General features: G+C 42.9%; 2 protein-coding genes across 2 annotated transcripts; both read right to left on the bottom strand.

Moving 5' to 3' along the window:
* Positions 1 to 40320: 40320 nt before the first annotated feature.
* On the bottom strand, positions 40321 to 41715 carry LOC134879874 (titin-like). The gene is made up of 2 exons (XM_063906429.1): positions 41651 to 41715; positions 40321 to 41360 (listed from the first exon to the last, which is right to left on the bottom strand). The coding sequence occupies exon 2, from the start codon at positions 41155 to 41157 to the stop codon at positions 40321 to 40323; it is 837 nt and encodes a 278-aa protein (XP_063762499.1). The 5' UTR covers positions 41158 to 41360; positions 41651 to 41715.
* Positions 41716 to 63663: 21948 nt separating this feature from the next.
* LOC134879850 (protein FAM200A-like) lies at positions 63664 to 66547 on the bottom strand. Its single transcript, XM_063906389.1, has 2 exons — positions 64233 to 66547; positions 63664 to 64094 (listed from the first exon to the last, which is right to left on the bottom strand). Exon 1 carries the CDS (start codon positions 66315 to 66317, stop codon positions 64236 to 64238), a length of 2082 nt encoding a protein of 693 aa, XP_063762459.1. The 5' UTR covers positions 66318 to 66547; the 3' UTR covers positions 63664 to 64094; positions 64233 to 64235.
* Between the last annotated feature and the right edge of the window lie 5542 nt (positions 66548 to 72089).

Below are 72089 nucleotides of genomic sequence, written 5' to 3'. Positions count from 1 at the left end.
GCATGAGAGAGCTACACTGGGGGATCGGCACCCTCCAGCTCTGGTTTGATTATTGGTGGGTTTGTCGCCGTAGTGCCCCTTGTACATGATACATTATTATTACATCCATTGTTAATATTATTATTCTTATTAGTGCAGCTTTAAACATGTCCTTTCTGTTCCTTAAAACGATGTCAGCAGAAAAACATATTTAAGTTCTTTTTAAAAGTCCCTTTGTAAGTACTGATGAACCACCTGTTTTTGTATTACAGTTATTAATTGCCAAAGTTTTCATGTATTATCTGTGGAGATGACTGAAATCCATATCACCACAAACTCTTTTATATGTTAAACTCTTCTGCAGCCAGGTCCATAGCTCTCCTGAACCACTAGCTGGAATGGGTCTCAGTCCCTTCCTTATTTCTGTTTTATCATCATCCCAGAGGAAAATGAGGATAAACTCACAGAGAATCGGCAGTGTATGGTTTGCAGATATACCCACTATACATCTTAACATTGTGACTGTGGGGGGTGTAAAGTTTGAAAAATGTTGAAATCAGTCAGGCAACAGCCCTCAACAGCAATCTTAAGAAGGAAGAGGCGAAAAGAATCCAAGAAGTTTCTCATCTAAATTCAACAGGATTTATTAATACAATGATATGATAAGTCTACAATGGACACTCGGCCGAGGTTTTATCCTATTTTACTGGTCCACAGCCCACTTTTGAGTGGTTATCTGTCTATAACGGCGTAGGAAGAAGGGCTGATCTACAACTTGTCAAATTGTTTTCTACTCTAAAGTCCTGGGGCGGGTCTTCAGTGCATCCTGCTTCGTCATCTTCTTCTGTCACTCTCTCATGACGTAACCATATCAAGTCTCTTATAATATCTTTGTTACACAATTCATCTCATTTTCGTTGGGAATATTACATAATTAAACACATAATGATAGTTGATATTGAGACATTAATGAGTGGGAGTTGGAGGTGGTTTGTTTAGTATAGAACTCCATGCGTTATTCTCCATATACTCACAAACACAATATCCTATTAGCTGCGTGCTACTGTGAAGCTACAAACAATAACAACCAGAAACCGGAACTCCAAGGTGTCATCCACCAACTGGTCTGTGAGGCAACACTACAACAGTGAATTATGTCCCTTAAAGTTCCAGCACAACATATTGAATATTCTCACACTGCTGCATTTTGCTCTTTGTTGCTTTAACTCTCTATGCTCACCAGAGGACAAAGGGGTGTGAGGATGTTGCTAGGTGTGGCAAAAAACAAAAAAAACCCTGTCGTATTCTCCAGCACTGATTGAGAAATAAATATTCCCATGGGGGCGCCCTGTATGGCAGCGGCTACTCCAGCTCCCGTTTTATGTTAAATATGTTGTCTGTACCGTCACAGTCTTGTATGAGAATAGTCTATAACAGAACTACATTACTCGGACTACGAAACTCCAAGTTTTCCGAAAATCTTTCTGGAGTTACACTGACTTTTGTAAGAAATAATAATCAATATTATGTGTAACTACAACACTGTCTTATTCTGAAAACCGTTTTACTTTGAAACTGTTTATTTTGTATCCGGATGTTGTATTTAGCCTCAGATAGCATGTAGCTAATATTGTATTGTGTATATTCAGTAGAGGGAAAAGGACGCGTGGAGTTACATACTAAACACACCGTCTCTACCACTCACTCATTGATGCTGCAATGATACTATTGCGTGTTGGGAAGTCTATAATTATCTCGGATGTGGATGATACTTTACCTGTGTTTGGATTGATAAAGCACATATTTGTGATAGATTCCTCTTTTTTTGCTTTTGAGTATCAGCGTTATGAAACTTTGAATTTCTATAAAGATTTGTTAGTGTATGAAGTAGCAGTGCCCATTCTTGCTCAGGCAACAGAACTAGTACATGAGCTTATTGATTACACCTCATAGTTTTGTATTTGTTTGAAAGAAAGTGTGTTTGTGCTGATAAAATATGATCTTTGTGATATTCTTTTACATAGAAAAGGTGAAGGTGAAGCCTGTTTGGCCATTGAATAAAACATGTATTTTTGTAAAAGTATGCCATGTGTGATTCTTAAATCAAGCTATTGAACTTGAGTTTGTGCCACTGTATCTTGAAACAAGTTATTTTTAGTGGAAGAGAATGGTAGTCGCTTGGTACTCAGATGGTACTAGATTGTTTTACCAGTAAATTACTAAATTTTAAGATCTCCTGACTAATTGAGGCATAAAATACATATTCATGATCAATTTAAGAATAGACCATGAATTCAAAGATATAAAAAGTAAATCACTTTTAAAACAAGATAATGAATCTCACATTTCCAGATCTAAGATTTTAAATCTTGGCAAGCACAAAACAATTTGCAGTGTACATTCCGCGCGGACAGGAGTCGTGCTCTCAGCGGTAAATCTCGGCGAGGTGGTGTATGTATTTTCATCAATAAAAACTGGTGTACAAACGCCAAAATTGTCTCAAGCCACTGTTCTAATATTGAATTACTAACACTTAAATGCCGACCATTCTACATGCCAAGAGAACATCACAGCTTTGTACATTCCACCCAGTGCGAACACAAAGGACGCATTGTCTACATTTGATCAGTCTGTCAGCTCAATGCAGAACTCTAACCCGGACTCTGTCTACATAAACACTGGCGATTTCAATCAGGCCAGACTGTAGAAAGCACTACCACTTTACCAGAAACATGTGAAATTTGCGACGAGGGCTGAGAACATTCTTGACATACTTTTGACCTACTCTTGGTCTTCGAACAAAAGCCACCACCATCATACCGCTACCCAAGAAATCCCCAGCCTCAACACTGAATGACTACCGGCCCATAACATAATCCCATCATGATGAAGTGCTTTGAAAGGTTGGTCAATGCCCATATAACATCCAGTCTCCCCTCTACATTTGACCCATTCCAGTTTGCATACCGTCCCAAACGCTCCACTGATGATGCCATAGCAACAGCACTCCACCTATGTCTGGCTAATCTGGAAAACAAAAACAGTTACCTGCGGATGCTGTTCATTGACCTCAGCACCGCCTTCAACACAGTCATCCCCCAACACCTGATGAATATACTTGGCGCAATAGGCATCAGCACCCCATTATGCAACTGGTTACTGGACTTCCTTACCGACAGACCACAGACAGTAAGAGTTAGCAAAAACTCCTCAGAGACCACCATCATGAACACCGGGGTCCCCCAGGGATGTGTGTTGAGCCCTGTGCTGTTCACACTGATGAAACATGACTGTTATGCCAGACACAATTCAAACCCCTTCATCAAGTTCGCAAATGACAGAAGATGATAGGCCTCATCAGCGACGATGATGACAGTACATCTACTTATCAACTGGTGTGACATCCATAATCTTCAACTCAATGCCAACAAAGCCAAAGAAATAACATGCCACACACCCCACTCATCATCAATGGCAGTGTTGTGGAGTCTGTGAAAAGCACCAAGTTCCTGGGGATGCATATCACAGATGACCTGATATGGTCCACCAACATGTCAAAAAAGCACAGCAACGCCTCCACTTCCTTCGACGGATGAGGAGAGCTGACCTCCCCTCTTCTGCTCTCACCACCTTTTACAGGGGTGCTATTGAGAGCATTCTTACCAGTAGTCTCTCAGTCTGATACGGCAGCTGTCCTGTTGCTGACCAGAAGGCCCTACAAAGGGTGGTGAGGACAGCAGAGAAAATCACCAGATCAGCCCAACCATCCATCCAGGACCTGTACCCATCCCGCTGCCTCAAGAGAGCCACCAACATCACCAATGACCCCACCCATCCAGCACACGAACTGTTCACTCTTCTACCATCTGGTAAGCGCTACCGCAGCATGCGGTGCAAGACTACCAGACTCAGTAAAAGCATTTTCCCACAGGCCTACAGACTACTCAACTCCAATGAATAATGTCTGAAGTGACTGGCGCTGAGGAGCCGGGGCTGGAGAGGCTAGCTGCAGGTGAGGGATCAAGTCAAATAAAACATAAATAACTGTGATCCAGGGCAGGGCTCACTCCCACTTTGTATGCTGATGTGCTGGAGGCATGAAATCACACACATCATACTGCCATGAAGTAAACATGAAATAGAAAAGGTCAGCCCTTTGCCAAATAAAGTTCATGAACTAAATGTAAAAACCTGCAGTCCAAGGTCCTTTTAAGTTTCAAATACATGTTTTTGCTTGTCATATAAAAAACTAAAGTGAAGAAATGAAGGCACGTAAAGATGTGAATGCTTCTATTCTCTGCTTCAATATCAGGATCCATCTCTCTGTAAGTCCTTGAAACCATCAAATAAAGCAGAAAATACATGGAACACTAACGTTTGAATGTTTCTTTCTTTGACTGAAACAGGAGCTGCACTGATTTAATCTCAGGTAGTGAGATCTTAACTAACGGAGTATACTAAAGTTATCTTCATCTTCACGTGTGTGTGATGTTCACTGGTGTGAAAAGATGTGATAGTGTGTTAAATACAGTGGAAAAAGAATTAAGGGTGTTTATGACATGAGCGTGAGGGGTGAGAGAGAGACACGTGTAACAAGGGGTGCACCCTCTATTCCGATATCCCCCTATTCCGACATGCCTCTATTCCGACATGCCTCTTTTCCGACATGCCCCTATTCCGACACAATTTTAGTACCGCCATTCCAACAGTTTAGTACCGCCATTCCGAAAGTCTACCCAGGCGCGTCGGGGCCTCGTCTTTCTTTCATTGTTGTTTGTGTGTCTTTTTAACATATACTTTTTTAACATGTTCAATTTATTTTGTATAATATAATATATCCTATTGTTGTAATGGATGCACTGACAGGTTGGCACTCAATTCCGTTGTTGTCCGATCGCCCTGCATCCGATCTGGAAGGGAGTCGCTCAAAGAAAGTTAAAGCTATGCAAACCATCGAGGCTGCTCCCAATTCTGCGGAGCTGTAGACCGGAGCTGATGGGATGACGATGGAGAGACTTGGAGGAGCAGTGGCGGTGGATTCGGGGGGGCTATCAGAAGCGTCCATGAGGGAGGAGGGGGGCCCTGCGTGTCTGACAGTGTCAACTACCGCTCCGAATGCTTCCACTTAAGTGGAGCTATACAGACCCAACGCACCACCGATGCAGACCTTCCGACACCCTCCCAGCTTATCACACACACTTGCAGAGTAAAAATGCTTACAACGTAATTAATATGTTATGTTATAGGCCTACAGGCCTATGTAAGCCTATGGCCCCCATTTTATATTAATTACCTCATGTAGGAATGGCAGAATGTTTGAGAAGAGTAAAGTGCCGCTACTCCGACAATGGAAGACAACTATAAGTCAATGTAGGAGTAGAGGTATGTCAGAATAGCAGCATGTAACCGTTTAACAACACCGTAGGCTTTTGAGATAATGCACACTGCTTTTTAATGTCCTAGACAATTTGGAGCTGATCCAAAGTTGGCTCTTTCTGTTGACATTATTCATTTTAAAGAATAATTCTATCTCTGCTTTTACAACATGATTAGGACAACAAGGAAAAGAGTGTTTTTTTCTCCTCTTCAAGACACAATATCTAAACCAGTGACGGGTTAAGAGACCTCTCTCATTGTCTGGAATTAGAGAAATTAACCTATGCTTTAAAGGGAAAGTACGATATCTTTAATAAAATACGGGGGACATTTTTCAGTTGTTGGAAAGGAACTAAAATTGGATATGATGTAGCTTTTTGTCTACCTGCTTTTTTACTTAATTGTCAACCTTTTGATAATTTCAATGTCAATTTACATAACTTTAAATCCGTTATGTATAAATTAATATATTATTGTTCACGGTTAACCTGTCTATGTATATGTTTCATGTTATTAATTTATGTAACTTTTTTGAATGTATTATTAGAATTGTTTGTTCTTCTTTGGGGGGTTATACATTTATGTAATGTATTTTGATATATACAGTACATATTCATTATTTGTGCAGCTCAAATCTTCAGATTAACAGCAAAGAATTGTGACATTTAGGAAAACATTTCAGATATCTCTGGTATGGGAGTCATAAAATGTGGTAGACGTCCTGGTTCTACTATGGACCAGTAGCTCTGTGCTGAAGGTCCTGGAGGGGCCGGCCCAGAGTCCTGAGGCTGTGATTGCTTTCAAATATTTATATTTATTTTGTTTTTGGTATTTGTTTTGCAGAATAACTTTTCTCATGTTACGATTCCCTTGCTGGGTCAAAATGCATAGGCATTAATGTTTCCTCTTCATTACAGATGTGTAGCTGAGATAAAAAAAAAAAAAGTCTGGGTCATAAACGGCTGTGCTCCGCGCGATAAAGATGCAATTGTCAGTGACAGGGAAATATTAGCTTTAGTTGAGATCAAAATAAGGTAAAGAAGGATGAGGTACATGATGGTGTGATGGAAACTTCTGAAGCAATGGAGACGAAACTCAGAGAGACACAGGGAGAGCTGAAAACAAGACATTTGCTGCAGCCACAGAGCGGTTGCCAGACCAATTCTGAAGAATCCTAGCTGTTGGAAGAGGTTTGAACTAGTTACAAGTGTGTAATCAACATTCTTCAAGCACCAGACTAAATAAGAGCAGACACGTCTAACTAAAACTGCCATCTAGGTCAATATAATATGCGTACAAGAGCAGCTGGAGCCAGATGAACTGGCCCCCAGCTGTCCCAGAACAATAAAACCTATCTTAGGTCAGCATGAGCTGGTACAGTATGGTTAACAACAAAGAGCTCAAGCTGCCCCCCATTAACCCTTAAGAGTCGACGATCACGCCGGCGTAATCAGATGAAATGTTCATGCCGGCGCTGCATAAAAACAACAGTCCGGACAACATTGCCGGCTGCTTCTGTCTTGACCCAGTAAAAACGTAGGTACAATGGTTTAAAGTTTACACTCTTAACATTTTTTGAAGCGCTCAAAAGTTTTAAAAATGGAAGTGCATATTTTAATATCTTTGCCGTATTTGATCATTTTACAGAAAGCATTAGATCCTGCTAAACAGGATGCATTTACCAAGGAGAGGGAGGGGTATTTAGGTAAACGGAGCTATATGAAGCGAGACGAAGCAAGACGAAGAGAGACAGCGGGAGCCGAACAGAGACGGCGGGAGATCGAGAGAGAGAGGAAGATAGAGGAAAATAGACCAAGAGAAATGGCGGGAGATGGAGACAGACGAAGATAGACAAAGATAGACGGCGGGAGACGAAGAGAAACCGCAATTGAAGCAAAGTGACAGACAAACATTAAGAATTACAGATGCCATGGGAATAGAGACAGAGGAAGAAGAAAATGATGAACTAGGTCAAAGGTTAAACACCTAAGCAAAATATTCCCTAACAATTGGAGCAAGAAGGGTGACGGTGTCATCGCATATTTTACATCCGAATGAAGACTTCACATATCAGGCCGGATTTGGCATTGCTGCTGAGAGAACCCAAAGTATGATGGTCTCTAGTGTGGCTACGAAGTCAGTAAAATAAAAGACTTGTCATGTCGCAGATGCCAGAGTTGTGTGGGTGCTCACATACAGCACAGCAGCTGTATGATATGTCTGTTTTTGTTTGTAGCATCAAGAGCCTGAGTTAAGGCCACAGCTCACCCTTTAGCAAACATCATCACCACTTTTCTGCAAAGTGCTTTCATCCAGCAATTACCCCCCCCCCCCCCTCATTGTTCTGCTTTCACTGTGCTGCTCTCTGCCCACACTGCTCTCTACATCGATTCCCTCTCCATCCAGCTGAAGGTGGCGTGCTCTCTCCTTATAGCCTTTGAAACTTTGTTCATTCATCGCATTAAAAGGTTGATATTTCTATTAACTCTTGGCCCTGAACCGATCACACATTATGCCTGGGTCAGATTTGGAGAAGAGGTTGTAATTAACTGGAAGCAAGAGATCAGAGGGTTGGTGTTTGTTGAAGACATGTCTGAACAAGCGCTTCACATGTGTGCATGTGTTCAAGGCACACACTAAATGTGGACCTGTGGCCTGTGCTGTGATTGGTTGTTAGGGGTAACTTCAGGGTCAATTCTCACCAGGATTGATCTCCATGGTCACATCTGCTAGGCACCTGACCTGCTCTAGAGCAGCTTATTTCGATATCTTAAAATGTATTGTATGTATTATATATTATTATTTAACAGTCTGTGGCACTGACGTGTCCCACTTTGTGCATTTATGCAGGATTTATTTTGCTACAGGTTACACATATATGTATCATATATAACATATGTTTTGAATATATATTTCAACTCTCAACAAGTTTGTGCACCTAAATACATGTGGATCCCCGGACACAGTATTGTACAACAAAAAAAGAGCAACAAAAAAAGAAAGAGTTTTTTGGTGTCCTTGGTTCCCCATAAGTGTAATTTATAAGAATTGTGCCAAGTAGGATACATAAGAAGATAAAGAGAAGAAGCTGCTGTAACGAGGCTAACACTGGAGCGGTACTGGAAACGACAGGAGCCCGACACAAACTGTGTGTGTATTAAAGAATATATAAACCATAGTGGAAAACTGAATTTCTCCCTAAGGGGATAAATAAATGTTCATCCTCTTCTTAATTATTAACCCTTCTGAGGCACAATAAATAACACACAGTTTTAGTGGATGAATCAAACAAAAAAATGATTTAAACATTACAGAAATCTTTATATCCTTGTGCACATGCATATGTTTTTTCTTGTCTTGGAGTAATTCCAATTCCAACATCTGTCCAGCAGTGGCTCAGTCAGTAGGGGCTTGGACTGGGAATTGTAGGGTCGCCAGTTCAAGTCCCCGAACAGACTTGAAAAAATATGGAAGGTGGACTGCTACTTGGAGAGGTCCCAGTTCACCTCCTAAGCCCTGCTGTGGTGTCCTTGAGCAAGGCACCGGACACCTCCAATCCAGCCTCCCCATTGCTCCCCGGGCGCTGCACAATAGCGGCCCACTGCTCCTAGTACTAGGATGGGTTAAATGCAGAGGACCAATTTCACTGTGTGTGCTCTGCTATGTGCATGTATGTGACTAGTAAAGAGGGTTTCATCCTCCGATTCTATCTATTCAAACTTGGGGGAAATCGATATTAATTGTACCAATATGTGGCACATGTAGCTTTGCATCAGATGGGGGGAGGAATGACCAGAATGGAAATTTATTTACTGAAGGCAGGAGCCACTTAGCCCTTCAGAACCCTGTGGGAGCGTAGAGAACATGCTTTTATCACAGCAGCATAACACACCACTGATATGGGATAACATGTTCTTCATTTATCTCCAGCAGCCAGCCTGAACCATGTGCAGGGTGTGTGTGTGTGTGTGTGTGTGTGTGTGTCTGTGTGTGTGTGTGTGTGTGTGTGTGTCTGTGTGTGTGTGTGTGTCTGTGTGTTAAAACATTTGGGAAAGTAATGGCTGGATGACCACCCCCCCCCAGCTTTTCTGACCTAAACATTATCTCAGTGATTTCCCTGCTGGTCTTAATCAATCATGTAAAGCCTCACCTTTCTCTGCTTTGTGTTGATGTGTTACATGGTAGGAACAATAGTCAGTACAGACGTGGTAATAGCAGCTTCCTAAATAATAAGCCTACCATAAATGGGATGGATTATGTCGTTTGTGTTGTGAGAGTCTCAGAGAAACTCGGAGCAACAGAGCGGTGACTGAAATATTGCTTTGCTAAAATGAGAAGAACGCAGAAAAGAACAAAATATAAGTCGCAAAAGAACAAATGCAGCAGTAAGAGAATTATTGATGGGAATCATGTGGCAGGCAGATGGTCGTCAGCTCTCTGAAGTGACAGCAGACTGCTTCTGTAGAGGATCATCCTCTCATGGAGTCAAACAGCTTCTGCATAAAGGAAATTGTCACTAAACAAACACCTTACATTCATTCAAGAAAGTTACCTCTCACAGAAGTCCATCACATTGGTTGTGATGTAAAGCAATATGCTCCTGATTTCAGAGATTTTTCTAAATGTGTTGAGATGCTACACTGGCTGTGTGAAATCTTAAATTAATATGCTCATACCAGAGTATTATAGATTGAAAACAATTCCGTTGTTGTCCGATCGCCCTGCATCCGATCTGCAAGGGAGTCGCTCAAAGAAAAGTTAAAGCTATGCAAGCCATCGAGGCTGCTCCCAATTCTGCGGAGCTGTAGACCAGAGCTGATGAGATGACGATGGAGAGACTTGGAGGAGCAGTGGCGGTGGATTCGGGGGGTCTATCTGAAGCGTCCATGAGGGAGGAGGGGGGCCCTGCGTGTCTGACAGTGTCAACTACCGCTCCGAATGCTTCCACTTAAGTTGAGCTATACAGACCCAACGCACCACCGATGCAGACCTTCCGACACCCTCCCAGCTCATCACACACACTTGCAGAGATGACTTAACCAACACCGTCTCATCTAAAGGCTAGGCCTACGTCTCCACCAGCTTCCTCAAGATGCCGGATACCTCATGTCGGAATGGCAAAATGTTTGAAAAAAAAGTAAAGTGCCGCTACTCGGACAATGGAAAAAATGTTGTCGGAGTAGTGGCACGTTTAAAAAAAAAATGGAAATGCCGCCACTCCGTTAATTAGACGTCAATGTCGGAGTAGAGGTATGTCGGAATAGCAGCATGTAACCCTTCAACTTGGTGCCATGCAAGGAGGATGGAGTCGGTGTAGCAACGCTGCGAACCAGTGTGTCTTTAGAACAGTGTCATTAGTGTTTTCCTAACAATTCACGTCAGACAATTATTTTAAAATCATTTTAAAGTAACGTAACAAAAGAACATTAAATCAACTTAAAGCTAACTTTTGGTTTCATTAGGGACAAGCAAACAACACAGACTGAACGTTCTAAGGATTACATATAAGGTAGTTAGAATTATGGCGCAATTCTTTCTGTAGATATCCAAGAGTAGATTAAACAGTGTAAGAAATATATAGGTAATAATTATAAAAATAATGATGGATGGATAGATAGATGGATCCATCGATAGATAGATAGATACTTTATTGATCCCAATTTGGGAAATGTTTACATTTTGCAGCAGCTCAATAACAAATAAAATAGCAATAAAAAAAATAAATCAAATATACATACCAAATGAACACAAATTGAATTAAATTAGATAAGACTTATATTCAGAACAGGAAGAACAGTCTGGACGAGTCTTGGAAAATCCCCAATTCTTAACAAATCACACATTATTTCTCCTTATTATCCTTCGCATCAATAATAAACAGGGACGCATTGTTCCTAAGTCTTGCTTACCCTGACTGTCACCTCACGGGGAGAAATGATAAACCCTGGTGTTGGCAAATTATATCAGCTGTGCATAATTAGTTCTGGTTAACTGAAAAATTATAATTTACTAGTCCTCAGGAGCTGGTGTTTGCATTCATTGAAAGGAGATGATTTTCACTATAGAAGAGGTTTTTAAATCAGTAAATGGAATATTCCAGTTTAATTTTCATGCGTGTGATTTTAATAATTTAGGCTTATTAACTTCAGCTCTGAATCAGGACCCCCAGTATTAGCAGTGTGTCAAAATGGAATGGAATTCCTTAAATCGGCCACTACTTAACCCAGCTCAGAAATCATGATAACGTGATGCTAGAATAATAATTAAGGAATACAGAGTAATGTATACAGAAAATAGAACAAGCATATAGAGACACATTGTGTACTATGACTCATGCTTCTCGACCTGGCTTTCTGCAGTGTTTGTGTGTGTCTAACACGATCTGAATGAGTGTGTGTGTGTATCAGAGGATCGGCCTGCTATAGGTGTGTGGTGTTTGAGCAGCTCTGCAGCAGACAGCTGGCTGACAAAGACAAGAGAACAACAAGGTAAGAGAGAAGAGGAATCACCTTGCCTTCACACAATACACCTGACAACAGACAGCACTGCTCATCGCCCTGCTCCGCTCACACACACACACACACACACACAGTTTATGTGTCACTTAGCGCTGCCACTCGTTCTCTATTGCTGTCTTTGTTTAGCTCTGTTCTGGGAGAGATAAAACTCAGACTCCAAAGGGAACCAGTGATGGACGGCTACTGCGTGTCACATTCAATTGTCAATTAAAGCTTTATCTTTTAATTAATTATGATATGTTGATGTAGTGACCTTATCTAATTACCTGGGAAAAAGAGATTGCCGCTATCTTACAATAGGTGATATTGTCTAAGCTCAGGTGAATCACACAGCTTTTGTCAGTGTGGGTAGGCGTTGTTAAAGGAGCTGAATAGACTTATTTCATAAATGGAAACATACATGTAACATGATAGCTACAGTGCACTGAAAGCATTAAGACACTGGTGAACACAACAACAGAGCCCTTAAAGCTCGCTACTTAAGAGCCTTATCATAGCCAAATTGATAGACTTTTCATTAAATTAACATTGTACTGTATATATGCTGTATTAGGCTACAATGTGTTGTATAGTAACTTCTTTGATTAGTGGTGTGCTGCTCAAAAAAAGATAGGAAAACAGTCCTTTATATAACGAATTACATAAGTCACACAGTCACAGTCATATGCCCGTATAGTCAGCTCATGGCGAGTACAGCAAATACAAGTTGTAACAAGCAGTAGTGCTGAGCAAAGTGAGTAGAACGCGACCACACACTTATAAAAAACACACACTTTATAAAGTCAGGCAACACTAACCAGGATTACTGTGAGTCTGTTTATGTTACCTTACTTTAATCAGCATCCGTTCTCTGTTATTGGTCATTGTGAAGAGCAGGCAGACGTTTTCCTGTTTTGTATTATAGAAGCTATCATATGGGATCAATACGTGGGCTACACAGGTTGCCATGTCAGACTATCACAAGTTAAATATGCCTTATTACTTATAACTGGCTTATGCCACAATATGATAGCAAGTAGTCAAGATAGTCAGATTAGCTTCGGTTGCTATGATAAAATCACCCATCTTATACCAGAGAAACTTTCAAAACAGCTTTGTGATGCCAACATCAATCAGACTGAAACACATTCAGTCATGGGGATGGGGGGTATGCATCAGCTGCTTGTGTGACAGTCAGACAGTGAATACTGTCCAGCGGCCACTGCCATGAGTTACAGACAGACTAAACTCCGGTGGACGAGGAGCACTGCAGCCAGTGGCGGCTGGTGGAGTTTTCTCCAGGGGGGGCTATAACTCCAAAATGTCTAAAAAAAAAAAAAAAGCATGCATGCATGTACTAAGGTATCAAACGAGTGTATTTACATAAATGAAAACAACAAAAACAACATTATAGATAGATAGGAGTGCAAAGAGAAACAAGTGCGATATATAGAGTATGTACAGTATATGCAGTTAAGAGTGATTATGTAAAGATAAGGGCAGTATAAAGAGGTGGGAATAATTGGCATAGTATAAACAGATGTAGTATGAACAAATATACAGATGTGCTATATTACTATACAGAGGGCCAATATAATAAATATATATCTCTATATCTATCTCTCTATCTATCTCTAGATATATCTCTATATCTATATATTTAAATAATATATATCATATATAACATGGACAATACACATACTATGACAGAAGGCTGTGACGTCAGCCCCGCCGCCAAATCCAGCTGCATTCAGCTCGGGGCGCAGGAGAGGTGCGCCCCAACATCTTCCTATCTCTTGTATTGAAGAGGAGCTACTGCGCATGTACAACTTTTAACGAGAGTCTATTCGCCTTATTCACCTCGAACGTTCCACCGAGCCTGAGGGGTACACTTACCACTTCCGGGAGTTCTCACAACGCGATTTCAATGGCGCCTCACTGCTGTGTTCCCCAATGCACATCATCAAAAAGGAAAAAATCTAACCGAGGACAAACTTTTCACCGTTTCCCCATCGATCATGGACTACGTCGGCAATGGATAGTAAAAATCAGAAGGGATCCTGGTCGTAATTTTAAGGTAAGTTTTATTGAGTTTTAAGCAACATCAAGCAATAGCAACATGCACCTAGCGCTGTCTGGCTTTGCTAATTTGAAACAAGATAATACTGTATTTGAGTAGATATCAATGAGGCTTATGTGATATTACATCAACTAGAGATAACATGTTAATGAGATAAAATCAACATGTTATTTTCAGTCAGACAGGGAAAGGTACATCGTTGATAAAACTCATAATGAACATTTAGCAAGCTGGTTTAAACTGTGGCACTGCTCTGCGAACTGAGCAGTTTGCCCACTTAGCACTATGATACCTGTATGTTGTACGGTGACTCATTTTTCCGCACCGAGGGAAAAGACCTAGCCCTCACAAATATGTGTGTTGGGCTCCTATTAACTGTCGATTAAATACATGTTAAGTTTTAAATAAAATCAAACATAGTACAGTCAACAACTCCATATCACAGCTAAGCTTACTACCCCTAGCTGCTACACGCTAGCAGAAACTGAGGTAAATTAGCGTCCATTCTTACCTTCAATGTCGTGGATAAAACCTTCGATCCAGTTACTGTATCCTTTAATTAACACCGCCCGGGGGATGTTGCAGTCGGTACTGGCCCACTGCTCCACATTTTGAATTGTTAATTCTGGCAAACAAGAAAGGTTGGTGGTCCACACTGGAGTTTCCATTGCTGGTGCTGCTGAATCTTCCATAGATCGTATGCGTCGGAGTCAAACTTCCGGGTTTGTGTACCCCTCAGCCTCGTTCGAGTTTCAAAATGGCCGCCAGGTGAATAAGGCGAATGGGCAAAGATTCCTGCGCCCCAGGGCGGAAATATGTCACCAATCAGACAATGTCAACGAACGAAACAACTTTACTCATCATTAACTATGAAATATTTATCTTGCACATCTAAAAAATATATACATATATTTCGAAATATTTTTATTTTATTATTTCATTTTTATTTAATTTGTTTTATGTCTTATTCAAGGAAATGTGGTGAGAGGTGAGTGGTGGGGCGGCGCCCTAGCGCCCTCTATTGGCCAGCCGCCACTGACTGCAGCGGGTGATAAATGCAGCTGAACAAACATCAATAAACAATGAACCATGGCTCTCTGGAGAAAGTAAAAACATTGGAGAAGTACTTATTTAATTGATCTGGCTTCGTACGATTAAAAGCAACATGAGCATCGACCCGACGCAGTGCCCCATTGTTGTTGTTGTGAGCGACATACGTAACTGGCATTGGGGGAGAAAATCAGCGACGTAAACAGTGAAGTCTTGACGCAGCACCAGTTGGGCTCTGGGCGGTGAAAACACAACTGGGGTTAAAAAAAGAGTCAGTTCGGAACCACCAGGGACTAGCACGGCGCTAGAACTGGAAATGGTTTGATGGGAAAGGGGCATATGTCTGTGACTGATCCGAACTTACGCCTTGTCGTTCTGATTGCTCCGCCCCTTCGCTCCAACCCCCCCACCCCCTCCCCACATCTAGTGGGGAAGGGAGGGGGGGAAATTGTGAAATTGTGAAAATTACTTTAGCGATACATTCATCGCAAGAAGTGTAGCAAAAGTCAAGGCCGCAGATTTGTGGATTTATACTGCCACAGAGCAGACTTGTTGTAAGTTGTAATGACTGATGTGAGAGGTTGTAATAACCAAGTTGCAGTTGTAATGGCAAATATATTTAAAAAGATATATATTTTTAATAAAAATATTTTTTTTATGCAACATTTCATCAATAAGTTCTTTTTTTTCCTACAAGTTACAACACTTTTTTTTTCTGTGACTTCAAATTTCGTTCACAGATACATGGATATTTTATACAAGTGTAAATGTATGCACACAAGCTCAACATTTTTTTCTGCAAGTTCTCACATTGTTCTCTACAAGTGCTCACATCAGGTTTTACAAGCTATCGCATTTTGCACCAATCTACCTTCATAGATATTGGTCCAGAGCTGGCATGGCTGAAATAAATTGGAGCTAATTCTTCCAAGGTCCACTCAGCAGAATAAAAATAAAGTTATATAAACTTTCAGAACCGTTCTTCTGAAGTTTTCAGCTTTAGTTGCAATGTTTTTTTTTTGTTGGGAACAGAAAGGGTCATAAGGAGAATACAGTACTTCCAATTAATTCCATTGTTCACATTACAGGATAATGGGTCTAATTTAATTTCCAGTCCAGTAGATGAGTTGCTAATGCCACTGAAACGGGATGCATTTAATGGAACTGAGAACGTAATTGCAAAATCTAAAACTGGATTTTGTGGCATGTTCAGAGGAGTTTCATTCCTCTACCTGATTAAACTGTTTAAGCAGATTAAGTTTTGCTCTCCGTCTTCCAGCCTCTCGTCCGCCGCATTGACTGTGGAGGCATGCAAGTAAACTGTTTGCTTCAAGAATTCAAGGTTATACGGGATAAGTCATCGATAAACGCATTTTCAGTACTCCTTAAAAACTATTTTTAGGCTGATGTGCTGTAAGTATTGATGAAATACACTCATGTTGGAGTATAGTAAATGTTTTTGCCCTCAATTGTAATAAGCGACAGTATACTGATACTGAATGATTTCACTCCCCCTTAGCTTTTTCACACAAGACAAGATCGCATTCACCTCGAATTAATGAAATCACTGCAGACAGTAGACTTTTTTAAAGACTGAGTAACCCACGTATTTTAAGGCTTTGCACTACATACAGACTCTGATACACATAATGATTCATTGTTTTATTAGTAATTCATTAGCAAATTAAATAACTAAAAAATAGTTACTAAAAATATACACTTTAGATATACCAGAGACAATGTAGGATATTGGGATTTAGACAATTCTTTATAAATGTTTTAAACTAATGTGTGATTAGTTAAATCACCTGTCCATCTAAAGTGCGGGCTAAGCAAGCCAATCCAATTGCCGTTCAGCAGGAAGTGACAATGCAGTTTTTCCTTTTGGACAAGGGACTCAGCAAAGGTAGCTTATTTGGATAAAGTAAAAATTGAAGTGCCTTTCCTTTTCCACGAGATCCAAGAGCATCGCCTCTTAAAAGACACCGTTCTGGATTTTTCTGCTACGCGGCCCTCTTCCCTGCTTAGGGTGCTATGGCAGATTGCAGTCTGGCGAGCCACCTGTTGGAGCGACCTGATCAGGGAGAGAGACTTTTTTACACCCATCTACGATGGTAGTACACTGTAAAAGAAAAAAAGTTGGCATAAATCAAAATTTCTGTTTCCAATAGATTTTTGAGTTTTAACTAAAATTCCTACGTTTAACCAACAGTTGAGCAAACTAGTTATCTTTTGTCGAGGCAATTTATTCAAATTGAATGTAACTTTAAGTTTTGTGTTCAAATTACTAAGAATATTAAAAAGGAAACATTATGCCAACATATAACTTTTTTTATCAGGAAATGTATCTTGCATATGTATATAAGCTTATACTTTTTATAATAAACCAAGAGTTTTAAAACATAATTTTTTGTTCTGAAAATGTATCTTTCAAAAATTAAAAACAATAACAGTTGTGCCAACTAATACTTTGTCATACAGATAACAAACAACGAAGTCAGTCAAAATGTTTATTCAAACATTTAACAATGTAAAAACTGTTTTTCTGTTTCATACAATTTGAAACCAATTCTAGTCATTTCAATGTTTTGATTGGAGTTTCCAAATGTACTTATTTGCCTTTGTGTAGTAGCTTCACAAAATCACTTTACTTCAAATAAAATAATTTCTTTGCGACTGATGTACAAGTACATTATTTGGAAATTTCACTCAAATATTTCCTGTAACTTGGATATTATTTCTACTTGAGAACTATATGTTGCTTTGTATATGTTGCAATGCAAAAACCATTTGCATTGAAATACACATTTTCCAACAATGTCTTGTTTAAAGCTAGGGTTGATCCAAAATGTGGATCAAGGCTGAAATCCATGAATGTGCAAATTACACTTTGAATAAGGCTGCTGTCAAAACAATAGCAACTAATGTTATAACAATTGACAAAGTTAGTTAGTGTGGCAGTGGTGTGTGGATAGAACGCCTGCTGCTTGTGAAGAGATGGGAGTCACTAAAAAGTTACCACATATTATAACTTTTTAGTGACTGATGATGAGTGATTCTGATCAGCTGTTTGAAGTGCCGGAGCGGCGTTCCGGTGCGCTCCGGCAGCACTACCCTGGTGTGTTTTTCTATAGCACCCTTCTCAACACGAATGTACAAAGTGCTTTACAGGCAGTACACAGTAAAATACACAAATTACAGCTTTAAAATGTACAATAAAAGGCATAACAAAAACAAAAACACAACAGAACAGATTAACGCCAGTGTAGGGACAGCTAAAAACTCACCTCCTCCGACAACCCAAAAGCTTGTGGGAAAAGCTGAGACTTCAGCTGCCCCTTAAACATTTCCACTGAGACAGCGGCTCCCAGGCCCTGGGGGAGTTCATTCCAAAGCCTCGGAGTCACCGCCTCAAAGGCATGATCCCCCTTGGTTTTTAGCCTGGTCCGTGGCACTCTTGAAAGGCCTTGCTCAGAGGACCTCAGGGCCCGGTTTGTCCAGTAAGGTTGGATCAGGTCGTGAATGTAGGCGGGGGCCTGGCCATGGACAGCTCTATATGTAAAAACAAGAACTTTGAACTGTATTCTGAGATGGACAGGGAGCCAGTGCAGCGTGGAGGAGAGCTTGAAATTCGCCTTAAACTTTTTTAAAAACCTGCCATAATTCCTAAACCCTATACTCCTGGGACATTTTACGCTTGAATTGTTGGAAAACATCTCTTAGGTTGAAAAATAAAAACAATTTAAGCAAATAACTTAAAGGACATGTCTTCTGAGGGCACCAAGTGACAAAAACTTTTCACATGCCTCCATTGGGTCCCATTGTACATGTTGCCTCATCTTTCATCAAAGCAGCAGCTGCACAACTTTAGATAAACTGCCAAATGAGCCACTTTATTGTGCCGAATATACACAAAAAGCACACTATCCGCTCATCAGGTATCTGAGATGCTCTGAGCATTGAAATTGTACCGATAGCTGCTGCCGTTTTCCAACAATAGTTAAAAATGTAAGATGTTTATTTCTCATTCAGATCAATGGAAAGGCTTTCCTTTCACTGATCACTGCAGATCTCCATGGAAACCTTTGATATCTGGGCACACACACACACACACACACACACACACACACACACACAGACACACACACACACACACACACACACACAGACACAGACACAGACACACACACACACACACACACACACACACACACACACACACACACACACACACACACACACACACACACACACACACACACAGAGAAACACACACACACACACACACACACATCACAGGTGTTTAACAGACTGTTTCAGCCTATTCTATCCTGTCTGATGGAGACTTCATACTGACTTCAACATGTTCCACATATTGTATACATTATTGGTGATGTATTGTCTTAGTTCAACAGCATGCAGTTAAAATATGCTCCTGCTTTTCCAAAGCCTTTTTACTTGCTTTTCTCTTCTTAATACACATTCATTCACTACTACTTACATTTAATATCCAACTCCTTCAGCTTCTTTTAGCTACAGAATCCAGTCAACTATTAAATTATTCAGCTATTTCAAGATATTAAGCTATACATTTGGCTTTTATACTGCTAGTCACCATTCAGCTATTCAAATATTCAGCTTTTTCTACAAAGTTCAGAGACTGATTTTCAGCAGCTTAAAGCATTCACACGCGTTTTCAGCAGGAAATGAATTTTCTGGTTATTATTATTATTTCACGCAATATTTTGGCTTTCAATAACTTCAGCACACTTTCAGCTACAGAAATCATTCAAATATCAAAATGTTCAGCCTTTTCAGCACATGATTGGAAACTTTCAACTTTTTCAAATACTTTATACTTTTTCAAATATTGAGCTTTTTAAACTCTTTTCTTAACATGTACGTCAATGGCCGGCACATTCAAATCCTCTTTACCTACACCGTGCGCCAAATGCTACTCCTTCCACATTCTTTCAGCTAGAGACTTCATTCCAACATTAAAACGGTCACAAGACATTCAGCTATTACCTGTGCTCAAATTTTTTATATATTATTTTCAATTTTTGAGATATTTAACTAAGGTTAAGGGTTAAGCAGTGTACACACGGTTCCGTTGAGGTAACACTTGCCAGTGGGTTTGTCTGGCACATGGGGTTAACGCGAACAACAACCAATCACATTAATCTCCCGACCCGGACGCACATACACGCGGTTTGATTGGCTAGCGCTTGTACTGGTATATTTGCATACTCGGGATTTGATTGGCTGGCGATTCCGTCGATGCTTGAATACTGAACTTTTCTCAACTTTCACCACGAGCAACGCAGCCAAAGCGAAGCAACAGAACCACGGAAAAGCTTGACCTCACCCCATTCAAAGTGAATGGGAAGGTGCGTCAAGCATCAACGCAACGGAACCGTGTGGACGAGCCGTTAGAGTGCGTGATGTCAGAGCTAGAGTGTAGAAGGTCTTTAAAATCTTCAGAAAAAATATTTTAAAACTGCTCTCAGACCCCAAATATACGCTATTGGTTTCAGGTTTCAAGGTTTCAAGGTTTTATTGGTCATATGCACAGCATATACAACGTATATGTTGGCAATGAAAATCTTATATACCATGCACCTCCAGCAACTCAACATACATGGTGCAGATAAGGTAAATAAAACAGTGCAAAAAAGAGAGAAGAATATTTACAATAACAACAATAAAGATTTAAGGATGTGAAATATATACATATGTGGAATACATTGAAAGTATTTAAATACTTTACACTGTTGAATGAGGAGGTATGGACAGATGCATATATTACCTATAACAGATGTATATGGCAAATATGTATAATATATACAGTGGTATGCAAAAGTTTGGGCACCCCTCTGAGATTTCATGACAATTTGCTTTTCCTTTATAATAGAAGATCACAGCAACAACATTTGTTTTCCTACAAAGATGTAGACGTTTTAGTGTTTTCCAGACCAAAATTCTTAGGGTAGCATTACATAGTTTTATTATAATAAAATAAAATGCAAAAAATGGGATGTGCAAAAGTTTGGGCACCCTTATAAATAGCATTCATTTCAACACCTGTACGGATTTATAGCTGACAGGTTGCTGCACAAAATTGCTTTGATTAGCTCATTAGACCTTCAATTACAAAGACAGGTGGAACCAATCATGAAAAAGGCTATTTAACATAGGTAATAGCTGGCTGTGCCTGGCCTAGGTTCTTTCTTAGGGAGTGGCAAGATGGGGACCTCAAAACAACTCTCCACTGACCTGAAAGCTAAGATAATCCAACATTATAAATTAGGAGAAGGGTACAAAAAATTATCTGACAGGTTTAAACTGTCTGTCTCCACAGTCAGAAACGTAGTTGTGAAATGGAAGGCCACAGGAACAGTCCGTGTGAAGGAAAGATGTGGTAGGCCGACAAAAATAGGGGAAAGGCACAGGCGAAGGATGGTGAAAATGGTCACAGAGAAGCCACAGACCACCTCCAGAGAACTACAACAACATCTGGCTGCTGATGGTGTAGTTGTTCACCGTTCCACAATCCAGCGTACTTTGCACCAGGAAGAGCTCATTGGAAGGGTGATGTGCAAAAAGCCTTTCCTGAGTGTTAATCACAAGAAGAGTCGCATGAGGTATGCAAAAGCACATCTGGACAAGCCAGAAGCATTTTGGAACAAAATACTGTGGTCAGATGAGACCAAGATTGAGTTATTTGGTCATAACATGAACAGGTATGCATGGCGAAAAAAACACACTGCATTCAATGAAAAGAACTTGTTGCCCACTGTAAAATTTGGTGGAGGATCTATCATGTTATGGGGCTGTGTGGCTAGCACAGGTACTGGAAAACTTGTTAAAGTTGAGGGCCACATGAATTCCTTACAGTACCAGGAGATTCTTGACAAGAATGTTCTAGAGTCAGTCACAAAGTTGAAGCTACGCCGGGGTTGGATTTTTCAGCAGGACAATGATCCTAAGCACCGATCAAAATCCACCAAGGAATTCATGCAGAAGCACAGGTACAATGTTCTGGAATGGCCATCCCAGTCCCCAGACCTTAACATCATTGAAAATGTATGGATTTATTTGAAGAAGGCTGTCCATGCACGGAGGCCAAGAAACCTGACTGAACTGGAGACGTTTTGTGTGGAAGAATGGGCCAAAATACCACCTGCCAGGCTTAAGGGACTTGTCTGTGGCTACAGGAGGCGTCTACAGGCCGTTATTGCAGCAAAAGGAGGCAATACTAAATATTAATGGAATTATTTCTTAGGGGTGCCCAAATTTATGCACATGCCTATTTTTGTTTGAATGCACATAAACATGTTTCTGTTTGACCAATAAAAGTTATTTCACTACTGAGATGTTTCTGTTACCATAAGGTATAACATATGTTAAAATGAAGTTGCTGCTTCAAAAGCTCAGCAAGTGACAAACTGATGCAGTGGTTTTCCTAAGGGGTGCCCAAACTTTTGCATACCACTGTAGATATGTGTATTATAAACAGATATGTATGGCAGATGTGTATAATATATATATATATATGTGTGTGTGTACTATAAAAAGATGTGAGTAGACATTCACAGAGCTCAGGAGTTCAGCAGTCTTATAGCCTGTGGTATAAAACTGTCTCTGAGTCTGGTGGTCTTGGTCCGGATGCTGCGGTACCGTCTGCCAGACGGCAGCAGACAGAACAGATTGTTGCTGGGGTGATTGGGGTCCTTTAATATCCTACCGGCCTTCTTCCTACACCGCTGGGTGTAGAGGTCCTCCATGGATGGCAGCTCCGTCCTGGTGATGTGCTGAGCAGTTTTCACCACCCTCTGTAGAGTCTTATGGTTGAGGGCGGTGCAACTGCCATACCAGGCGGTGATGCAGCCAGTCAGGATACTCTCGATGGTGCACCTATAGAAGTTGCAGAGTATCCTGAAGTCCATGTTGAACTTCCGCAGCCTGCGGAGGAAGAAGAGCCGCTGTCGAGCCGTCTTGGATATGACCCTGGTGTGATGTGTCCATGTCAGGTCCTCACTGATGTTTACCCCGAGGAACCTGAAGCTGCTGACTCTCTCCACAGGAGTCCCGTCGATGGTGATGGGTGTGTGTGCCTCTGTCTGCCTCTTCCTGTAGTCCACAATCAGCTCCTTTGTTTTGCTGACGTTGAGATGGAGGTTGTTGTCCTGGCACCAAGATGTCAGGGCTCTGACCACCTCTCTGTATGCCATCTCGTCGCCGTCTGTGATCAGGCCAATGACGGTCGTGTCGTCAGCAAACTTGATGATGGTGTTGGAGCTGTGTGTGGCCACGCAGTCGTGCATGAACAGGGAATAGAGGAGAGGGCTGAGCACACAACCCTGAGGGGCTCCGGTGTTGAGGGTCAAGGTGGAGAATATGATGTTCCCCATCCGCACTGCCTGGGATCTGCCCATTAGGAAGCTCATGATCCAGTCACAGAGGGCGCTGTTGAGCCCAAGGTCCCTGAGCTTAATGATGAGCTTGGAGGGCACAATGGTGTTGAATGCTGAACTGTAGTCAATGAACAGCATTCTCACATAAGTGTTCCTCTGGTCCAGGTGGGAGAGGGCAGTGTGGAGGGTGAGGGAGATGGCATCAACCGTGGACCTGTTTGCTCTGTAGGCAAACTGCAGGGGGTCCAGTGAATCAGGGAGGGAGGAGGTGATAAAAGTTTTGACTAACCGCTCAAAGCACTTCATGATGATGGAGGTGAGTGCAACTGGGCGCTAGTCATTGAGGCAGATGGGTTTTGTCTTTTTGGGGACAGGGACAATGATGGACTCTTTAAAACATGTGGGGACTACAGACTGGAGCAGTGACCTATTGAAAATGTCTGTGAACACATCTGCCAGCTGAACTGCACACACCTTGAGAGCACGGCCAGGGATGCCATCAGGTCTAGGAGCCCTGTGTGTGTTGATCCTTTTCAGAGATGTACACACATCTGCACTGGTTAAAACCAGTGAGGAGGGATCCTGGGCCTTCTGTGCCTCCATAGCCGGGGGCCTCTCAAAGCGTGCATAACATGTGTTCAGTTCATCTGGGAGAGATGCAGACACTTCCTCAGCACCACTCGTTGTCCTTTTGTAGTCTGTTATTGTTTTTCATCCAGACCACATATTTCTGGCGTTGGAGCCCTTGTAGTTCGACTCCACCTTGTCCCTATATTGTCTTTTCGCACTGCTAATAGCTCTCCGGAGTGCATACCTGGAATTCCTGTACTTATCCAAATCACCGCCGCTGTGCGCGATGGCCCGTGCTTTAAGTTTAGCTCGGACCTCGCCGTTTATCCAGGGCTTCTCATTTGGGAATGTCCGTACAGTAATCCGCGGCACGACGTCATCGATGCATTTGCCGATGTAGCAAATGACCGCGTCAGTGTGTGTGTTTATGTCGTCCTCCTCAAACACACACCACTCCGTGATGCCCAAGCAGTGGCAGAGAGCAGAGTCAGACTGCTCCGTCACAGGTCGGTCCCTCTTCAGTCTCTGCCGGTAAACCGGGAGCAGAAGAAGAGATATGTGGTCTGACTTGCCGAAGGGGGGGCGGGGGAGGGCTTTATATCCATGCCGGAAAGGAGTGTAAACATGGCCCAGTGTATTTCCACCGCGCGTGGGGCAGCTGACGTGCAGATGGTATTTCGGCGGGTATTTCTTCATGTTGGCTCTATTAAAATCCCCGGCCACAATAAATGCGGCCTCTGGCCGAGAACTCTCTGTCCTGTCGATAATCCCATACAGCTCCTCCAGCGCTGTGTTGTTGTCAGCGTGCGGCGGAACATACACTGCTGTTAGAACAACTGATGTGAACTCCCTCGGCAGATAAAAAGGCCGGCATCCGATCATGATGTGCTCTAGGCTGGGAGAACAGTCCGAAGAAATGATCTCCACATCTGAGCACCAGTTGTTGTTAATCATGAAGCACACACCTCCTCCCTTGCTCTTCCCTGAGTTTATTGTCTGGTCCTGGCGATGAATGGAGAATCCGTGTGGAGCAATGGCGGCGTCCGGTATCGTGGGGTCAAGCCAAGTCTCCGTGGAAACCAAAACATTACAGGTCTTAATGTCCCGTTGAAATGCCACCCTGCTACGGAGTTCGTCCAGTTTATTATCCAAGGATTGGACATTTGCCAGAAGTAAACTCGGTAGAGGAGGCCTGTTTTCACGTTTCTTCAGCCTGACCAGGACCCCGGCCCGGGATCCCCGTCGTCTCCACAGGTAGAGCTCCAGCAGGTAAACACAGAGACTCTCCATTGTTTGCAGGTCGTCGTGGATTATTGCTGTCCACCAGCGACCTGATGTGTAAAAGTTGTTTTCTATCATATTGGATGATAGGGCTCGCTCGGGCGGTTTGCATGTTGCAAAAAAAAGTTAAAAACAACCAACAAAGTAAAACAATAAAAACACTAAGATGTGGAGTTGGTGAGGAGCTCGAGACATGGCAGCCATCCCCGGCGCCATCTTGTGTTGAAATCATTTCAAAAGATTTCAGCAGCAAAATTAGTCAGGCCTGCTCAAGAACCTTCATCATATAAAACTGACCCACCGTTCTGGCCCAATAGTGATCTGAGTGACAAAAACTCCACCAAGCTTCCCTACAGACTCCCATGTTAAATGTGTACAGATCTTTCTTCAGACCAGAAATAAGTACACTTTAGACAAACTGCTGTCATGTCCACATTTTACACACTAAACATGACAAAAACACACATATTTGTTCGTCAGGGCTCACTGATGCTAAAGGTCATGTCATTTGTTGATAGGACTTGAACTGGAAGCACAATTGTCAGAGGTAAACCTTAATGGATTCTGAATGAAACTGGGCAGATTGGGGCAGACACAGCTGAATGACATCATTCAATCAGAGAAGACACACCCACAGACAAACACTTGATGATTTTACTATGTTGACCGACTGACTCACAGACAGACAGACAGACAGACAGACAGACAGACAGACAGACAGACAGACAGACAGACAGACAGACAGACCATTGCCCCCCAACAACACACACCTTCAAAATAAAAGTCCTATAGATCTACATTTGGTTGTTAATACAGCTAGTCACCATTCAGCTATTCAAATATTCATCTTTTTCTGCATTTTCCGCAAAGTTCAGCGAAATTTGCACAGCTTACAGCATTCGCACACATTTTCAGCAGGAAATGCATTTTCTAGTTTTTGTCTGTTGTCAGCTACGCCGTACAGAAGCCAAATCTTTATTACCACAGGGTATGACTTTTCCACATACGAACACAACTCGTCCCGTCATGCACGCCTCCTGCCCGCTGTACACACACACTCATCAAAGTCAAAAGTCAAAGTCCACTTTATTGTCAAAGTTTCAACATGTGTTATACATACAGACAATTGAAATACCGTTTCTGGCAGTCCCACAGTGCAAATATAAACAAGAACATATAACGTAAAAAGATGAGAGCGTAGAAAAAAGGGGGGGGGGTAAAAAGGGGTACACAGAAGAAAAAAAAACGAAGTAATATATACATATGTTCTACACAATCAACAGTTTGACAGTAGTGCAAGTAGTTCTTTATTGCAAAACATACTTTGTGCAAAGTACATTTTCAGTAGCAGCGGAGAATAGAAAGGTGCTGGATGAGGGACGGGTGTGTGAGGGAGGGGGATTAATGTCCTGGTACATTTCCATTGAGGCTGTGGGGAAAGGTGGGTGGGACGGAGGGCAGAGAGGTCAGGGGAGAGATGGGAGCGGGGGTAGAGGGAGATGAGAGAGGGGGAGAGAGAGGGAGAGACGGAGAGAGGGGGAGCGAGAGGAGAGAGGGAGGGAGGGAGAGAGGTAGGGAGGTAGGAAAGAGAGACAGCGGATTGAAGGAGGGACGGAGGATAGAGAGAGAGCGAGAGAGGGAGGGAGGGAGAGAGTGAGAGGAGAGAGGGAGGGAGGGAGGGAGGGAGAGGAGAGAGGGAGGAAGGGAGAGAGTTCAGCATCCTGACCGCCTGGTGGAAGAAGCTGTTCCTCATGCTAGTGGAGCTCGAGCGGAGGCTGCGGAACCTTTTCCCTGAAGGCAGGAGAATGAGAATGAAGAGGCTGTTCGAGGGGTGGGTGGGGTCTTGTTGTTAATAAGCATTAACAACAAGTATTTATAGTGTATTTGTTTCCAAAACAACAAAATGTCTACTAACTGTGATGAGGATATTTTATTGATACACTGAGTTGAAACAAGAAAGGGCAAAAATGACACATCCAAAATGATTAGCCCCCTGGCCATTAATAGTCAATAGTGTACCCTTTCTGAGCCACAACTGAACACAACCTCTTAGAGTAGTTCTTTACTAGGTTGTCACAGGTCTCCTGAGGGATTTTTGCCCATTCTTCCATTGCAAATTGTTCCAACTGGTCCAAATTGCGTGGTTTCCGAGCATGGACTTTCACTTTGAGCACCCGCCACAGATCTCAATAGGATTGAGGTCTGGGCTCTGTGCGGGCAACTCCAGAACCCTGGTTTTGGTATCCTTCAGGAACTGTTGGACCAATTTCGATATATGCTTTGGGTCGTTGTCTTGTTGGAAAACTCAGCGACGACCTAAGGCTAGACTACGAGCAGAGTTCTGCATATTGGTGGAGAAGCAAGATGGCGCCGAGGATGGCTGCCGTGTCTCGAGCTCCTCACCAACTCCACATCTTAGTGTTTTTATTGTTTTAATTTGTTGGTTGTTTTTAACTTTTTTTTGCAACATGCAAACCGCCCAATCGAGCCCTATCATCCAATATGATAGAGAACAACTTTTACACATCAGGTCGCTGGAGGACAGCAACAATCCACGACGACCTGCAAACAATGGAGAGTCTCTGTGTTTACCTGCTGGAGCTCTACCTGTGGAGCGCAGGTCCTGGTCAGAATGAGGAAACGTGAAAACAGGCCTCCTTTACCGAGTTTACTTCTGGCAAATATCCAATCCCTGGATAATAAGCTGGACGAACTCCGTAGCAGGGTGGCATTTCAACGGGACATTAAGACCTGTAATGTTTTGGTTTTCACGGAGACTTGGCTCGACCCCACGATACCGGACGCCGCCATTGCTCCACACGGATTCTCCATTCATCGCCAGGACCGGACAATAAACTCAGAGAAGAGCAAGGGAGGAGGTGTGTGCTTCATCATTAACAACAAGTGGTGCTCAGATGTGGAAATAATTTCTTCGGACTGTTCTCCCAGCCTAGAGCACATCATGATCGGATGACGGCCGGGGAGTTCACATCGGTTGTTTTAACAGCAGTGTATGTTCCGCTGCACGCTGACAACAACACAGCGCTGGAGGAGCTGTATGGGATTATCGACAGGACAGAGACTTCTCGGCCAGAGGCCGCATTTATTGTGGCCGGGGATTTTAACAGAGCCAACATGAAGGAAGTCCCGCCGAAATACCATCTGCACGTCAGCTGCCCCACGCGCGGTGGAAATACACTGGGCCATGTTTACACTCCTTTCCGGCATGGATATAAAGACCTCCCCCGCCCCCCCCTTCGGCAAGTCAGACCACATATCTCTTCTTCTGCTCCCGGTTTACCGGCAGAGACTGAAGAGGGACCGACCTGTGACGGAGCAGTCTGACTCTGCTCTCTGCCACTGCTTGGGCATCACGGAGTGGTGTGTGTTTGAGGAGGACGACATAAACACACACACTGACGCGGTCATTTGCTACATCGGCAAATGCATCGATGACGTCGTGCCGCGGATTACTGTACGGACATTCCCAAATGAGAAGCCCTGGATAAACGGCGAGGTCCGAGCTAAACTTAAAGCACGGGCCATCGCGCACAGCGGCGGTGATTTGGATGAGTACAGGAATTCCAGGTATGCACTCCGGAGAGCTATTAGCAGTGCTAAAAGACAATACAGGGACAAGGTGGAGTCGAACTACAAGGGCTCCAACGCCAGAAATATGTGGTCTGGACTAAAAACAATAACAGACTACAAAAGGACAACGAGTGGTGCTGAGGAAGTGTCTGCATCTCTCCCAGATGAACTGAACACATTTTATGCACGCTTTGAGAGGCCCCCGGCTGTGGAGGCACAGAAGGCCCAGGATCCCTGCTCACTGGTTTTAACCAGTGCAGATGTGTGTAGATCTCTGAAAAGGATCAACACACACAGGGCTCCTGGACCTGATGGCATCCCTGGCCCTGCTATCAAGGTGTGTGCAGTTCAGCTGGCAGATGTGTTCACAGACATTTTCAATAGGTCACTGCTCCAGTCTGTAGTCCCCACATGTTTTAAAGAGTCCATCATTGTCCCTGTCCCCAAAAAGACAAAACCCATCTGCCTCAATGACTAGCGCCCAGTTGCACTCACCTCCATCATCATGAAGTGCTTTGAGCGGTTAGTCAAAACTTTTATCACCTCCTCCCTCCCTGACTCACTGGACCCCCTGCAGTTTGCCTACAGAGCAAACAGGTCCACGGATGATGCCATCTCCCTCACCCTCCACACTGCCCTCTCCCACCTGGACCAGAGGAACACTTATGTGAGAATGCTGTTCATTGACTACAGTTCAGCATTCAACACCATTGTGCCCTCCAAGCTCATCATTAAGCTCAGGGACCTTGGGCTCAACAGCGCCCTCTGTGACTGGATCATGAGCTTCCTAACGGGCAGATCCCAGGCAGTGCGGATGGGGAACATCACATTCTCCACCTTGACCCTCAACACCGGAGCCCCTCAGGGTTGTGTGCTCAGCCCTCTCCTCTACTCCCTGTTCACGCACGACTGCGTGGCCACACACAGCTCCAACACCATCATCAAGTTTGCTGACGACACGACCATCATCGGCCTGAGACAGAACCCCAGACGGCGACGAGATGGCGTACAGAGAGGAGGACAGAGCCCTGACATCTTGGTGCCAGGACAACAACCTCCATCTCAACGTCAGCAAAACAAAGGAGCTGATTGTGGACTACAGGAAGAGGGAGACAGAGGCACACACACCCATCACCATCGACGGGACTCCTGTGGAGAGAGTCAGCAGCTTCAGGTTCCTCGGGGTAAACATCAGTGAGGACCTGACATGGACACATCACACCAGGGTCATATCCAAGACGGCTCGACAGCGGCTCTTCTTCTTCCGCAGGCTGCGGAAGTTCAACATGGACTCCAGGATACTCTGCAACTTCTACAGGTGCACCATCGAGAGTATCCTGACTGGCTGCATCACTGCCTGGTATGGCAGTTGCACCGCCCTCAACCATAAGACTCTACAGAGGGTGGTGACAACTGCTCAGCACATCACCAGGACGGAGCTGCCATCCATGGAGGACCTCTACACCCAGCGGTGTAGGAAGAAGGACGGTAGGATAATAAAGGACCCCCATCACCCCAGCAACAATCTGTTCTGTCTGCTGCCGTCTGGCAGACGGTACCGCAGCATTCGAACCAAGACCACCAGACTCAGGGACAGTTTTATACCACAGGCTATAAGACTGCTGAACTCCTGAGCTCTGTGAATGTCTACTCCCATCTGTTTATAGTACACACATACATATATATATATATATTATACACATCTGCCATACATATCTGTTTATAGTACACATATCTATATATTATACATATCTGCCATATACATCTGCTATACATAATATATGCATCTGTCCATACCTCCTCATTCAACAGTGTAAAGTATTTAAATACTTTCGATGTATTCCACATATGTATATATTTCACATCCTCAAATCTTTATTGTTGTTATTGTAAATATTCTTCTCTCTTTTTGCACTATTTTATTTATCTTATTTGCACCATGTATGTTGAGTTGTTGGAGTTGTTGGAGGAGCATGGGACATAAGATTTTCATTGCCAACATATACGTTGTATGTGCTGTGCATATCACCAATAAAACCTTGAAACCTTGAAATATTATCCCTCAAAATTTCAATACAATTTTCTTTTTTCGTGATGCCATGCACCCGAACAAGGCACCCTGTACTTGTGGCTGCAAAACTGCCCCACAGCGTGATGCTCCCACCACCATGTTTAACTGTGGGAACTGTGTTCTTAGGGTTGAAGGCCTCTCCCTTTCTTCGCCAAACATAAGCAACATCCATGTGCCCAAACAGTTCCAGTTTAGTCTCATCAGACCAAAGCACTGACTTCCAAAACTCATCTTTACCTTTCAAATGTTCACGGGCAAACCTCAGTCTGGCTTTGATGTGCTGCTCTTTGAGTAAAGGGGTTCTTCTGGGACGATGGCCCTGAAGCCCAAAACGATGGAGAGCCCTCTCAACTGTGTTCCTTGAAACATCAACTCCAGAAGAGGCCAGATCAGCAACAATCATCTGATGTACGGGGCTTCTTGCTGACATCTCTGACTATTTTCCTCTCTAGAGTTCTTGAAATCTTGCGCTTACGACCACGCCCAGGTTTGTTTCTTTCAGAATTTGTCTCCTTGTACTTGGCAATGATGCAACGTACAACGGTTCTAGACACTGTGAAACGCTTGGAAATTTATATAGCCTTCCCCCTTATCATGAGCCTCCACTATCTTCTTTCTGAGCTCAAGACTTATTTCCTTTGTCTGGCATGGTGAGTAAAAGTAGTCCCTCTAAATAATGTGTTCAAGGGCCCTGTTCCTTGGAGTCCTTTAATGCTGATTGAATGCGCAGGTGCTGTTAGGAAGCCAATTGACTGCACAGGTGTGATTTGAAGGCTGATTGGTTAATTAGGTGTGTTTAGAAATTCATATGGGGGGGTAATATTGACCACCCCATCATGGGGGCTCATATTTTTGAACACCCCATTTTTGACTTTATTTGATATAAAGCAAGCCTAAAAATGTATTTTACATTCCAAAATGTACCAAAAGCAACTAAATAGCATTGGTGAATGTTTGATTATATCAAGTTTTATCAATACTGCAAACATTGGGAAGAATTTTAGGAAAATGTTTCATAACTCCTGGGAGACTAATAATTTTGGCCGCAACTGTACCATGGTGTGTCTCTGCCAATACAAGAACTTTTCAGAATTTGAAAAATACGAAACTTGCCCATTAAATATCCTGCTATGTTTGCACCTCAGGGCAGGGATATTTAAATATGAATTATTCAACTTAATTTTTGTAGGTTTTGTATTGAAAAGATTAGGTCAAAGTAAAGTTTGACAGAACCAAAATAAGATCATCCCAAAAATAATGCATTAAAAAGATGGGACTGACCTTTTAGATATAAAATGATTTGCATTTTTTTTTGTGACTGACACATGCATTCTTGAGAAAATAAGTTGTGAATCAACAAAAACCTTGACCTTTGACCTCCAGAATCAAATATCAAGCAGTTCTTGCTAGAGTTCAAATGAATATTTGCGCTTAATTAAAAAAATAGTTTTACCCAATATCTTATGCAATTTGATTTACTTAGTCTCATGTAGAAATAAAAATTAATTATTAGAAGAGTATTTTTACGTGAATACACAACTTTTAGCAAAAACGCAAACCTACAAAACAAAGAGTGAACATTTTGAATAAGAACAATAAGCATCACTGGAGCTAAGAATATTGTACATTTTAACTCCCCTAAGGTTTTTCTCCTGGCTCTAAAAAGTTTGAGCAGCCAAGGAAAGAACCCTTTTAAGGTGCTCTAAAGGTCCCCGACAAGTCCTTAGCAGTTACTCGAACTCCGTGCAAATCTGTGGAACATGTCAGGGTTGGGAAAACAGGACCCAAGTGCAGTAAATCAAGGGGAGGCAGGTAAGGGTCCAAACGAAAATCGAGCTTTATTCAAAAGCTGTTGACGAAAACACAAAGCAAGGGGAACATAGGACAACAAAAACACCTAGCTTCAGACATGAAGGGCGACAGGAACAGGCAGGTATCATGGACAAGATCAGGTGAGAAATGACGACGACAACAACAGACAAAAGAGAAACAGGGACTAAATACACATGGGTAATCACAAGAAGAGAGACAGCTGGAAGGGGGAGGAGAAACACAGGGGCAACAGGTGAACACAATGACAGAATCAGGCACAGGAAGGAAACATAGACAGGAAGTGAAGCTTAACGAGGGAAACAAGAGGGGGAAAAAATTCAAAATAAAACACAACACAAGGACATGACAGACACGCAACAAGGATCAGGACAGAACACTAAAGCAGCATGCAAACAAAAACATTAACATAATTAATGACTAAGTTTGTAGTAATTTCAACATTCATTTCATTTGTTAAAACCTGTATCTTAAAAATAAAACGTAACCCATTAAGAATTCAGATCAATCAAACTATGTTATCATCTGCACAAGTGTCATAGGGTAAGTTGTGCCAAAAAGAGCAAAACCTTTGATTTGACATACTACTACTGACAACTATCACTTGCACAGAAGAACGCTAACTCACCTGATGACACTGTGGTCAGTCTTGTTTTAAAAAGCACTAAGAAACAAACAGACTCATTAATAATAAAACATAAATTTAGAAGAAAATCTGTCTTACCTGTTCTTCAAGAAAGAGAGCAGGCTATCTCTCCTGGATTTCCAAGACCATGGTCTTTGACAATCTCCTTTCTCCAAAGGGAGAACATGAGCTTCATTTTCTGTCTAATGAGGCGTATGTCTTTGCTCTTCTTTTTCATGTCATTTACCAAGACACATCTTTGGTCTTTGAGTGTATTATCATCATAATTCTCTGGGTGATCAAGCACATGATTGACTTCACCTCGCTTTGGTTTTGTCAAGGTAAACCTATCAACCTCTTCATCTCTTTCCCTTTTCCAGTTTACACTGACCTCGTTACAACCTGTAGAGTTTGATTAAGCTCTGTTCTTCGCCAGTAAAATATGTCGGTAGAAAACAGACTGAGGTCTTTTGGGGTGCAGGGGGCACTCCTTCAGACTTTATTTGACTCTGTGGTGGCATCATCCATCTTCTATGGTGTGGCCTGCTGGGGCTGCAGCATATCGGCTGCTGAAAGGAAGAGACTGAACAGACTAAAAAAGAAGGCCAGCTCTGTCCTGGGGAGTCCTCTGGACACTGTGGAGGTGTTGGGAGACAGGAGAATGGTAGCCAAGCTGTCCCCCCTGCTGGACAATGTGTCCCAACCCCTCCAGGACACCGTGTCCGCACTGTGCAGCTCCTTCAGCGACAGGCTGCTGCACCCACGGTGTCTCACGGAGAGATACCGCGGGTCCTTCCTTCCTGCAGCGGTCAGACTTTACAACCATCATGGCCCCCGGTAGACCCCCACACATATAACAACACTGACTGTAACACCCGCTGTTGTGTTAATAACTGTGCAATATATATCTGGCTGCTATACTCAGAATGGTTTCTGAGGTTTATTTTTGTGTATTTTGTAAATTGTGTGTTTCTTATATTCTTATATATTTTTGTATCTTGGTGTAACATTAAGCTGTCTTTGGCTCTTTCTGCTGTACACATGAAAATCTCCCCTCTGTGGGACGAATAAAGGTATTCTGATTCTGATTCATGCTAACATCACCTGTCTTATACCAGAGAAACTTTCATAACAGCGTTGTGATGTCAATTCAGACTGAAACACATTCATTATTGGGGCGGAGGGGGATATGCATCAGCTGCTTGTGTGACAGTCAGACTTTGAATACTTTCCAGTGGCCGCTGCAGTGGTAAATGCCGCTGAACCACATTAATAAACAATGAACCACGGCACTCTGGAGAAAAGGATAAGGTTTGAGAAGTAGTTATTTAATTCAATCGGGCTTCGTATGACAAAAGCAACACGATCATCGACCCGACTCAGTCCCCTATTGTTCTTGGTTGTGAGCAGCGTTAGGGAGAAAAATCTGCGAAAACAGTGATGTCATGACGCAGCACCATTAATTTAGCTGTCAAAACACAAATGTCTAGGGATAGCCTACGTTATCTAAGTGTTGTATGAGCACTATTATCAGACATTTTGATCGGCAGGTTTTTAATTTACCGGTTTATTATACCTTTTACCAGCTAAAAAACGGTAATTACCGGCTAACGGAAACCCCAATTTATATATACTGCGGGTAAAATAAGTATTGAACACGTCACCATTTTTTCTCAGTAAATATATTTCTAACGGTGCTATTGACATTTTAATCAGATGTCGGTAACAACCCATGCAATCCACATATGGAAAGAAATCAAACCATAGCTGTCCATAAATTAAGTTATTTGTATTCAAATGGAATGGCACAGGGAAAAAGTATTGAACACGCTTACTGACATGTATTTAATACTTCGTACAAAAGCCTTTGTTGGTAATGACAGCTTCAAGACGCCTCCTGTATGGAGAAAACAGTCTCATGCACTGTTCAGGTGTGATTTTGGCCCATTCTTCCACACAAACAGTCTTCAAGTCTTGAAGGTTCCGTGGGCCTCTTCTAAGAAATCTGATCTTAGGTTCTTTCCATAGATTTTCTATTGGATTCAAGTCAGGTGATTGGCTGGGCCATTCTAGCAGCTTTACTTTATTTCTCTGAAACCAATTGAGAGTTTCCTTGGCTGTGTGTTTGGGGTCATTGTCTTGCTGAAATGTCCATCCTCGTTTCATCTTCATCACCCTGGTAGATGGCAGCAGATTTTTATCATGAATATCTCCGTACATTTTTCCATTCATCCTTCCTTCAATTATATGAAGTTTGCCAGTGCCGTATGCTGAAAAACAGCCCCACACCATGATGTTCCACACTCCAAACTTCACTGTTGGTTTGGTGTTTCTGAGGTGATGTGCAGCGCCATTTGACCTCCAAACATGGTGTGTATTATGGCATCCAAAGAGTTCAATTTTGGACTCATCTGACCAGACTATATTCTCCTAGTATTTCACAGGCTTGTCTTAATGTTGTGCAGCAAACTTTAAACAAGCTTCAACATGCTTCTTCTCAGCAGTGGAGTCTTGCGTGGTGAGCGTGCATACAGGCCGTGGCGGTTGACTGCATTACTTATTGTTTTCTTTGAAACAATTGGACCTGCTGATTCCAGGTCTTTCTGAAGGGCTCCACAAGTGGTCCTTGGCTCCTGGAAAACTGTTCTGATAATTATTTTCACTCCTCTGTCAGAAATCTTGCGAGGAGCACCTGGTCGTGGCTGGTTTATGGTGAAATGATGTTCTTTCCACTTCCGGATTAAGGCCCCAACAGTGCTCACTGGAACATTCAGGAGTTTAGAAATCCTTCTGTAATGCCATCAGTATGTTTTACAACAATAAGGTTGCAAAGGTCTTGAGAGAGCTCTTTGCTTTTACCCATCATAAGATCTTTCTTGTGTGCCACCTTGGTAATGAGAGACCTTTTTATAGGCCATCAGTTGGGACTGAACCAGCTGATATTCATTTGCACTGAGGGGCAGGATTGCTTTCTAATTACTGATAGATTTCAGCTGGTGTTTTGGCTTTCCATGCCTTTTCACACCTCCCTTTCTCCCTGTGTTCAATACTTTTTCCCTGTGTCATTCCATTTTAATAAACACAATTTAATTTATGGATATCTATGGTTTAATTTCTTTGCATGTGTGGATTGCATGAGTTGTTACCGACATCTGATGAAAATGCTCAATACTTATTTTACCCGCTGTATATATAAATATATGTGTGTGTGTGTGTATATATATATATATATATATATATATACTGTACATACAGTGGAGGAAATAAGTATTTGATCCCCTCCCAATTCAGTTAGTTTACCCACTTACAAAGACATGGACAGTCTGTCATTTTTATGGTAGGTTTATTTTCACAGGGAGAGACATAATATATATATATATATATTATTAAATGTAAATAAAAAAAGATATAAATTGATGTGCATTTAATTGGGGGAAATAAGTATTTGATCCCCTTGCAAAACATGCCTTAGTTCTTGGTGGAGAAAGCCTTGTTGGACAGCACAGAGATCAGATGTTTCTTGTAGTTGGTCACCAGGTTTGCTCACATCTCAGGAGGGATTTTGGTCCTCTCCTCTCTGCATATTCTTTCAAAATCCTTAAGGTTTGGAGGCTGATGCTTGGCAGCTGGAAGCTTCAGCTCCCTCCACAGATGTTCTATGGGATGAAGGTCCGGAGCGTGGCTAGGCCCCTCCATCACCTTAATGGCCTTCTTTTGTAGCCACGCCTGAGTTGCCTTGGTCGTATATTTTGGGTCATTGTCGTGCTGGAAGACCTATCCATGTCCCATTTTCAGTGTGCTGGCTGAGGGAAGGAGGTTGTCAGCCAATATTTTATGGAACATGGCCCCTTCCATCACCCCCTCGATGCGGTGAATCGCCCTATCCCATAGCAGTGAAACCCCCCCAAACCATAATGTTTCTGCCTCCATGCTTGACACTGGGGATGGTGTTCTTGGGGTCATAGGCAGCATTTCTCCTTCTCCAAACATAACATGTGTAGTTGATGCCAAAGGTCTTGATTTTGGTCTCATCTGACAACATCACCTTCTCTGAATCATTCAGAGGATCACTGGCAGACTTCAGACGGCCTGTACATGTGCCTTCTTGAGCAGGGTACCCTTCTGGGCGCTGCAGGGTTTTAATCCATTACGGTGCAGTGTGTTACCAATAGTTTTCTTGGTGACTGTGGTCCCAGCTGCCTTCAGATCATTAACAAGTCCCTCCTGTGTAGTTCTTGGCTGACCGCTCACCTTTCTCATGATCATTGATCGTGGAGCCCCAGATTGAGGGCGATTGATGGTTATTTTGTGCTTCTTCCATCTTCTAATAATCAAACCAGTTGTCTCTTTCTCACTAAGCTGCTTGCTGGTGGTCTTGTCTTCTATTCCAGCTTTGTGTTGGTCTACAATCTTGTCCCTGATGTCCTGGACATTAGTTCCACCATGATCACAAGACCTGTCTATGGTCTTGCCCTCGGTGGAGAGGTTGTAATCTGATGTATTGACTGTAGACAGGTGTCTTTTACCCAGGTAACAAGTTGACATCAGGAGTACTTTCTTAAAACTTGAGGACTTGAACTGGTCCATGAGAGCTAGAATTATTGTTGGTTGCAAGGGGATCAAATACTTATTTCCCCCAATTAAATGCAAATCAATTGAAATCTTTTTTTTTATGTACATTTCTGGATTTTCTTTTAATATTCTGTCTCTCACTGTTAAAATAAACCTACCATACAAATGAAAGACTGTTAATTCCTTTGTAAGTGGGTAAACTAACTACATTGACAGGGGATCAAATACTTACAGACGTGGACAAAATTGTTGGTACCCTTCCGTTAAAGAAAGAAAAACCCACAATGGTCACTGAAATAACTTGAAACTGACAAAAGTAATAATAAATAAAATGTATTGGAAAATAACAAATGAAAATCAGACATTGCTTTTGAATTGTGGTTCAACAGAATCATTTTAAAAACTAAATAATTAATCTGGCCTGGACAAAAATGATAGTACCCCTAGAAAATACTGAAAATAACTGACCCATGTTAAACTAAGGTGTGTCCTGTAATTAGCACTACAGGTGTCTTCAGATTTGTAATTAGTCAGTCTGTCTATTTAAAGGGTGAACAGTAGTCACTGTGCTGTTTAGTATCATGGTGTGTACCACACTGAACATGGAGCACAGAAAGCTAAGGAGAGAGTTGTCTCAGGATATTAGAAAGAAAATTATAGACAAGCATGTTAAAGGTAAAGGCTATAAGACCATTTCCAAGCAGCTTGATGCTCCTGTGACTACACAGTTGCACATATTATTCAGAGGTTTAAGGTCCACGAGACTTTAGCCAACCTCCCTGGACGTGGCCGCAAGAGGAGAATTGATGAAAAATTGAAAAGACTGATAATACGAATGGTAACTGAAGAACCCAGAACAACTTCCAAATACATTAGAGGTGAACTCCAAGGTCAAGGTGCGTCAGTGTCAGATCGCACCATCCGCCGCTGTTTGAGCCAAAGTGGACTTAATGGAAAACGACTGAGCAGGACACCACTGTTGAAAGCAAATCATTAAAAAGCGAGACTGGAATTTGCCACAATGCATGTTGACAAGCCACAACGCTTCTGGGAGAATGTCCTTTGGATAGATGAGACAAAACTGGAACTTTTGGCAAGTCACATCAGCTCTATGTTTACAGGCGCAAAAATGAAGCGTACAAAGAAAAAACACTGTACCTGCTGTGAAACATGGAGGAGGCTCGGTTATGTTCTGGGGCTGCTTTGCTGCATCTGGCACAGTGTGTGTTGAATCTCAAGACTATCAAGGCATTCTGGAGCGAAATGTGCTGCCCAACAAAAACAAAAGAACAAAACACTGGACTATTCTGAAGTGGCCTATGAGCCCTGATCTAAACCCTATTGAAAATCTGTGGAAGGGGTTGAAACATGCAGTCTGGAGAAGGTACCCTTCAAACCTGAGACAGCTGGAGCAGTGTCAATGAATGGGTCAACATATATGTCGACAGGTGCATAAATCTCATTGAGAGTTACAAAGTCGCTTGATTGCAGTGATTGACTCAAAAGGTTGTTCAACAAAATATTAACCTAAGGGTACCATCATGTTTGTCCAGGCCAGTTTCATTATTTAGTTTTTTAAATGATTCTGTTGAACCACAATTCAAAAGCAATGTCTGATTTTCATTCGTTATTTTTCAATACATTTTATTTATTATTACTTTAGTCAGTTTCAAGTTATTTTAGTGACCATTGTGGGTTTTTCTTTCTTTAACGGAAGGGTACCAACTATTTTGTCCACGTCTATATTGCTTCCACTGTACAAGTTTAGCAGCTGAATAATTCTGACCCCCAGTCTTAAAAAAGTCCACCAATTCTGTTCTAATGTCAGTTCCATCTGGACTACCAATGTCTGGCAATGCGTGTTGGTTGTACACCTGTCTGTCTGGGCCATCTTCTGTGTAGTTGATGCCATGTTACTCACAGATGTTGTGTAGTAGGCAGCAAGCCACTACTATTATCTTGCTGAGCTCCAGCTTGCAGTTGTTTCTTTTTTAGGAGGCACCTCCATCTTCCTTTTAGCCTCCCAAACACCATCTCAACAACAGACCGGGCAGGGCTCAGCCTGTAATTGTGGGTAAGTTGTTCAGGGGTCAGTCTCCAAGTGTCTGAAAAAGGTTTCATGAGCCAACTTTGCATGGGATAGGCTGGGTCCCACATCTCAGCCAAAGATGTTCATTTGGTTTTGGCCTAGCAACACGCCATGACCTCCCACTGTTTTAGCACTCTAGCATCATGTACACTCCCTGGGAAGCCAACACACACATCCCAGAACATCCCTTTGCAATCAACAACAACCTGTAGAACAAAATAATGCCACCCTTTTCTGTTATAAAAGTCCTTGGGATATGTTTCTGGTGCTATAATAGGGATGTGGCTTCCATCTATTGCACCAACACACTGAGGTGCTCTCCAAAGGTTTTGGAAAAAAGTGGCCATTTCCACAAACTTCTCAGCATCAGGAAGTTTGATCTGGACCGGAGCCAGTATAGCCCTGGCTGCCCAGCAGAAATTGTGGACACAGTTGTAAATGGAGCTTGTTCCTCCTCAATCTGACGCTGTATCTCCTGCAGTTCTCCAAGTTTCCTCCTCTCATCGACCATGGCCGCCTGTTGTGGGGTGAGCTCCACCTGTTGGCTCCTGCGTGAGCTTCGGGAGCTTCCACTAGCATAAGTGGAGCTAGAAGAGAAGGCCGTCTTCGACCTTGGTGGTGGCTCACGCTTGTCGCTCTTGCCCCTGGATCTGCCAGGTCTCACATCTCTCAGGTGGATCGGAGCAGATGCTGGCTGTGTAGCTGGCTGTGGAGCGGGCAGTGGAGCGGGCAGTGGAGCGGGCTGAAGAGCTGCTGATTCAAGCTGGACATAGTCGTGGGTAACTTCATAGTCCTCTTCTTCTTCCTCCTCGACTGTCGTCTCTTCCTCCTCCACTCCTCGTTCCTCAGCGGCTGTGTTCTCTCTCAGCGTCTGATCAGGGTTTTCATGGTCATCCGCCTGGACATCAACAGCACCTGGGGGTGGAGGCGGCAGTACGGCTGCTTGGCTGTGACGAGGGAGGCTTTTGGGCTGGCTGGAGAGTTTCCCATCAGGATCCAGGAAGCCATAGCGGTCAGGTGGACGTCTCTCTCGTGTAGGTCTGGATACCGTCCCCTCACTTCTGGTTCCAGCTTGGGGGGCCTTCTCTGGCAACGTCAACTCTCTTGACTCCTTACCGTTGCCTGCCATGGTATCACTCACTCAGTATCCGGCTCGAAGGACCATTGAAGGAACTGTAGGGGTGATTTGGTTCGGGGAGAGTGAGTGTGGCGAGCAGACAGGGTCTCGGTCAGAAGACCCAAAGGGCAAGGATGCAATGAGGCAAGGAGAAGGCAGGGTTTAATGCAAGAACCAGTATTTATTTTCCCTTTTGGTCTTGATTATTTTGTGTGCTGCATGAGAAAACAAAGAAACAATACAACTACAATTAAATAACGAAGTGGTCAATCAAACAGAGAAACCAACATCATGTGCAAATACACAATTCAGAACTAAACAGCAAAGGCAACGAACAAGCAACAATCATGTGTGAATACGCAATCCACAACTAAACAGCAAAGTAACAAACAAGCAACAAAACAATTCCCACATGGCTCCTAGCACATGTCTGAGAACAAAGGGATCAGCAAAACTACCACAAAGGCATACAAATGAAACAATAAACAATGAATTGACCACTCACGTTAACTTGAAGACGCACACTTCAGGATATGTGGAGGAAACTCAGGACACAGGGTTAAATTGGTGTGCTGGCAGGGAGTGCAAAGGATGAACTAAAGGGTGAGCAGGCTATTTATCGTCTCCGCCCCTTAGCTGGCAGGTGGAGTGGGATTCAGTTTGGCAGATTCACCATATTAGAAAGATAACTGAAAAAAAAGGACGAAAATCCAGGGAGTCTTTTCACCTACTCCGAAAAGATGGCTGATGGTCAAGTATTCACTGCCAGTGGCCAGCTTCTAGAGGGCAATTGCAACCCATTTTCGAAGAGGTACACACAAACGGTAATTTGTGTTTCTTCTTCCTAAAACATCACAGACTTGGTCGCAGATGTAGTCGAAGGACTCCAGGTACACGTGGAAATTCTGCATGACTTGCTGAGGGGATAAGTCTGAAGCAACGCTGTCCCACCAGTGGCAAGATCTTGGTTGTGCCAAAAGAACATGCAATTTCTGCCTTTCTGCCAGCAACAACAAGAGCTGCAGAAAGTGGTGTTTCTTTTTAGTGGTCAGATGCAGTTTGTGGTTTAGATTTCAGTGTTATATCTACTGTCTGCAAGAAAGGTCACCTTTAAGATGGCAATTTAAGAGCTTTGCACCAAGTAATGCACACACACTCTTATCAATAGGGTGCTTTTGGAACACGTACACACACACACACACACACACACACACACACACACACACACACACACACACACACACACACACAGACAATACATCTATATATAAACCAGCCGTGAGCTCAACCAGTCACAGTTAGAGGACTTGATAGAAAGAGACAGCAACTGATTGTTCTCAACTCTCTCTGTGGTTAGTAGATCTGTCCTTGGTGTGTGAGTGTGTGTGTGTGTGTGTGTGTGTGTGTGTGTGTGTGTGTGTGTGTGTGTGTGTGTGTGTGTGTGTGTGTGTGTGTGTGTGTGTGTGTGTGTGTGTGTGTGTGTGTGTGTGTGTGGGTCATAGAGAGAGAGTAAAAGAGAATTAGAGCTATCACTAATCTGATATCAATGTTAAGGTAAGGAAGTGTGTTTGTTACACACAGAGAGAGAGAGAGAGAGAGAGAGAGAGAGAGAGAGAGAGAGAGAGAGAGAAGAGAGAGAGAGAGAGAGAGAGAAAGAGAGAGACAGGCTGAAGGACAAACTGAAAGAGATTAATTAAAGAAATGAAGGGAGACAAGAAGATAGTAGTGGTGGCACCATAAGGCTAAGAGTACACTAGGATTGACTGTCTGTGCGTGAGGTCAAGATTTTTTATTTGGGACTGATAGGCCACTCCTGAGTAGATGGGTTTAAAGTGACTGATACAGTGTAGGGTTGATGCAGGGGCATAGAGAGGATGAAGAGCGGAAAAAGGGCAAGAAGAAGGAAAATATGTTAGAAAGATGTGCATTAAGCTGAATTCGATGTAACAAAAGGAAAGAGGGATGAAGCAGGGAAGGAAGTGTCATCAGGAGGATGATGGACACAGAAAGGCAGGTTATCAAAGTTAGCATTAGCATTTTCACTGAAGGTCACCATCCAGTTAGAGAAAGGTGTTATTTTAAAAATAAGGGATTCCTCATTGACACATCTCTTTCTGTCACATTTACGTTTAAGTTAAAAGAACATTTAAAAGATACATTCACAATTTCACACAAACACCTTCACAGTGACACAGGAGAGGGAGTTTTGAAAATATTTTTCGTCTGCAATTCCTTTAATTGCAGCATAAACTGAGGTGTCAGACTGTTCGTTAAACAGAACGGTCCCACTGTCACTAGGAACCGTTCTGAATAGCGCAGTCGCTGTCAATGAACATCTGGAGCTGACACCTCTCACTATGCTATTCTCAACAATAACATGTCCCAACCAAACCCCCCCTTCTTAAGGATCAAAACTTTTAGGCAGATCCATCAGCTGTTGGTAGAGAATTTGTGTCTTTGTCGGGGCCTTTAGGTTTATAAAGAGAGAACACACTAATAAATACAAACATAAGCATAGAAGTATTCCTAGCGTCTGAACTCTGATTATTTTAACCTTTGCTCAATCCTCTGAAGTTTATGACGAGCTCTGCTCTGATTGGCTGGTTTACAAGGAGCAACCCATGGCTGCCTCAGAACCCACAAAAGTAAGTGAAGTTAGCAAAACTGTGAGAAATAGACCATTGAGGCTATTGGCATCCAACCTTACATGTTTAAGCCTTTATCGGAGGAGGAAACTGATGAATTTGAAGAACAGCCAGTTGGTAGGAGATTGGAGACCAACATTACGGAGTGGTTTCCAGTAGCTGGTGTATGCAAATGTTGGGGCTGGACTACCGTGTGTGGCGTCACACACAGGGATTGTTGTAACTTGCCCGTTTTACTGCTGTGATATGCATATTCATGATTTGCACGTGAAGGAGGAAACAATGGTGTTTGAGGTTCACGGTATGTCAGTTCAATGTACCGAACTCTCCTTATACAACTATGCCGAGGTAAATACAGTTTTCCATTCTATGACCCCTTTGAATCCACTTTCATTCTAGGAGACTTAATCTGTGGTGCCACTCCATTCGTCAGCAAGAAAACAGAACGTTTTCCTGACAGCAGTTTTGGGTTTTGAGAGAAGTGGCGGCAGGCTGTGCTTGTTAACGGTGCTCGGGATGTCAGGAGGAAAGCTGTGTGTGTGTCTGAAAAGCTCAGTGCCAGCTGTTCAATGAGCTGCACAGATGTGGATGCACAAACTTTTTCTGCAGGATTTCTGAACTATTGCTACACTGGAGCTTCACATCACAGAGGCATCAAAGTGTTAGGGTTAAGGGTCAGACGTAACATAATTGGAAAAAGACAACACAATCTGCTCTAACACAAATGTTTGCGACAGCATATAGTCTTTGTGCGTTAAAGTTCATTCTTTTTTTAGATTACAATGTCAGAATTGTGCATACTTTCAGACAAAGAGATGTGGAGTGTCTGAACCCAACGCAGTGTCAGTATACTGATGATTGTCAATGAAATGAAAAGAATAATTTAAGAAAGAGTTTTATTAAACTGCATTTTATCTAATGAGATTAAACGTTTGAAAAAAGTTGCAGTATCAGTGTACAGTAGGGGCTTTTGATTGTGCCAATTCCAACCCCCCTGTCAGCTACTAATGATAACTTAGGAAATAAAGTCTGTTCAAGGGAATCATTTTGTTTAGGAATTCATGTCTGATACTCAAATGTGGTTAGAGGATTCACTCTTCAACTGTATTACACCTGCCAAAGATGCCAAAAACACAAAGCTATTTGTGCTATTTTCAAGATTAAAAAAGCCCATTTTATTCCGCAGAACACTTAAGGCAGCATAGAGCATTTAAAGTAGCTTGGGGAATAAGTCCACAAAAAGGCAATTAAAGCAGCAAAGTGCAATAAAAGACAGACTGAGCAATTATGTCTGCACACTCTTGTGCACTCCTCCCAGGTTCCTATTTCGAGACAATCCATTATAAATTGGGCTAGTACATCTAATAGAGAGAAAGCTGTTATGTTTAAAGTATAAGTGCTGCTGACAACCATCAAATCCTGTCACTCTCATATTGTAGTGAAAGGAGCGTGTCAGAGTTGTGTCAGCGCAAAATCAAAACTCTTCGTTCTCCAAGTTAACTTCTGCTGATCACCTGAATAAGAGAGCAACTGGAGTAAAAGCATTGTCCACTGACCAATGAGAGGGACTATCTGTGAATCCCTCCTCAGTGGAGTCACAACAGGGAGGGGGGTACACACAGGATAACTCAGATAATGTCATTTATCTTCCCTTTTGAGAAACTATAGTAAATCGAATGCCTTCAACCTGGCTTTGCACATGTATGTACAACATCTATTTATTTACAAAAGCCATTTCAATGTGTTTGTGGTTGGTGTTCCAGCTGTCAATCAGCTGTGCTCAGCGTCTCCACTGCAGCCTGTGCGTGTCTTCCAGCAGCAGGAACTAAAGAAGTGAGTTGTGACATCAGCTGTTCATTTTAACAGTGAATTGTGTTATTGGTTTTGCAGCTTCCTGTGTTTTAACGAGCGACACATCAAACAACATCATAGGACTGAAGAGCTGCTCTGAACCCCAGCATATGTGCAAGTCAGACACAAACACAAACTATCAACCAGCTCAACAGCTTACATGGCGCTCTGACCAGAGAAATAAAGAGTTCATCTTCAGAGCAGATCTGTTACCCAATGACCAGCCTCTCACACTCTTAAACTCAGAGAAGTCCATGTAACCAAAGGGTGACATCACGATGACTGTGTTGACTGCTTTAGACTGTATGGTGTGTGGTGGTGGTGTGTGGTGGTGGTTGGCCTCCGCCAGGGCTGCACTTTGTCACCAATCCTATTTGTGATATTCATGGACAGGATTTCGAGGCGTAGTCGTAGGGGAGGGGGTCTGCAGCTCGGTGGGGTAAGGATTGCACCACTGCTTTTTGCAGATGATGTGGTCCTAATGGCTTCATCGGTCTGTGACCTTCAGCACTAACTGGATCGGTGCGCGGCCGAGTGTGAAGCGACTGGGATGAGGATCAGCACCTCCAAATCTGAGGCCATGGTTCTCAAACCGATGGTAGGGAATGAGGCCTTACCCCAAGTAAAGGTATCTCGGGGTCTTGTTCTCGAGTGAGGGAACAATGGAGCGTGAGATGGGCCGGAGAATCGGAGCAGCGGGAGCGGTACTGCAGTCGCTTTACCGCACCGTTGTGACTAAAAGAGAGATGAGCCAGAAGGCAAAGCTCTCTGTCTACCGGGCCATCTTCATTCCTACCCTCACCTATGGTCATGAAGATGGGTCATGATCGAAAGAAAGAGATCGCAGATACAAGCGGCCGAAATGGGATTTCTCCGCAGGGTGGCTGGCATCTCCCTTAGGGATAAGGTGAGAAGTTCAGTTCAGAGGGACTCGGAGTAGAACCGCTGCTCCTTCGCGTTGAAAGGAGCCAGTTGAGGTGGTTTGGGCACCTAGTGAGGATGCCACCTGGGCGCCTCCCTAGGGAGGTGTTCCAGGCACGTCCAGCTGGGACGAGACCGAGGGGTAGACCTAGGACCAGGTGGAGGGATTATATCTCTTCACTGGCCTGGGAGCGCCTTGGAATCCCCCAATCAGAGCTGGCTGATGTGGCCAGGGAAAGAGAAGTTTGGGGCTCTCTGCTGGAGCTGTTACCTCCGCGACCCTGACGGATAAGCGAGAGAAGATGAATGGATGGATGGACAGATGGTCTGTGGTATGAACAGGAGGAAGAAGAATCTGCAGCTTGTTCAGTTGAGTGTGTTAGGCTCAGCTGCCTGAGTCATTGATTCTGGATCAGACTGAGGTTTGTGCAAGTTGGATAGTCAGAAATATCAGCAGCATAACTGTGCTATGTTTTGCTAAACCTTCAAAGAGAGCGATAGATATGTGTAACATGTTCTTGCACATTTAACACTTTGAATTTGTTCAGAGATCATGATCAGGTTCTGGCAGACGCCACTGAAAAGAGGTGAACTTTCTTACTCTTGCTTTAAAAGTCTGACTGATGACAGCCTTGTGCTCAAGTGAGAAAATGAAAATGTTTTTTCTGGAAGAAAGAAGATGCCTGCTTCATCACAGAGGGGGGACTCTGCACTGCTGTCATGCTGTTATCTGACTAAGATGTTTTCTCCCTCCTGACCAGAAAGCACTTCAGCGTGAGGCAGGAAACCTTCACTACATTTTCACTCTTTATTCGCTGACTCGCACAATTAACTGTAGATACATATTTAGGATATTAACATTTATAAAATGTGTTCATTTGAAATTAAATCAACACTTATGCTTGAGTACTAACTGCACTTAAAATCATTTGTGAAAATGAGGCAGGCAGATGGTAAGAGGAGGATTAACCGTTTTAAATGTAGCTGATGAAATTTGTCAGTCCTCATCAGCCCTAGTGCTCGCAGCACTAAATTCCCAGGTTCAGCAGCTAGTAGTAGCTTTGATCCAGCAGGCTGTTTCAGCTTCTCTTCCTGCCTCACTGCCAACGGTTCCAGTACCTGCAGTGTCAGTCCCGCTATGCTGGAGATGCTGAGGGCTGCAATCCATTTCTCACAAACTGTTCTATCCTGTTGGCTCTGCAGCCCAACAGCTCTGCTTCTGGGGGGGGCTAAGGTTGCTTTCACAATAAATCATCTAACTGGTAGAGCCCAACTGTGGGGACAGCTGAATGGGAATGACAGACACCACTTAAACTTTTTTTTTCTGCAAAGCTACGCAAGGTAATTATGGGCCCTGATACCACTGGAGGACTTATGAATCTGATACAGGGAAACAAAACTGTGGCACAACGCGACACGATGTGACGCCTTTCTCGCTGTTCATCGACCCATCTAAGGGATTCATCTGAAGCCACCAGCATCACAACAGAGCCGCAGCCAAGGGCTGCAACAATTAATTGATAAAATCGATTAAACTCTATTATACAAAAAGTTGGCTGCAAATTTTGTTATCAATTAGTTTGGTCTATGTTGTTACTGGCTGTTTTGCGGAGCTGCTCAGTTTGTGATAACATTTTTTACATTATTATTATTATTATTATTATTATTATTATTATTATTATTATTATTATTATTATTATTTATGTTTATGTATAGAAGCTCAGGAACATTCAATCAAATATTCTGTAGGAAGACAGAGAGAGGGGGTTGGTGATTGTGAGAGTGTGAGTTTATGTGTGTGTGAGGTTTCAAGGTTTCAAGGTTTTATTTGTCATATGCACAGCAGATACAGCGTATATGTTGGCAATGAAAATCTTATGTCGCGTGCTCCTCCAACAACTCAACATACATGGTGCAAAAGATAAATAAAATAGTGAAAAAGAGAGAAGAAGGTGTAACTGCAGAAATTATCTACAGCTAGCTCTATTGTTGTATATACTGTATGTTGTAACAAAGCCTGTTAACACTTGTTTGTGATTCACAACTTTATATTTGTATAATTTCGTATTATTTATAACGGCTCAGGTCCATTCAAGCAATTTAAAACAATACCTTTTTTGTGCAAAACAGACACATCTTTATTTCCATGTTGTATTGCCTTACAGTTTGATTGATTTGATCAAGCAAGATAAAGTGACATGTTTTGTTCAAAAAAAGTTTCTATAGCCTACATTTGGGTTGTTTTCTTGTGTTTATGATGTCAATTTGGAAATGCATTTTTCTGAATAAAATAATGGAAACATATTTTTTGGCGAGTTTTTTTTCTGATTAATCGATTACTCGTATAAATGAATTTATTATCAAAATAGTTGTAGCCCTAGTTCCAAGCCCATGCAGGTGGGACGCACCATACTCACACCAGAGGAGCAAGAGCATTGACACCAGAGGAACCTCTGCCTCTACTGTGGTCAGGGTGGTTTAGATTTTTCTGATAATGAATGCATACTTGAAATGACTTGAAATAACTTTTGTATTTGTGTTGCTTTAATCTCTGGTGTTGGGCTCTCTGATGGGTGATATCTCTTTGTAGTTTTCTGAACCTGCTGATTTTGAATCCATGGGTTACATTTTTCTTTCAGGTGTGTGTGTGTGTGTGTGTGTGTGTGTGTGTGTGTGTGTGTGTGTGTGTGTGTGTGTGTGTGTGTGTGTGTGTGTGTGTGTGTGTGTGTGTGTGTGTGTGTGTGTGTGAGATCCTGCTGCTTACATCAAAGGAGCAGCAGACTGATCCTCTCTACATGACACTAATGCCTGCCTTCCTTCTGCCCTCTGCTGACTCCTCATCTCCTCTCCTGACTTCCTCTCAGCTTCACTGCACCTCATTTAGGACAACATCTCATTTTTATTTATTTGGGTTCCTTTATGCTGCCCTGCCTCTCATGATCTTTTCTTCTTTTATGTTTCCCCCTTGTTTTTCTGCGTCTTTGTCTTCATGTCAGAGAATAGGTTGAGGCTTGACAAGTGGTGCATGAATCTGAGTGCACAGCAGGAACATATTCTATTTTCAAATTAAGAACAGCTCAGAAGTAGAGTTTTTCACAGTTAGTCAAAGTGGATATAGAACGACGGTAGTGGAGTTCAAAGTTTAAAAAAAAAAAGTTCAAAGGTTTCATTTGTCATATCCACAGCAGATATGTTGGCAATGAACATCTTATATCCCAGGCGCCTCCAACAACTCAACAAACATAGTGCAAATAAGATAAATAAAATAATGCAAAAATTAGACAAGAATAAAATGTGTAATATATAGATACAGTATGTTTACTATAAACAGATGTGAGTAGACATTCACAGACCTCAGGAGTTCTGGTGGTCTTGGTCCGGATGCTGCGGTACCGTCTGCCAGACGGCAGCAGACAGAACAGACTGTAGCTGGGGTGATGGGGGTCCTTTAATATCCTACCGGCCTTCCTCCTACACTGCTGGGTGTAGAGGTCCTCCATGGATGGCAGCTCCGTCCTGGTGATGTGCTGAGCAGTTTTCACCACCCTCTGTAGAGTCTTACGGTTGAGGGCGGTGCAACTGCCATACCAGGCGGTGATGCGGTCAGGATACTCTCGATGGTGCACCTGTAGAAGTTGCAGAGTATCCTGGAGTCCATGTTGAACTTCCGCAGCCTGCAGAGGAAGAAGAGCCGCTGTCGAGCCATCTTGGATATGACCCTGGTGTGATGTGTCCATGTCAGGTCCTCACTGATGTTTACCCCGAGGAACCTGAAGCTGCTGACTCTCTCCACAGGAGTCCCGTCGATGGTGATGGGTGCGTGTGCCTCTCTCTGCCTCTTCCTGTAGTCCACAATCAGCTCCTTTGTTTTGCTGACATTGAGATGGAGGTTGTTGTCCTGGCACCAAGATGTCAGGGCTCTGACCTCCTCTCTGTACGCCGTCACATCGCCGTCTGTGATCAGGCCGATGATGGTCGTGTCGTCAGCAAACTTGATGATGGTGTTGGAGCTGTGTGTGGCCACGCAGTCGTGCGTGAACAGGGAGTAGAGGAGAGGGCTGAGCACACAACCCTGAGGGGCTCCGGTGTTGAGGGTCAAGGTGGAGAATATGATGTTCCCCATCCGCACTGCCTGGGAAGCTGCCCATTAGGAAGCTCATGATCCAGTCACAGAGGGCGCTGTTGAGCCCAAGGTCCCTGAGCTTAATGATGAGCTTGGAGGGCACAATGGTGTTGAATGCTGAACTGTAGTCAGGAAACAGCATTCTCACATAAGTGTTCCTCTGGTCCAGGTGGTCGAGGGCAGTGTGGAGGGTGAGGGAGATGACCTCATCGGTGGACCTGTTTGCCCTGTAGGCAAACTGCAGGGGGTCCAGTGAGTCAGGGAGGGAGGAGGTGATAAAAGTTTTGACTAACTGCTCAAAGCACTTCATGATGAAGGAGGTGAGTGCAACTGGGCGGTAGTCATTGAAGCAGATGGGTTTTGTCTTTTTGGGGACAGGGACAATGATGGACTCTTTAAAACATGTGGGGACTACAGACTGGAGCAGTGACCTATTGAAAATGTCTGTGAACACATCTGCCAGCTGAACTGCACACACCTTGAGAGCACGGCCAGGGAAGCCATCAGGTCCAGGAGCCCTGTGTGTGTTGATCCTTTTCAGAGATCTACACACATCTGCTCGGGTTAAAACCAGTGAGCAGGGATCCTGGGCCTTTTGTGCCTCCACAGCCGGGGGCCTCTCAAAGCGTGCATAAAATGTGTTCAGTTCATCTGGGAGAGATGCAGACACTTCCTCAGCACCACTCCTTGTCCTTTTGTAGTCTGTTATTGTTTTTAGTCCAGACCACATATTTCTGGCGTTGGAGCCCTTGTAGTTCGACTCCACCTTGTCCCTGTATTGTCTTTTCGCACTGCTAATAGCTCTCCGGAGTGCATACCTGGAATTCCTGTACTCATCCAAATCACCGCCGCTGTGTGCGATGGCCCGTGCTTTAAGTTCAGCTCGGACCTCGCCGTTTATCCAGGGCTTCTCAGTTGGGAATGTCTGTACAGTAATCCACGGCACGATGTCATCGATGCATTTGCCGATGTAGTAAATGACCGCGTCAGTGTGTGTGTTTATGTCGTCCTCCTCAAACACACACCACTCCGTGATGCCAAAGCAGTGGCGGAGAGCAGAGTCAGACTGCTCCGACCAACGATGCACTGTCCTCGTCACAGGTCGGTCCCTCTTCAGTCTCTGCCGGTAAACTGGGAGCAGAAGAACAGATATGTGGTCAGACTTGCCGAAGGGAGGGCAGGGGAGGGCTTTATATCCATGCCGGAGAGGAGTGTAAACATGGTCCAGTGTATTTCCACCGCACGGGGGGCAGCTGATGTGCCGATAGTACTTCGGCAGGACTTTCTTCATGTTGGTCAAACAACGTTGTACCCTTGTCTGTGTTTAAGCATTGACGTGCTTCAGTTTAATACCATGACTTTTGTTACGGTATAATACTATTAAATTATATAACCCCTTTGTTTTAATGATTTCAGGGGTTTTTTAACACACGGCAAAAACACCCTCAATGGAAACACAATTAATATTTGATGACTGCAGACTGAGAGACTTCAGACTTAAAAAAGTCCCAAGAACAGTACTTGACTTTGCCTCAGGAAAATACTTTTAGGAATACCTGCAATCAACTTTCACACACAAGCCCACAAACACACACATGACTACACATCAGGCACAAAGGCTCAAACACATCAGCAGTAAATTGTTGTTGATTCACTTTATAACTGAGTCACTTTGAGTCACAGTCCCTCCAGGATCTATGTGATTGGCTGGGAAATGTCAGTGTGTGTGTGTGTGTGTGTGTGTGTGTGTGTGTGTGTGTGTGTGTGTGTGTGTGTGTGTGTGTGTGTGTGTGTGTGTGTGTGTGTGTGTGTTTGTCTACGAGTTCCCAAAGCACCCTAATAGGTCTTGATAAGAGTCAATCAGAACCGAGAGAGCGAAAATAAAGACAGATTGTCTTCATCGTGGCCCTAGGCAAAAGTCACTGAAAAGAGTGAAAGGGTGAGCGACAAACATATATAATAGGGGAGAGAAAGATCAAGAGGGAAAGAAAGGGAAAGAATGAAACAGTTAGGGGGGTAAATACAGATCACTTAAACTCTCAAGAGGAAATGATGAGTGTCCATATCAAGGAGAGCTGACACACACACACACACACACACACACACACACACACACACACAGGATATCTGAATACTCATCATCAGATTGCTACGGACAGTTGGAGGACTGTGAGCTGCAAACATGTTCATTAATAACCCGACTGTATCAAGGCGGTTCTCACATGTGACAGAATTAGATGTTGATCAGTTCATTCATTTCACATTATTTCCCCAGGCCGCATTTCAGAGTGATAAAGAGATGAAGTATTATGATACATTTTTTACTCTGACCCCATCTGCATTCAAATACTCATGTTTGTTCTGTTGAGCCGATGGTCACGAACCGTCATAGAGTAGAAATAAAGATTGACAGGTAGACGTTGCCTTCTGGCTCAGCTCTCTCTTCATCACAACTGTGTGCTAAAGCGGCTGCAATACCGCTCCCACTGCTCCGATTCTCCGGCCCATCTCACACTCCATTGTCCCTTCACTTAAGACCAAGACCATGAACCATGGCCTCATATTATAAGGTGTGGATCCACCCCCTCAGTCTACCCTACTTCTGTACTGCCCCAAACTCCCGTGCAATTGAAGTTCATGTATTGTTTGTGACTGCTGTAAACTGTAAGTGAGAGACATGTCAACCATGAGAGTTCTTAAGCAGCCTGAACCTTCAGCATTTCTGATCTCATCCATCCCTAGGCCTTTGCCACTGTGGATTTGTTTACCTTCAGTTACCTTCTCCAGGGAGTTTAGTGTTCATCCCCTATAATCCTCCAGCTCTGTCTCTACCATAGAGGGTGGATGTGTTTGATTTGGGAGTTCGCCAAAGTGTTCCTTCCACTGCTCATCACCCGATCAGTTGAGGTCAGCAGTGTCCCATTGTAACTACATATTGCTTGGATGACTCCTTGCTTCCTTCTCCAAAGATGTTGGACGACGTTCCAGAACCAAAAGTCTTTGTCCATGGCTTCTTAAACTCCTCCAACACCTGCTGCCTCGGGTGAGGCTGCTGTCCTTTGGGCCTGTCAATACCTTGCAACTGCTTCCCGGGTTCCCTGGGATAACAGATCCCGGAATGCATTCTTCATTCAGACAGTTTTCCACACGTTATAACACGTGTTTGAGGGTAACCACTCCTTGAGGCACCTAAGACCTTTGTATTGCTGTTATTATTATTTTGGTACATGTGCACTGCTTATTGGCTTATAATTCCCTGTTGACTCCTGTTTTAGTTGTCTGTGTAGTGACCTTAAGTCACAGCAGGATCAATACACAATCTTCCTATCTTTCAAAGTAAGCAAATAATTTGTCATCAAAGTTATTAGATTTTAAGAGGGAATCCATGCCTCGACTCATGTGACACCTTTTCTTCTAATCTTCTTCAGCCCGAATCCACCTGGTCCTGTTCAGCCAGGCTTTGAACAAGAACTACATGTCAAATTTAAAGTGGACACATTGTTCTCATTTTCAGGTACTCTGGATTCAGCTTCAAACTCTCAGAAACGCTCAGATAATCAAGACTTACAGTACACATTACAAAGCAACGTACAGCTGCTGTAGTACGAAATGTTGCATGAAATATAGTGTTATACAATGTGGTAGTAAAGGACTCAGAATGGGATCATTATGGTAATCAATGTTAAGTGCATATTGTGTGTGAACTAGGTTAAAAGCAATGCCTCACAAACTGTGGCATTAAGAGTGTCAAGGTAAAACTAAAGCCTAAAGGACACCTTTAGTAGAATCAGGTAAACTATTATTATTTTCTGAGGTGAATGGGTTATGAAGTAACAATAAGGAAATGGACAAAAATAAGTACTCCCCTCACATGTGTTAACAAAGGAACAAGGTAAAGTTTCGGTTAATGCAGAGCAGGGATGCAGCCATGGACACGTGTACATAAATGTGTACAGAAACGTATGTGACAAAAGGGTTACAACAAAGAATCAGGGCAGTGGTTTATCATCCTTCACCAAGGCCAACCAATAAGGAACAAGAAGGCTTTAGCTATAACAGTGCTAGTATAACGTTTGTTTAGCAGTATGATCCCGGTCTCTGCTCGGACTTTGTTTTGAGTTTTTAATGAAATAAAGGTATTGAAATAAAGTTATTGTGCATCAAACTCTGTCTGCTTCCAGTGACTCCTTCTGAACCTGTTAGAATGTCCTTTTATAAAAGTGTTGAGGAGGAGGTTTGGGTCTTCAACTGGCCTACGTTTTTGGGTCATGCACTGCAATTGTCTATTGGCTCTCTGTGAGAAATGTAATATTTCCTCTTCCTCTTAAAAACTATAGAACTGTTATTTTGAAAGGGGTTGTCTAGAGAAAGTCGAGGGTTTACAGAGAATCAATTACAGAAAATCGGAAAAGTTGAGAGAGCTGGGAGACATTCTTCTGGAGCTTAGAGCCCCCAAGGCAGATGGATTTCTACCTGGTCTGAACTACCTAGACACATCTCGTCGCATCACTCCAAATGACCAAAAGCTGCCATATTCTCTACATGACAAATGGGTCTCTCTAGCGTCATGTTACAAAGAAACTCACATAGCATCGTAGACACCATTCTTCATCTTTGCAAAGCATGTTTGTGACCAGGCCAAGATACTCAATGATCCCAGCTTTGCCCAGCTCACAGGTGGTCAGAGTATTAGCAAGACTGAGAGGCCTTTCAAACCCAACATGAGAACGCCCAGTCTCTGTAAGGAGGACAGAGGTCTCAGCAGACTTTGATGGTAGCTATGACAGCTCATTAGAACAAAGAGCTGTCAACCCAGACAAGCAATGTCCATGCCACCACAAACCACACCCTCTCAGGATACGCGTAGTTTCAGGGAAAAATCTCTGGATGGGAGAAAAGCCTGTGTTAAAGATTCAAACATAAGTTTTAGGTGTTGTGCATCAACCAGCTACCAAGCCAAAGACTGACAAAAAGGTTCAGTGCAGCACTACATTCAGGGCCGGCTCAACAGGGGCCTCCGTAACCTCAAGATATCAAGATGGGGAGCAAAACAAATCTCTTCCTTTCGCTTTCACGTCAAAATGCACTGTCTTCTGTGGGACTGCATTCGAGCCAAGATCATGCACCAAAATCTGTCTAGTCAGAGTGTATCCAGCAGGCCAGAGAGAGAGAGCTGTCAAAACATATGTTGTCCTAGATGAGCAAAGCAATAAGTCTCTTTGAAGTTAATGACAGCAATGCATCCTACACCATGAAGACATGTTTAGGAGTCTTTGAAACATCAGGGCGGCGACCAAACAATTACATCATGGAGTCATTGAATGGCATTCCAGTTGCCACTCTGATCAAACGTGATATGCTCCCAGATGACAAGTCTGACGTTCCCACTACCAAGATCGCAAAGCACTACACTAATTTCAAACGGATGGAGGACAAGATCCCTGCTGCAGACGTCCTCATACTGCTTGGCCGAGACATACCACAGGCAAATAAGGTTCGGGAGTTGTGCAATGGACCCCACAACACCCCCTATGCACAACGTCTTGACCTGGGTTGGGTGATCATAGGAGAGGTCTGTCTTGGAAAATCCCACAAACCAGACTGCGTCAATGTCTAAAGGACAAACGTACTAAGTGATGGCTGTACATCTCCTTTTGACCCTTGCACTAACAGTCTGCACATCTAGGAAAAAGTGGACAATCAAACTCTTCACTGCCATTTTCCAAGAGCTACAGAGCTGAACAATCTGTTTGATAAAATGGACAACCTTGGAAAGGAGTTTTCCAGCGTACACCACATGAAGGTGGCCATGTCTGTAACAAACAATATATTCCTGGAAATAATGAACAGAGAAGTCTTCATGGATGACTCAAATAGTTGGGTAAAGGTGCTGCTTTACCTTTCAGAGAACAAAGATGCAAACTCTCCAACAACAGAGTCACAAGCATCCGAAAGTCAATATATCCTAAACAGTGGAATAAAGAGAGTTTGGTACATTGAACTGACATACCGTGAACCATGAACATCATTGTTTCCTCCTTCACGTGCAAATCATGAATATGCATATCACAGCGGTAAAACGGGCAAATTACAACAATCCCTGTGTGTTACGTCACACACGGTAGTCCAGCCCCAACATTTGCATACACCAGCTACTGGAAACACTAACACTAACACTAACCACTCCGTAATGTTGCTCTCCAATCTCCTACCAACTGGCTGTTCTTCAAATTCATCGGTTTCCTCCTTCGATAAAGGCTCAAACATGTACGGTCGGATGCCAATAGCCTCCATGGTTCATCTCTCACAGTTTCACGAACTTCACTTACTTCTGTGGGCTCTGAGGCAGCCATAGATTGCTCCTTGTAAACCAGCGAATCAGAGCAGAGCTCACCATAATTATTTTAATGAGCCCCCAAATAAGGCAATTCAGCTTGTTTCATAGGACCAAATCATAGGGTTGTAAATGGGCCTGTAAAACTGCATCTGGACATGTGTTGGATCAACCAAAGTTATATACCTTCTTTGTAGACATCAGAGAACAATTTAAAATACCAGATAGATGCATTCTATGGTACCTTTAATGTATAAGCAGAACAGCATTGATTTGGTGGGAGAAAAAACTGCTCTTCATCTACCACTTCCTGAAGAAGGCATCTGATATCTAAAAATGTCCCTCCATCATTGTGATCATCCGACTCATGCTCAGTTGCACGAAACTCACGGAAAATTGCTTCCATTGTCTGTCACTGTGGATCTCACTTTGTTTTGTATCTGGTACTCAGCATGGATTTCATTTATTTTTGCTGCCACTGCATCATTGGTGTGTCGACCCTTGAGGTGTGCACATGCCAATGCTGCTGACTTTCTGTCAAGAGTGTCTTTGTCACGGCATGACAGTGAGATGTCATGCCGAAGAAACTCTCTTTATGTGCTGACCAAATGTCAGCTGTTATGCAAACACTGTCCACTTTATCTAGCTTAGAGGTTAGCGATTCCTTCATTGCAGCAAATTCTATCAATGCGCTGCTTCAGTTTTCCTGCACATGACTCTCTTCCCTCGCCTGATTCCCTCAATCAATTTTTGGAATGACGGTTTCTCCACTTTTGAAAAGCCTTGAACGTCATCAACCACAAAGTTGGAATCATTCTGTTTACACTTTGCTTGGATACACCGAGCCCCGTTTCTATCCTGGCTTGCTGTACAAGAGCTCTCTAGTTCATCAGCGTCTTCCTTCATGACTGATGTTTTGTCTTGAGTCAATAGAGTCCTTGGATGTTTTCTCTAACAAAAATAAGAGATAGTTGTATTTAAGAGAAACCACATCATTTTATACTATAATTAACAATCACAATGTTTTTGTTAAAAAATACCAATATCCAAATGATGGAGACTGAGCATGCCAGAATACTAAAATAAAAACAAAAAATCTCCATACTGTTCTGTATCTAACCATGTGTTCCATAGGGGGAATAAAATGTTTTAATACCCCATGACATTGATTTCTCACTAATGATACTGTAGGAGCAAGAACAATATCTTTAGTTTATACTTACAGACCCAGTCAGTTCAGCCAAACATTTGCATGTTATCATTCTTATGTTGAAATAAAGGTATATTCTATATAGAATACTGTTTACAACCAATGGCCAACCATCTTCATGTGTGTTTTACATTAAATATATTTTGGAGAAGTCAAATCACATACAAGCCAAACTAAAATCGATTTGGAGTTTTGTTTGTGTGTATAAAAGTTTATGGCCAAGTGAAGTTTGCAGGTATGAGAAGAGGGAGAACAAGATAGAGGAAAGTGGGAAAGTTAGAAAGAAGTTAGCAATGTTAGGTTTGTCTTCAACAGTGTCTGTATCACTGGTATTGTGAAGAATAGCAATAAACCGGAGTGTTCCAACCGCATCTGAACATCCCATTCATCTTTTCCCCGGAGTTTGACAGGACAGCTGGTTGACAACAAGCCTAGTCAGAGTTTTACCGGTGAGCATCCAAGCTACGGCTTTGGAGCCTGGATACCGGCTACAAACATTAGGCTAACTACATCCCTATTCAAGGAGGACTAGCGTTAGCTAAGAATTTGCAAAGGCGTCTGTTAGCTGGCTACTAGCTAGCAATAAATTAGTCATGTATTGAGATTAAATGTAAATATATAGCTTTTGTGGTGTATTAAATCTGTTCATACTACATACTTGTCACTGTCTGACGTCATAGGGGTGCAGAGAGGATGTTGTTCAGGGAAATGGGGGGCCATAGGATGTTGCTTAACTATAGCTGGAATACGTCAGGCCCCTAGGACCGGACACATGTCACTTTAGGGGGGCACACCTTGTTATTGAACAACACACACTTTGGACGCGCACATACATGTTTCTCCTATAAAGTGTATGCACAAAGACTGTTCGGGGGGACTTTCACACTTGGCTCTGGGAACCCCGCATCGCCCGTGTTGGTGTATGATACTATGCTGTTGTAATAAACCTTACTGGTGTCTCCGGAGACTTCTTCATCATCTTCACAAACATCGCTACAAGATATACCTCACTTTCTAGACGGGCACCGAGAAAAAAAAGAAGAGCTAAATTACGTCTTGAACACACATGACATGGTGAGGCGGGAGGTAGGCTACTTTATTGTATGTGACTGAAAGAGGTTATAATAACTAGGCTGTAGATGTTTCCTCAGGTTTGAAATCAAGCATTTCAATCTAGAAAGCATTTCCAATGCTGGTAAGCAAGCTTTGCACTGTACGGTAATGTTATTGCCCTTTTCGGCTTTCATAAAAAACGATCTTTCAATTTCCAGCAGTGGAAGGCGTTTTTATGGGAGGACATGGTCACACAGACTAGATAAATGCACACTGAATTGCTTGGCAGGGGAGAGACGATACAGATTCAAACAAGTGAACTAATCAAAAACAGCAGTTCAAACTTGGGGAAAATATTCAAAGCAACAGAATGAATGTTGTATTTTACATATATTGTTTTTCTCCAAAATAATATATTTGGATGTTACCCGTTATCACCAATATTTAAGTAATATAAGTAATTGTAATTAAGAGGTGAATCACACACATATTTTGGAACTGTCCAAAAATGGCTGAATTCTGGAAATTGATACACAAAGATTTATAAAAATACCAGGATATGATGTTCTTAAGACTGACATGGTATTCTATATGGGAAATTCTACAGATGTTATTATCTAAAACCACAAGATAGATACCTGGTCAAAGTACTGTTAATATCAGGCAAAAAAAAGCAATCACCACAAAATGGTGCGAGGTGGAACCTGTTAGGGAAATGTTCGTTGTTTGAAGACCAAGAGTTGTTGAAAAGTAGACCCGGAAACTGCTACGTAAAATTTTCGAGTACGTATTAAAGTGACAGTGTAGTAGTTTTGCAAAGGGGCACAGCTGCGGTCCTCCCCCACGCGACTGGACCACAGACCACGTTTAGGAAGTTAGCTGTCTCCCAGCAGCGTGGATATGAAGAGGACGATGTTTTCCCTACATCAGGCACTTCTACTCTGTGTTCCTTCCGGTGTCGTTTTCTCTCATTGGTTGGCAGGGGGGGCTGGATCCTGTTGGCCCCTTGTCGGCACATGGGTGTTTCCCGGTCTCTTCTATTGGCTGACATCGTCTTGGTACATTCTGCTTAGCCCTCTTATGACATCACCGTCGCCATCTGTTAGCGTAGTCATGAAGCTTCCACCTATGATATTCTATTATGCAATTCTTCTGAGGTTTATTGATTATTAAACACGTAATAGTATTATTGCAGCTTCAATGAGTGAGAGGTAGAGGCGGTGTGTTTAGTATTTAACTCCACGCGTCATTCTTCCTCTAATCATTTATACAATACAACATTAGCTACATGCTATCTGACATCACAATATATTGATTATTCTTACAAACCTCCTACACAGAAACAATGGAAAGAGATCGTAGAGGATATTAGGATAATGGAAAAACTAACACGTCGACTGAGACTGCAAGAGTTACACACACAGAGACTACACACAGTTTGAAGACAAATGGGGGAAATGTACAGCATTTGTGAACCACCAAGCAACAGCAGTTACTAACTGACCTTGTAAGAGGGACTTTGTTGTTCTCACTAGATTTTTGCCAGGATCTAGGTATTCGGCCAAAATAAACATGAACTAAAGATAACTCCAGAAAAACAAGATTCTGTATTTGAGATGACTTCCAGCTCTTTAATATTCTTATTGTAATACTGTAACACACAACAAAAACACAAGTTTCCATTACAGTCTCAATTAGGAAAGTATACCAATATGTTACATAAAAAGTATACAGAAACACAACATAAAGAATGCTATGCTATACTGATGCTATGCTAACAAAGCTAACAGAATTATCGTAATCATAAGTAAAGAGGAAACAAGAGATTAGCTAAATGCTAAAAATGCCAAGCTAACAATAAGCTAATATGCTAACAATGCTAAGCTAACACAAACCTAATATGTTACTGGTGCTAAGCTAACAACAAGTTAATATGCAAACAAATTTGTATTACGTTGCCATGAGGTTTTAGCTTAGGCCTAGAGGTACAGATGCCGTTTAACCTCATCTAATAAAGTACAAAATACACAATCAAGCAGTAAAATAAACACTGTTCTGCACTAATATACTCTCAACTATTCACTTACAGACGATGCGTATACACAAATCCGCCGCGAAATCTATGGGCACCGCCATCTTTGCCTGCCGACATCGCTGAGTTGCTGGAATGTGACTTGCCGGTGCCCTCTAACGGATTTTCAGTGAAAGCATTCTGCTCGCAGACTGCTCGTTAAAATGTCAGGTAGATAAGGTAGTGACAGGTATTAACAAGAAAATGGAAAATGTGATAGATGACGTCAGGCAGTGGCCAAAACTTACTGATGAAGGTAATGTATTGACAACATAATGTATTAATTGATGACAACAATAAAACCTAGCTGTGATTACTAGCTGTGTTGCTAATATGTTCACAAGCTTTACACGTTGCAAATAGCTATTAACCACGACCAGTTGTAGCAGTTGTAGCAGTAAAATACATGTTCTTACAGGTATTCAGGATTATTTTATTAAGCGTCTGGCATGCGATGAGCTTCAGAACGCAAACTACAGGGCACTGATTGAAGGTCAGAATTACATGAGCTCCGGATGGATTGGCCAGATACTATATGCCAGGGCTATTCAATTACAAATTTAGTTGGGCCAAATTTTCAAACCAAGATATTGAGCTGGGCCAGACATTCTCGGCAGCCAGTAAGCAGCAGGTAATAACACATTTTAAAACAACACAAATGAATGTATTGAAAAACAAGTCATATTTATTCATTGTTTCCTTCTTAAATGTGGTCACATCTAACACAGGAACATCAAAAGTACATACAAAAATAAAAGAGCTATAACTACGCAAAATCTTTGGCAGCAACACTTTTTTCCACTTTTGAAATAAAAAAATTAACATTTTGGTCACACCTGACCGAGGAACATCTCAAAGACAAACAAAGTAGTGCACATTCGCAGTAACGTTTGTTTCCCTTTAGGAATAAAATAAAAAATGTGCTCACATCTTACCCAGGAACAAGTCAAGGTACATAAAATTAAATAGTGCAAAGTATTACAAATAACACCAGTATCCATTTTGAAACAAAACAAAATACTTTGGTCATATATGACCCAGGCACATCACAAAGTGCATGTAACAGAATTAAAAGGAACCATCGATTCTATCAAAGCTATCAGTGCATAAACCCACACAAGTGATAACAGTAAATAACACATGAACACAACGTCTACTACTGCACACTGAGGGAACACGTGTGATTAGGCATGGCTTTGTTACACATCCCACATACACCGATCAGCCATAACATTATGACCAAATTCAATTATATTCATTTGGTGATTACTATTGTCTCTTTTAGGCCACCCTACTAAGATTCAGCGGGCCAAAATATGGAGACACCTCTCAAGATTATGCACTCCAGTTCAACACCAGTTCAAAATACAACTTAAATAATCACCATGTAGTTTGATGAGTTATTGTTATCTTTGCAAAGGCAGAATTAATGGCAGAGCTGTTGTATTGATCACATTAGATTGTACAAGTGGTCATGATGTGATGGCTGATCGGTGTATGTTGATATGTAATCTATAATCTGATGACCTTCTTAGTGGGAGAAGTGGCATTTTTTGTTCTGAACAAGAGCATTGACTTTTGGCTCATACGATGTTAATGCAATCCAAAGGCATTGGTGAAGAGTGCTGTCAGTCAGAGAGCAGCGAGAGCTGCTTTTTGTTGTGTTCATGTGTGAAAAGCTTGATTCACAGGTGTATGTTGATCCAAACATACTGAGCATGATAACTGCTACTAACCTAACATTGGGGAACTGATGGACATTGACATCAGTCCAAAACTTTGCAGGCCCGTGAATGCGAAGCCCCCGTGCCATGGTTATGGAGGACTGCATGTCAACTAGCTCGAGAATGAATTTCCCCTCGTCAATGGAAGGGACCACGTCCTGGTGGATAAGTTCCCTCCTGTTGCAGCGGTGAACGGGTCTCTGGCAAAGTCCATCACCTCTGTGGGCAGAGGAAGTCCATCGAATCGACCGACAAAGTTCTCTTTCAACCTCGCAATAAATTCTTTCATCGTATCCGCGATTTGTGCCGGGGATGAGATGCAGTTGGGGAGTGTCGGGAAATGCAGCATCCGGCCTGTGGTCAAGTCAGTCGCAAAAAGGTCCAGTTTTGACTCGAGACTCGAAGGGAAGCTGCTGTAGCTCTCCCTTGGGATGTGCATGACCGTACCATGGTAGTACAGCTCCGGTTGTAAGATGCAACCAAACTCTGCACTTTTGCAGCCCTCTCCTGGGATCCCTCGGGAAAGTTTGCGCGGAAAGTCGGGTGTTTCTCAACGCGGTGCCTCCGCACGTTGTAATCTTTTAGAACAGGGGTTTTCAACTGGTTTTGTCCCAGGGACCACCATTCGGACTAGAAAGCAATCCGCGGCCCACTGATGTGCCTGCGCGTGCGCGTGTGTATTTGGTGTTACATGCATAGCTCAATGCATGAAACATGAAAGAGAGGCCACGCAGATTTTATAATAATAAAAGTAGATTTATTAAATTAAATTAAATTAAAGATTATTTTAAAGAAAGAATAAAGAATAATAAAGTGTTGTGCAATTCAGTATTGGGAAAAGTAACTAAAAATGTCATGCAAAGTCAGTCTAGGTGTGTGACAAAACAACAACGGAGAACAAAAATCCAACAACACCGGAGAACCAAAATCCAACAAATGAAGACCAAGGCAGCCTCAACTGCTGGCTGGTCAGGGCTTTTATAACCCAGCCAGGACAGACCTGTCACCAATCACCTGCTGTAGAGACAGAGAGATTGAGAAAAGCAGAGAGAGATTGAGAAAAGCAGGGAGAGAGAACAGGCTTACCATTAACACAGGGCGGGGCCTAAACCCGCCAGGGTCGTAACAGTGAAAACATGGGAGAATTAGGCCTACCTGTCAGTGTGATATCTGGGCGTGGTGAAGTCCACACAGCCTGTCTATTCGTGGCGAAATGGTAGACAGAGACAGTCTCATGTCATTCTCTGGATCAAGCCTAGCCCTGTACTTATTCTTTAAGTACGCCAGTGTAGAAAAACCACTCTCACACAGGTATGTGGTTGGAAAGGGCAAAAGACACCTCATTGCTTTTGCAGCAAGCTGTGGAAATTCTGTCTGGCAACTTATCCAGAATTTAACAAGGGGCTGTGTGTCGTACATATGCCTCCTGACAGAGTCTGTGGACATCTCAATCAGCTTATCCTCTTCCACAGCCGTCAGACTTGACCCTACTGATGCATCGTCACTGAATGGGAGCAGGATCCACTTGCTGTCACGGCGCCACTCTTCCGAATCAGTGAAGTACTTTGCGAATTGACGCACAAGCTTCCTCAAATGCTCACATATAGTGTCGTTGATGTCAGTGCTGTCAGGGTATTCCTCAACTGAAGGAAACATCGCCAAGTTATTGCTCTCCACTCGTTCGATCCACTTTGACATTTTTTTCACAAATGCGTCGAGCTTCTCGTAGAGCTGCATGACGTTTGCATCTCTCCCTTGCATGGAGCTGTTCAACTTGTTCAGCTCTGCAAAAACATCTGTGAGGTACGCCAGCTTAGTTAACCAGTAACTATCGTTGAAATTGGAAGCCAGATCAGAATGCTTCTCGCACAAGAACTCGTAGATAGCTCCGCGTAGTTCAAACACACGGGCGAGCACAGCGCCGCGAGACAGCCAACGCACCTCTGAATGATAAAGGAGAGAGCTGTGTTCACTTCCCAAGTCATGGCATAGGGATGAAAACAGGCGTGTATTCAATGCGTTTCGTTTTATGAAGTTGACCGTCTTGACAACGACATCAAACACACCACTGAGCTCAACACTGAGATCTTTGGAGGCGAGAGCCTCTCTATGAATCAGGCAGTGTGTCCAAATTACCCCCGGAGCCACCCTCCTTACATGCGCAAACAGTCCAGTCTTGCTGCCACTCATGGCTCGGGCCCCATCGCTGCATAATGCAACGCACCTCTGCCACGAGATATTGTGCTCCGTGAAAAAATCGTCCAGTGCTTTAAATATTTCTACACCGGTAGTTCGCCCGGGCAGTGGTTTGCAAAAAAGAAATTCCTCGCACATAGTGCCACTGTCCTCGTATCGCACAAATGTTAACAGTTGCGCATCATTAGTAACATCTGTCGTCTCGTCGATTTGAAGGGAAAACAGAACTGTCTGAAGTTTTGCCATCAGCTGGTCTTTGACATCATTTGCCATTTCCCCAATTCGTCTTCCGATTGTGTTGTCTGACAACGGAATAGTTTTTAATTTGTTGGCACATTCTTCGCTTACCATAGCTCTGCACATATCTATGGCTGCTGGCAATATAAGCTGCTCTGCAATGGTATGGGGCTTCTTACTTTTTGCAACCCTGAGAGCGACCAGATACGATGCTTTCAGTGCGTTTTCATTTATTTTTGCACTCTTCCTCATGGTAGCCTGCTGTCCTTTGAAATCACGCAACATCTGTTGCATGTACTCAACGGGTTTGGCCTTCAAGTGGACGTGATGCGTCTCCATATGCCGCGTAAGTTTCGACGGCTTCATAGCTTCATTACAGAGAATTGTTGAACATACGAAACACAGTGGTACCTCCTCTCCTGCTCTGTCTGTCGTCACTGTGAATCCATATTTAACATATTCCTCATTGTATTTTCTTTTTCGTCTTTTTTGCGAAGTTGACGCTTCGGAAGCCTGTCCTTGCCCTATCGTGGCGGCCTGTCCCTCTGTCGTGGCAGCCTGACCCTCTGTCATGGCAGCCTGTCCCTCTGGCACTTTCCTCACTACAAAACGATCCATTGGTGCTAGATATATAGCTAGACTAGTACATATGTAACAAATGTTTGCTGTACTACAACCTATCTTAAAATACTCTCGTCGGCTATGCTTATAAATGTGTGTCAACTTTGCTCGCAAGACTGTACGTAATGAATAATAAGTGAGGTTAGCGACGCAACTCATTACCATTAGCGAATCACAGGCTACCATAGACTGGATAGGCGCAAGGCTACATTCTGTCAGCTTGAATTTCCTTTATATTATTTTAAACATATTTTTCACGATATGTAACGGTATTCTGGAAATGTGTTGAAATATCAAAGCGAATTTATATTAAAAAAAAACAATGGTGAACTGATCAACATAGGCTCTTGTCACGGACCACATGCAATGCCGCCGCGGACCACCAGGGGTCCGCGGACCACCGGTTGAAAACCCCTGTTTTAGAACCGCGACACACTCATTACAGATTAAACACATCGGTTTGGCATTTGAATTTGGCGGTAATATAAATAGATAGTTATCAGTCCAGGCGGGGTTAAACCGACGGTTTTCATTTTCAACTGTACGTTTCTGCTTTGAGAAAGACACGTTTGTTACTACCGGGACTACTACCACTTCTGTCAGCAACAACGCGCTGATTTATGGGTTGCTAGGATACGCGGAGTGTTGCATTCAAGGTCTGTACGACTGTAGGGATTTTTAAAGGCTCCCGAAATGTTTTTTATTTATTTTGAATATGCGGCTCTCACTCTGCCTTTCTGGTGGGACCACGGGCTGGGCCACTCGGGTAACTCGGGTCTGCAAAGAGGAGATATCTATCATAGAAATGTATCGTAAGTCTTATTTAATTATATATATATATATATAATTATATATATATAATATATATATAATATAGAAATGTATCGTAAGTCTTATTTAATTATATATATATATATATATATATATATATATATATATATATATATAATTGGAGATATATATATATAGGTCAGTACAGTCAGTTACTTCCCTGGTTTGATTTCTCCAGTTTGTTAACTACAGCTGTCTTTCCCAGGCTTTTGCAACACCTTTAATACAAAAGACTGGCAACCTTATCTTCTCTAGAGACAGGAGGTTCAGGCAAATTATCATACAGATGTTACCTGATATAATTAAACATGCCTTATGTCTTAGCATCCTGTAATGTAAATTGCTTTGTTGTATGCAGTTTGCCCCTCTGGCCAAATGTTCTCCAATACTCTTCCGAATGTAGCATTTGATTGGCTGTTCCCCTTCTTCCTTCCCTTTAAGAATCTGGTTTAATGTTTGACCGGGGTCAAGTCCTTGTACGACATTGGTTGTGCAAGTTATCTGGCCTCCAGCTGGAATTGATTCTGTTAAATGCTCTGCTCTTTATTAAATAACACAACTTTGATTTGAAGCTTGTAGATTTCTTCTTTTCTTACCGGAAGGTGAGTAAGTGTGGAATTTCCTCAACTATATCCATGTACCATGTTAAGTCCACCCTTATTTCAGCTGCAAGTTAGAACAGCTGTATTACAGCTAATTATTTAGATATTTGGCCATATCCTGGCCATTTAGCCTACGAGTTCATTGAAACCTCTCCATATCTGCGGCGCCTAATCAAAGGGACAGCTCGCATTTCATAACTGAGAAAAATTCAGAGGCTGTTTTCTCTCCTTCTAACTCCCCGTGTCTTGTACAACCATAAGATTTTGAACGCCCATATCTTCGTTATTTGAGGGCCAATATTCATGATATAGGTGTCGTTTGAAAGCTTGTTTTAGGGTCTTTAATATCCAGTCAATAACTTAATATGGAAAATTTGACCCATGCGACTGATTCAGAACCTGCTTTAAGTTGATCATTTAGGCTTGCATTGTCATATACTTTAAATCAAATCAACCTGCAGTCTTGACTGTATGCTTGTCATCGTTATTTCTACTAACACTTGTATAGTAGATATTATTGTATAGCATTTTATGAGAACTCATTGTATTTAGACAATGATTTCAGAGGTCATCAAGCCAGCAGCCAAAGAGAGCCCATCTGTCTCAGGTGCATTCTTTTCTCACACAAAGTACAAAGCATTTTCACAAGAACAACACGTCAAAGAGGACACCATAGCACAATGGATAGCCCGGACAGGCCACGCTCCACGGACAGTAGAAGATGAGGAATTCATCAGAATGATGAAAAAAAAAAAAATGATAAAAGATTGACGGTCCCGAAAAAGATAAACATTTCAAACTTATTAGACCAAATGTACCTGGATGAAAAGGTCAAATTCAAAAACAGACTAGCCATGATGGCTCGCAATGTAAGCATTGGAATAGATATTTGGAGCAAAAAGGGACTAACAGTCTCCTTACTTGTGTAACCGCGGCCGTGCACACGGCCTTAAGTTAGCTTTTCTACTGATGAAATTGGCCTTTTTTCTCAAAGTTTTCAAACAGCAAAACTCCTCAGACTCAATTATAAACACGATTCTGTTGGCAGTCAACAAAAAGGAAAACAAATCGATAAAATATACTTATTTGCAATAAAATGTTAACTTTAATTCACTCACTGACTTTGTCAGTCCAGCCACCAATCTGACCACACTCTCTCCATCCATTCACTTTCTGCGAACTAGATGTTTTAACCAAACGTATAACTAAATGAAATATTTATTATCTTGTTTTAATATCACTGTAAGGGTTATTTTCAATCTGGTTACACACTCCCCCGTCTAAATGTCTGGTGTCCTCAACAGACCTAAAGAACTAAACTATGTGAGTGGTATTTTTTTAGACAGGCAATCTCTTAACTTTTTCCTATCTTTATAGTTACACCTCTGTGTACAATAGTAATAGGTTCATCTATTGCTTTTCCTGGTTTATCATAGGTAAGTCTTACCATTGGCTTCAATAATCTTTTTGGTCTAGCTTGCCTTGGAGTCACAACTATGTTTGGATGGCTAGACTGTTGTCTCTCATCTTCTTCAGTTGAATCACTTGACTGTGGCCCTGAATCAGTCTCAGGGACAGTATCCGGATATTGGTCTTCCAGAGGAGGATTCTCTGTCTATGGGCAGCTGTCTTTCTCAAGGATGCGGACTCCTGGCTGCTCTGCCCAGTCCATATTGTTCTGTTCCCGTCTTTGAATGATCTTTTCCAGATATGTTCTGTATGGTCGGTGTGGCCAGTCACACTCGAGGTCAGAAGACTCAGTTGACAATCCACCCTCTACTTGTATTGGGTGATCTGTTGTGGCTTTCTTATGTCTTTTATGACCATTTGCTGGAGTTGCTGGTCTGGTCGGCACATCTTCTGTGTTGTCGAGAGCTGGAATCCTCACAAGGTCCCCAATCGGCAACAGATGGTCTCTGTGTAGTGTTTTCAGCTTCCCTTTCCCACTCTGGGGTTTCAGTTTATAGACAGGCAGGTTTAGCATCTTCTCTGCTACAACATAGGGAACCTCAGACCAACGGTTTCCAAGCTTGTGTTTCCCTCTTAGTCCCAGATTCTTCAGCAACACTCTATAATCAGGCTCTAGGTTTTGAAACCCTAGTCTCTTGTCATAGGCTTTTTTGTTGCGCAGATGCCTTTTGTTAGAAACTTCTGTAGCAATCTGGTAAGCCTTGAGTGACATAAGAAGAGTGCTGTTGTTCACCTTCTCCATCTGGGTGTGTCCCAAAGCATACATCCTCTGGGAGTCGAGCTTCTCTCCCAAACATCAAGAAATATGGGGAGTATCCCGTGGCATCGCATTTAGTGCTGTTGTAAGCATGTACCAGATGCTCAACATGTTGGCTCCAACGGCGTTTATTTTCTTGATTCAGTGTGCCCAGCATTGACAACAGAGTACAATTGAATCTTTCTGGCTGAGGATCTCCCTGTGGTTATATGGGGTTGTATGAGATTTTCGAATGCCCAACATCCTCAGCAGTTCTTTAATGAGTCTGGACTCAAAGTCTCGTCCTTGATCCAAATGGATCCGTGTAGGCAATCCATAATGCACAAAATACTTTACCACTAAGATTTTGGCAACGTCAGGGCTGTTTGGTTCTTGGTAGGAAAGGCTTGAGCATATCTTGTGAAGTGGTCAGTAACAACCAACACATTACTAACTCCTTTTGAATCAGGTTCCATAGAGAGAAAGTCGATGCACACAAGCTCCAATGGTCTGGTGCTGACTATTTGATGTAATGGGGCAACTCTTTGACATGAGCTTTTCCTCAAGATGCACTCTCCACAGTTCCTGATATACTGCTCAACATCAGCAGCGATTTTTGGCCAGTAGAACCTACTTCTGAGAATATCAGTTTTCCTTTCTTGTCCTAAATGACCTAAGTCATTGTGCATGGACTTCAATACTACTGCCCTGAACTCAGCAGGTAACACAAGCTGGTCAGTCTTCTCTCCTGTATGACTTGTACTCACACGGTGAAGAAGTCCATTTCTCATGACCATCTTTCCCACTTCTTTTTTCATTAGCATCATCTCCGGATTGACTGGATATCATCCGGCCATTTGCCACACTTCATGGCACTGATTGTAGCTCCTATCATATGATCTCGACCTTGAGCTGCCATCAACTCCTCCCGGGACATTTGTCCAAGTGTGTTAAGCTGTAAGCGAGTCGGAAAGGCATATAAATCAGGTAAACAGTCAGGTGGAGCTCCAAGCTGTCAGGTGGAGCTCCAAGCTATTCCACGTACCTAAGAGAGTCACCATCGGAGCCCAGGACACTGCTGTCCTGTCGGCGGCTCGGCCGACTCCAGCCTTTCCTGTCGACTCCGGCCTGGCCTGTCCAGTCGACTCCGGCCTGGCCTGTACAGTCGACTCCGGCCTCTCCGGTCCAGTCGACTCCAGCCTCGCCTCCGTTCTCGCCTGTCCAGTCACCTCCAGTCTCGTCTTTCCTGCTCCGTTGGGGATCCCGCTTTCACCTGTTCCAATGGGGGTCCCGCCAACACCTGTTCCTGCTCCAGGTCCTCCGGAGCGGTCCCGCAGCCCTCCAGAGGGGTCCCACCACTGGCTACGCCGTCCTCGAGCATGGTCCTGTCATCTTCAAGCCCGACCTCCAAAGGCATCTCGCCGTCCCCCAGAGGCGTCTCGCCGTCTTCCAGCCTGTCCTCCATAGGCGTCTCGCCGTCTTCCAGCCCGTCCTCCAGAGGCGTCTCGCCGTCCTCCAGAGGCATCTCGTCGCCCTTCTGCCCAGTGTGTCCCCGTCGCGGCCTCCGGCCCTGTCTTTGGCCCCGTCTTTGTTGCTGGCCCTGTCTCTGTCCCCCAGAGTTCCCTAGCCTCGGCCTTCGCCCCTGTCTCCGTCCCTAGTTTTCCCTCGCCGTGAACTCCGCCCGCTCATCCCCCTTTGCAGCTGTTTCTTGTCTTGTGATTACCCTCCTCTGTATTTAGTCTGTGCTTTCCTTTGTGTTCTTTGTCATGTCCTCGTCGCTATTTGCCGTTTGCCTGTGCCCTGAACCCTTTTTGGATCTCCCGTTTTCAGCCCTCCCTCTTCCACTGGTTTGTCTGTGTTTTAATTTGATGCTTTTCTTTCGTTCTACCTTTTGTCAGCATTTTTGTTAACAGCTTTTTTTTATAAATAAAAGCTTGCCCTTTGTCACATTTGAACCCCTGCCTTCTCTATTGCTTCTACCCCTGGATCCTACCCCAATCCTGACAGTATCACCATGGGCTGCAACAGTATACCTGCTGGCAGAGGGTTTGTGAGAGAGGCTTCGACAATCAGGATTTCATTGGGTAAGGGCTGCTTTATCTCGACCTTGCAGATGACTTTACCACTGCTTCCTGCAGGTAATGTCAGGGGTCCAGGGCTTTCCCACTCCACACATCCAACATCATCATCCTCTTCTCCTTTCAGCTCTGTAGTCCTCATCCCTTTCTCAGTGGAAGTGTTGCGTATCCCGAAAGTGTGGGGCACAAACACTCCAGTTGTATCTTCACACAGCTGAGCTAACCGCTTAGCAAGGCTTGC

This window comes from Eleginops maclovinus, chromosome 18 (genome assembly GCF_036324505.1).
Source record: "Eleginops maclovinus isolate JMC-PN-2008 ecotype Puerto Natales chromosome 18, JC_Emac_rtc_rv5, whole genome shotgun sequence".
In the NCBI taxonomy this organism is placed as follows: Eukaryota; Metazoa; Chordata; class Actinopteri; order Perciformes; family Eleginopidae; genus Eleginops; species Eleginops maclovinus.
The sequence above is the reverse complement of the archived record's forward strand: the minus strand, read 5'-3'. Positions and strand labels throughout refer to the sequence as shown.

Coding starts and splice junctions, on each gene's coding strand:
- LOC134879874 (XM_063906429.1), bottom strand. CDS start 41,157: ATGGCAGGCAACGGTAAGGAGTCAAGAGAGTTGACGTTGCCAGAGAAG.
- LOC134879850 (XM_063906389.1), bottom strand. CDS start 66,317: ATGGTAGCCTGTGATTCGCTAATGGTAATGAGTTGCGTCGCTAACCTC.